General features: G+C 31.8%; 2 protein-coding genes and 1 long non-coding RNA gene across 3 annotated transcripts in view; 1 reads left to right on the top strand and 2 right to left on the bottom strand.

Annotated features, from left to right (window-relative positions):
• Nucleotides 1-510: 510 nt before the first annotated feature.
• On the bottom strand, nucleotides 511-12,418 carry LOC127724513 (protein CMSS1-like). Its single transcript, XM_052231497.1, has 7 exons — nucleotides 12,330-12,418; nucleotides 6,975-7,111; nucleotides 6,114-6,243; nucleotides 4,433-4,595; nucleotides 3,237-3,300; nucleotides 2,422-2,509; nucleotides 511-705 (listed from the first exon to the last, which is right to left on the bottom strand). The coding sequence occupies exons 1-7, from the start codon at nucleotides 12,382-12,384 to the stop codon at nucleotides 533-535; spliced, it is 810 nt and encodes a 269-aa protein (XP_052087457.1). The 5' UTR covers nucleotides 12,385-12,418; the 3' UTR covers nucleotides 511-532.
• Nucleotides 12,419-12,843: 425 nt separating this feature from the next.
• On the top strand, nucleotides 12,844-39,521 carry LOC127724505 (uncharacterized). The gene is made up of 13 exons (XM_052231486.1): nucleotides 12,844-12,906; nucleotides 17,833-17,983; nucleotides 18,555-18,665; nucleotides 20,052-20,120; nucleotides 21,115-21,214; nucleotides 22,323-22,439; nucleotides 22,869-22,963; nucleotides 24,087-24,208; nucleotides 26,168-26,391; nucleotides 30,082-30,192; nucleotides 34,087-34,143; nucleotides 36,669-36,781; nucleotides 39,023-39,521. The coding sequence occupies exons 2-13, from the start codon at nucleotides 17,912-17,914 to the stop codon at nucleotides 39,173-39,175; spliced, it is 1,344 nt and encodes a 447-aa protein (XP_052087446.1). The 5' UTR covers nucleotides 12,844-12,906; nucleotides 17,833-17,911; the 3' UTR covers nucleotides 39,176-39,521.
• A 10,257-nt stretch (nucleotides 39,522-49,778) lies between these two features.
• LOC127724523 (uncharacterized) overlaps nucleotides 49,779-60,948 on the bottom strand; it is a 12,588-nt gene continuing 1,418 nt past the window's right edge. Inside the window, exons 2-5 of the long non-coding RNA XR_007992543.1 lie at nucleotides 57,471-57,616; nucleotides 56,173-56,247; nucleotides 54,830-54,904; nucleotides 49,779-51,118 (exon numbers count right to left, since the gene is read on the bottom strand). This is a non-coding gene — a long non-coding RNA (uncharacterized LOC127724523). The remainder of the gene's footprint in view (nucleotides 51,119-54,829; nucleotides 54,905-56,172; nucleotides 56,248-57,470; nucleotides 57,617-60,948) is intronic.

Here is a 60,948-nt window from a genome sequence, read left to right as displayed (position 1 = left end):
TACTTTAGAAAAGGTAATTAACATGCTTAAGGCTTTAACACAAGTCTGTCTGCTATCCCAGTGCTGGGTTGCGTTCAATATCGTAGCGGCCTCATAGGGCTACGTAGATTTATGACTATTGAACGTGTAGCTACATAGATATTGATAGCAGCTAGGCTAGCTACTCATTCAGTAGGCAAAAATCTAGGTAGCACTATGTAGCTGCTACAATATTGAACGCAACCCAGTTAACTTTTGTCAAATCTCACAAAATCTGTAAGCAATATTCCTGAACTGGTAGTTTAATTTTCTTACCGTTCTGTGGTTATATTTTCATTGAAATGGTTAGAATCTTTAGCACTTATTCGTAATATGCAGTTTGTCAGATTGGCTTGCTGATTTTATTTTTCTACTTACTTTGGCACATATGTGCTAAGTTTTCAAATGTTTAAGCTTTTGCTTCTGTGCATATTTTGACAGCTAAATATGTATTCCACCGTAGCCTATTTTCTAAGGCAAATTCACAAAATATACTAAAACATATCTTTTAATATCATAATATTCCAATTTTACATTTAGAATTGTTTATGTGAGGAATAAGATAGTCTTTCATTAGATTCAACAGATCTCCTTTCACGTCGGGAATGTCTATAATTCTCTTAGACTTGACATCTCTCCAATTAAAGTCCAATACGACCGCCTTTATTACATCGGGATGTAGTGCTTCTGAAAAATACAATCAAATTTTTAAAGTTTTGCTCCACATTGGAAAAAGGTATTAGTTGATATGGATGGATAATCTTTGATACTTTGTTATGTGTACTAGAAAATAAAGCAGTTTTCTAGTAATTGTCTATTCAGGCCCTGTTCATAAAAATGGATATAATTTCAAATTGACATTTGAGACCCATTTGAAAAGTGTTGTGTTCTGTGTATACTTAAATAACAATAATTAAAAGCCCATTGATGAAAAGCTAGATTTCTATTTTCAGTCTTAATTATCATGATTATGTTTAATATTGTGCTATGACAGATGTTCATCTCTTTGATTTATAGGAAAGGACCAATAGTGTCCATCACATATTGACTACAATTTATAAGTGTGGACCTGTGTAATGTTCATTTATTACATTGGTTGCAATGAATTACTGTGATTTCCCAGCGAAATAAAAACCAATAATTGCACTCCCCAACAACTCATACAACAATAGGTGTTGACAAGACGTTGTCAATGACGTCGCATCAAACCAAATTGTTAATACGTAGAAAAAGATATAGTTCCTTATATTTCTTACTTTAATTCCATTAAAAAGCCCATTGTCAATGTAATAAAAAGAACAAGTAGTCAAAGAATTCAAATATCTTAAAATATTCAACTCGTGACAGAACAACACTGATAATTAACTCATGCACTACCCGCATTCCTGAATTAATGTGTTGTTTGGTCACTCATTGAATATTTTTTTTATATTTGAATTCTTCCATTCGTTATTCTTTAATTCTTTCATCTCAAAAACTCAAAACTTCAAGGCTTATCTCTCCTATGAGAGATACTAGCAGAGAGAAGGAAAAAAAATAATCTTAAGCTTGAAAGATTCTGTATTTAAAATGCAAAATAGGAATTTCTTTTAAACATGCACATTTGTTTCTTTATGTTCTTTTCATATATGTTATGATGGTATGATACTAAACCCCTAAAGGGAAGGATTGTGCCTGATATTCATATGATGAAGACATAATCTTTCAATCAGTTTAATTGAAGTCTGGAGCTGGCATGTCAGTTAACTGCTAGTAGTCTGTTGTTATTTATGTATTATTGTCATTTTGTTTATTTTCTTTGGTTACATCTTCTGACATCAGACTCGGACTTCTCTTGAATTGAATTTTAATGTGCGTATTGTTATGCGTTTACTTTTCTACATTGGCTAGAGGTATAGGGGGAGGGTTGAGATCTCATAAACATGTTTAACCCCGCAGCATTTTTGCGCCTGTCCCAAGTCAGGAGCCTCTAGCCTTTGTCAGTCTTGTATTATTTTTAATTTTAGTTTCTTGTGTACAATTTGGAGTTTAGTATGGCGTTCATTATCACTGAACTAGTATATATATTTGTTTAGGGGCCAGCTGAAGGACGCCTCCGGGTGCGGGAATTTCTTGCTGCATTGAAGACCTGTTGGTGACCTTCTGCTGTTGTCTGTTCTATGGTTGGGTTGTTGTCTCTTTGACATATTCCCCATTTCCATTCTCAATTTTACATTTGTTTCTTTGTCTTTTCATTTGAATAGGAACTGATTAGAAGAGAATAAGTTTGAACATTTCTGGGGAGATGAAAAAAGAAGACAGATTTTGGCTATACCTGTATAAGAATGGGACACAGACGCTTAACATTTAGCCATTAGTCCATTACAATAACTTTACTGTCAACATAAAAGGGAAATAACTCACTTAATTTCAACAAAGCTAAGATTCTGTTTGGTGTTCCAATGCCTAAATGACAAACTCTTTTCTCCAGGAACTTCTGCTGTTCTTCTAACTAAAAAAAAGTAAAAAATCTATTCTACATTATTTAACAGTGAAAACTACTATGTATTCATCTTTTTAATTCATTTATTTTTGTCTTGTGACACATCAAATGGTGAATATATTGCAGAGATATTACTGAGTTGCTTCCCCTCAAACTGCTCACTTTGCTGATTATATTGTATCCTGTATTAAAGTTTTGACAAATGTTCAAATACTGTTAGCCAATCCCAATCTCATAAAAATAAAAAGTCAATTATCGGCAAATAATTGGAGGTGTATAACTGATTGTAATTCTTATATTTCTTTTGTATTACATGTATGTTATGAAATACAACTTCATATTGAAAAAGAAAGATCAGGTTTTAATCCTTTCTCATTTATATATATATATATATATATATAAGTATACTACTTGTATGAGATTGTTCTTTAAGGATAACAAAAACAACAAAATATAACCAAAACAAAAAATCTTATTACCTAGTGCACTTTAACTCAATTTCAAGTTACTGAAGACATAAATTGATTAATAGAAGATTGGTCAGTTGATGAAGAAAGTTAAACAAATATCTGACTATTTCAAAAAGTACATGGAATATTCATAGGCCATGGCTGAAATCATCTTGAATATGCATGCAATATATGTATCTGCCATTAGACATTAAATGCCCATCAATTGATCATTCTACTCAGTGATAAAATTATCAAAAGAATTAATTCTGGTTTTGTTGTCATACCTTAAAATGTTTGGCAAATAATTTGGCACATTTACAACTTTCTGTTTTGAAATCTTTCAATTCTCTGAAATAAACAAAAGGTTTAACATTAACATTGAATTAAATAAGTAAACAAGAAGTCTGTGGTTTTTCAGGAAACTCAAAGTCTTTGGTCTTTGCTAAAGAGAAAATTTATGAAGAGCAATAGAACAAAACAATTATTGGAAATAAATGGAGGTGTATAATTGAGTTTTTAAATTAATTTTACTCATTTAAATATAATTATATTTGTTATATATTTAAAAAAAAAATCAAAAGTGAAATAGAAAAGTTTGTATTCTTTCTCCTTCTGACATTCATATTTGCATTCATAAATACTCATAACAGTCAACAGATTAAGATAAAAAAGGAGAAGGTTGAGTTAAAAAAAAGCTTATCCCACTTTATATTAACCATGACAGGAACACTCTTCTGTGATTGTCTTGTGTCATTACTTTTTTGGTGGTTATTTTAAAAATTTGTTAGTTTCTGTTAAAATTTATTTTAAACTTTTTAAGACATGGGATTATTAATGTACTGACATTGTCGATTGTTGAAGACTATATATTGACCTCTAGATGTCTTTTGATTATTTGTGTTGTTCAATGTTTGGTTGCTATCACATTGACCTATGCCCTAAATATTATTTTAAACATATATGTATGTACACATTCTATACCTATAAAATATACTTTTCAATTCAAATAACTTTAATATAATCAACTAGGTCAGTGCGATTACATATGTATACACTTGGTCTTTTTAATTCTATTTAGTGTACACCCTTTTTAAAACTGAAGAAGATCAAAAAAGGAGGGACAGACAAATTTATGAAATGTCAACAGTTTGAATAGAAGAGATCACTCTCAATGTTTTGATCTTTTAAACTCATTGAAATGATTTTTAAATGCAAAGATGAATAGAGCTGAACACAGTCTGGAATTTGAAGAAAATATCTGCAGACTTCCATCTTCTAAATATTTGACTTATAATTAGCCCGAATTTAATTCTTTTTTTAAATTTATATATCATATATATCTTTTAGGCATCTTTTCATGATAATTTTACTGCCAAACTTCATTTTTACTTGCCTTGGCTCATATTTAATCTCAAAACAGAGCTATCTCTGCATTTACCAGCACCAGAACAAAATATGCATATCCTTTATAATATTTTACCTGTTTAATTCTACTGCTCTGATTGCTGAGGAACATAGAACAAGAACCAGAGGAGATCCTGGCTTTAGTTCTGTCTTCAAAAGTTTATTCCACTTTGGTAATATTGACCTAAAATATGATGTTGGTGTGTGGTCTTCCTCACTACTACCATAGAAATCATGACCTAAAAAGAAAAGATATTGACTATCAACAGGATATGACACTTAAGCAAACAAAATATTATTATTAATATAAAAATAAGAAGATGTGGTATGATTGTCTATGAGGCAACTATCCACCAAAATTCAAATGAAGTGGATGTAAGCAATTATAGACAACCGGCCTTCAACAATGAGAAAAACCCATACTGTAAGTTTTGTTGCCATAAGAATTATAAGGTCAAAAGGTCTAATAATATTGAAGAAATTGTCAGTAAAATGTTAGGGTCGAAGCTTAAAGTTTGTGTATGAAAGAAAACCGTAAACACATACCAGTATTTTCACTAAATAACTTACTACAAAGATTTATCTATTAACCCATACAAAACTCAAAAGAGGGGAGAAATAGTTCTTTTCAAGGAAGTCAAAGTCACTACCAAGGGAGAAGAGATTGTATTATCCTAATCTGACTTTTATAATTTATGGTTTATATTTTAATGAAAGTTAATGGATATTTACAATGAAAATATGAAAAAATGTCCTAAAAGTTTTTTCATGCTTCAGAGATTTTTCGTAAAGTTCTATGCCAAGGAATTTACTCGTTTATAAAGCTGCCAAATTAGAACTCATATTATAATGCAATTCGTTTGTCATGATAATTTTCATTGGATGTTGACAAATATATTGACGGGTCACATTCTACCAGTCCGTAACTAAGAAAGCCTTAAGAACTTAACTAAGAATTTTGAATTCCAATTTTTTTTGGTTTACAATTTCTCAAAAAATAAACAAGAAAGTCAAATTTTGAGCCTCAAAAATCTTCTTTTTGTCAACATTGAAATCATTCAGAAGCATACAAAAAGTATAAGTACATCTAGTGTTTATGCTTGACATCCGTAGTATACATATGACGTCACATTGTTTAGATGTTAAAGACGATGCAACAGTTTCACAGACTTTTTCATTTATGGCACTTTTAAGCCAAAATATTTATTAAATGGAATTAATTTCGATATGTGGCATTAGAATGGAGATAACTATATTGTATTTTAAGCTTGGCCTTCATAAAACTTGATTTAACTTTCGCAAATATCCGTTTACCTAGCTCCGCTATGTGTCTCTAGGTAACCTCAATTTGCGACAGTAAAATCGACGTTTTACGAAGGCCAAGCTTAAAATGCAATACAGTTATCTCCTAAATAACGTAAGAAGTTGCCTTGATCATTCTAATTTACATGTACTTCAGCAGTTTTGGTTTTGACAGCTAACGAAACTGATTTAAAAAAAAAGCTTCTGTAGGAATCTAAGAAAATATGCTCACTTGCAAGAACACATTATTTACATTTGACTTTTTTGGGGGCATCGAGTCCATAAGATTGGGGAAGGTTGTACAATTTTGCATGAATTGAATAGAAAAATTTCAGGTGAATTCTGTATAAATTTTTTAATAATTTCTATGGGGACTGGGCCCATATTCAGCCCCTAATGGTGTTACAGATTAATTCCTGGCTTCATCTGAAACACTAATAAAAGTGAATGATTACCAGTATCAAGTTTCATCTCATCCTGTTCTACGGCTGATAGTTTCCCATCAAAATGTTTCTCGATGACCTGTACCAGCTGTTCAGCAGAGCCTCGTTTGGAACTTCCTTCTTTTAATTCTTCTGTAATTCTCTGTAATATAATATCAAATCAAACATTTTAACAAGGATGAATTTGTTAATTGAAATATTTGTTTTTGGCTATACTGGAATCAAATCTATTTGTACAATATAGAAAACATAATGGATAAATTTTATAGGACATTAGCAGGAATCAGCTTAAAACCAAATAGAACCATCTTTCATATAATGTTTGATATGCATATTAAGTTGAAACATGCATAATTGTAAATCTTTTTCAATATTTTCAATATCTAAAGTTTAGAATTTTTACAAATTCCAAGGTTTAACTAGGATTTTTGCAAGTTTCAACATGTTCAAGGACATTTCCAGACTTGGGATGGCTGAATTAAAATTCCAGGCTTTATCTAATTTTCAATGTAAGGTAGGAACCCTGCATACATACATTTTGCCACCATTTTTATGTCAAAATCATTTGTATGAAGCCTAAAGGGTATATTAATTCCAATGTGAGACAAAAATGAAAATACCCATCCTTAATCAACTTGATTTTCTTTTCTTTTCAACCATGAGGAATGCTACTGCAATAAGCTGCCTTTCAGTGAATCATTAAAGTACTTTTTCTTCTGCAAACTTTTTGCAGTGGTGATTTTCAGTGATCTTCACTACTTGGAGCACTCCTCTGAGGTCAATTCTTTTTTTATATTGCTCCTTAAAGATGTTCTCAATATCAAATTGTATTTATAAAATAAAACCCAATGTACATGTATTCTATACCCTAACCTTTCTTTTCTTTTTCTTCTTTTTCTTTGGAGGATCCTCATCTTTATCTGTTTCAGTAGTAGTGATCTTTCTTTTGTTTTGTTTGCTGTCTGCTTTCTCAATCTCTACATCTTCATCATTGGATTCTGAACCTGAATCTAATTATAATTTTGTTCTAATGATAAACATTTGAAAAAAAATCGTCATTATCTATGAAACATGACAGCTGTCTTACATGTACATGTATGTGGTATTATCATAACTTTATGATACATGTATTGTTCATTACATGACATGGTTTTGACATTACTTTATGATGTTTTGATATTTCTCAATATTCAGATATTGTATCATCATTTTGATATTACTTGATGTAATTAAACAATGACTTGACAGGGCCTAATCTAGGATTTTGGAGAGGGAGAAGTGACTTCTCCTTCCATGAGAGAGAAGGGAGAAGTGGTCAATTTCTTGGAGAAGTGAGATTCCATTACCGTTTCGGTTGCATAGTGTTCTCGTGCTTATCACCAATGAAATTGTTTTATATGCAATAAAAAATATACTTGCAGTTTTTTCATGTTATTGTACAAAAGGTATATATAGAAAGTTCTTAATAAAAAAGGTTTAGACAATATAGTTGTTATTTATTCATTGATACCATTTGTACTGTCAACTTCAATTTAAGTTTAAATAAAATGTGTTGCTTGGGACATGAGGGAGTAGCCTAGTAATATTATGATGCATTAAATTCATGTGCATCTGCCTAAATTTATTTTTAAATGTCCAGAAAAATATGACTCCCAGTTTACCTGATGAATTTCACATGACTGGGAATTTAATTTATATCACCACTTGTCATTATTTTGTAAAACATTATTGAATGTCCAGGACATCATGTTACATGTAGTTGTAAATTGAGATTCTCGTTAAAGATTGTAAGCCTATAAATGAAAATATCTGTCAATCATGTATAAATTAAATGATAAAGAGCTAATTTCTATCATTTTTTAAAGATATCTTCCCTATCTGCTGTCAACAAAATGGTCGTGAAAAAAAATCCACTGCTGATCACAGCTGGTCAAGTGTCGTACGTTTGCCACATTATCCATCAGCTGTCTTTCTACCTTTTATATTTCAATTTTTATTCAATGAATATAATAAATCTACCGTTAATTCCCACCCTTAATCTACCGAATAGTACAATTTGATCGACTCGTAATAAATAAAAATAAAACAAATCAGCTGAGTGATTACGCAACATCCTCAGATAAAAATCATTGTAAAATGATAACTTTAACAGACGGTCAGTTTTCCATTTGAATAATTTTGAATGTTATATCCGAGGATGTTCAAAGTCGCCGTTGTATTTATTTAATTTGATCGTCGACAGTATAAGTTCTGGGTCGTTTCGAAAATCTCGATTTTCCTTGTCAGTCGCCATTTTTTTTGGCCTGGGAGACTTGTAATTCACAAGTTGTCTCCCTTTTATCGATTTTCATAGCGATTTGACTTCGCCATGAAGTCAGTTGGCTGGCGAGATTTAGCAATTTTCAAAATTCTTTGGCGACTTAAATCGTCATTTTGCCGGCAAGATTATGGCCTGACTTGATATCTTTTATCATATCTTAATATGATTTCAACATTATTTATATTATTTATTGTGTTTGTGTCATTAAGCAATGTTGTTTTAACATTACGTGATTGTGTGATGCTTAATGTAGTAATTTCATTACATGCCATGGTTTTGATAATTCTGTAGTACTTGCTGATTCATCAATTTGTATTACATACTCAATATGGCTTAGTCACTTTTCAAAATTGTATAGTCATTACTTGATGTAATTTTAGCATTATTTCTGTGTGGATTTCTGTTTTTATATAAGAGTTTAACATGTTTGACATGACAGTTTTTGATGTGGTTTTGCTATTCTACGATGATTTCAATATTACATTAATTGAGGAGGTTGAACCACATGACCATTTGGTATTGATTTTGTCTCATTTTTTTTTAAATGTTCCTTAGCTAAACATGATAAAAAGAAAAAAAATAACATCATAAGTAGTTAAACAATTTATTCTAAAACTTTATTTTTTATCCTATATTTTCAAGATTTTGATGATTTTTGAAGAATAAAACAAATATTTGTGCAAATAAAACAAAAGTTACATGTATTACCACAAGCATTTTTTTTTTCATATAAGTTGGTCCCAGTCATCCAGTTGTCTCATTCTTACATCAAATAATCCGCTGACTGACCTGTCTTATAGTCATGATACATGTAGTAGTCTCAGCTATTTTCAAGTATCTTTTTTTACTTTAAATTGAAATGTTGTAATATGGGGATGAAGTCCACAATTACAGTAAGAAAATCAATAAAATGAAAAGAAAAAAAAATCATTCTACGAACATGACTAACATGACTAATGAACTCAAAATCGTTATTTTTTTTTTTTTACTTTTTCAATTTCCTGCATTTGCACAGAAATTGCTTTCTTTCTTCCAGTCTCATTTAATTTGTCACTGGACTTGGACATATTGGAGTGAGTAAAATATGCTTGAATTCCAAAAATATTTTATACTGACATCATCCCCTTCCACAGGTATTACCTGCCTCACCGCTCTTATTAGTCCAAATAATTATGACGGGAAGCAGGACAAATCGCCCCACTGGCAAATCGCCCCACACCAAATCGCCCCACTTTTTCACCAACTCGCCCCACTTTAAAAAAAACCGCCCCAAACTGGTTAACCAACTCGCCCCACTTGTGAAAAGTGTTAAATCCCGTGGGATACACTAAAGACCTGAAAGTGGACCTGAAAAGACCTGAATAGACCTGAAGATATACGACTCAAATTATTCAAATTGCAATAACTTTTTATTATTCAACGGAATTTCCTCAAGTTAGAATTTTATTGAATGTTAATATCCATATTTCATTAATAATTATTTTTTTTTAAATAAAAAACATTTTTTTGATGCCAAAAGTTGGACCTGAACGGAGAAATGAAAAGACCTGAACGGACCTGAAAATCTATGGTCGGACTTATTCTAACTTCAATAACTTTTTTAATATTCGGTGGATATCTTTCAACTTTAGATTTTGTGAAACTAAAAGTTCAATATAATGATAATATTAAAAAAAAATATGAAAAATATCGTTGGGGTGTCAAAACTCGGACCTGAACGGAGAATTAAAAAAATCTGAATGAGCCTAAAATTACGCTAATATTTTTTTAAAACGATAAAAAAAAATAACATAGACGAAAAATATGGTTGTCAACTTTTCATGTTCTATGTCATTTGGTCTCATTAGGATCACACCACATCTTCTTTCTAATTTTTATTGACGGGAGATACTAATAGGATACTCAAAACTGATACAAGTAAAAAAGACGGGAGATACCAAAGAATAATCAAAACTTGCATGTCAAAACTTATAAGTCAAAGAGACAGGATATACCATAGAAATGAATAATTCGGAAAAAGGTTTGGTGGCTTTAAACTAGGATAACCCCGTCACAATCTTTGTGTGCCTGTCCCAAGTACTTCAGTGGTTGTACTATGTAGCTCATTGTTGAAGGTCTTATGGTGACCTATAAGTTGTTAACTTCTATGTCATTTGGTCGCTTGTGAGAGTAGTCTCTGCAAAGCGTCTCGGTATGGTGTTAGTCTGGTGTGTTCAGCTAGTAAAGGTAATGGCAATGCAAGAGACATTCTGATATAACATGTATAATAACGTTGGAAACTATACTTGTAAGCACTTTGTTGAATATTTTTATTCTGACTAAAAACGATTCAAAATTGACTATTTATAAAAAGTTAGAGCGTTGATCTGAATTCACTAATTATTTGATATATATGCTTATATATTTTATTTGTAAAGTTTATAGTTAAATTTGTGACCGAGTTTAGTTCGTGTAACCTGGTAACAAGATATAGTGATAATCCAATTAAAAGATTAAAATGAAATGTTTATTTAGACTAATGATCCATTTATCACCTAATAGCAAGTTGAATTAGTTTGAATAATTTCAACGGGTAATCTTTTTTTTTTCTTAAGGTCCAGGTTTCATCATCAACAAGGTATTTGGTATTCAAATATGTTCCTGTATAAATATAAAGTCATTCGTTCTCTTCAATATAATTTTATTTAAAATAAAAACAAATAGAAAAATAATGTTGTGTCAGTTTAAATACATCTGCCCGTATGATCCATTCAGGTCTTGTCCTTTCAGGTCTTTTATTTCCCGGACAAGGTCCGATTTTGTAACTCAACGATTATTTTTTCGATAAAATTCTTTATCATTTCAATGATATATTGTACCTTTCCTATAACAAAATTCATATTTCAAGGAGATTGATTGAAAACAGTTAAAGAACTTGAATAAATCTGACCGCAGATTTTCAAGTCAATTCAGGTTATTTAATTTTCCGTTCAGGTCCGAGTTTTGACACCCCAACGATATTTTTCATATTTTTTTTTAATATTATCAATATTTTGAACTTTTAGTTTCACAAAATCTAAAGTTGAAAGATATCCATCGAATATTAAAAAAGTTATTGAAGTTAGAATAAGTCTGACCATAGATTTTCAGGTCCGTTCAGGTCTTTTCATTTCTCTGTCCATGTCCAACTTTTGGCATAAAAAAAATGTTTTTATTTTAAAAAAATAATTTTTAATGAAATATGGATATTAACCATGTTAACATTTAATAAAATTCTAACTTGAGGAAATTCATAGGTATTGATTTTATTGATGAGTGGGACAGGAACATAGATATACAACAGGATTGCATCTTTTGCATCAAGATGGTCGAGTTGGCATTACTAAATTCATCAGGATTTATCTATTTTTCACAAGTGGGGTGAGTTGACAGACCTTATTTCAGAGGGATTTTTACCCCTGGAGCAAGTTATTCAACCTATTTTCAATCGGATTTTACCCTTTTTCATAAGTGGGGCGAGTTGGTAAACAAAAGAGGGGCGATTTTTCAGAAAGTGGGGCGAGTTGGTGAAAAAGTGGGGCGATTAGGTGTGGGGCGATTTGCCAGTGGGGCGATTTGTCATGGATTCATTATGACGTCTTGAAAGGCTATTATACTTTTTTTCTTTGACCTCTAATAAGATAAGCATAAGGAGAATATCAAAGATCGGATATAAATAAACTTACTGTAATTTTTAAATATATATGCTATTTTTCACTTGTACACGTGCTAGATTTTGACCTTCGTGGAACCCTACATGTGCAGTGTTTAAAAAGCTTTTAAAAGCGAACGCTCACGTTTATTTTTTAAAATAGATTAATGTCTGAAAAAAGTGAATTGTGATTTGTATCCTTGGATATTAAAAACATTCACGTAGACTAGTAATTTACCAGGGACTTGATTATTTTGTTTTTCCCACCACTCGTCGTCCAAATTGTCTGCCATCTTTGTCCAATACTTTCGAATTTGAAATATGAAGAGGTATAACAATTTCAATCTTTATTTATCTAAGTCAAATGTTCATTAGAAGAAATATCAGCAATTGCATTTTGTTTTAGGATTGTTTTTTTTTGCCATTCAAATGTTGTTTTTTTTTACGAAAATAACCTGTCAATATGCAACATGTTCTAACAAGAATGTTTCTTCACAAAAATCATAAAAAGGAGGCCAAATACTGTAAATCTTCAAGAATAAAAAAACCATAATGTACTTAAATAAATATCAATCTAATAATGTAGCGCTGAAACAAAACAATAACATGAAATATGCTTAGAGACTAATATCTTGTTATTTACTATCTTATTTTTGAATTTAACAATCATTTCAATAAAACATACAGAAACACGTGAGTTGTGGTGCGCTTTTGTTAAAAACAAAACTAGTATTTGGTTTCTAGTGATAGTTTTTGTGATCCTGACAGTGAACAATTTAGATATCCACAATAACAATTCGGAGGGACAAGAACTTGTAATAACAACATATATAATGATGACATTTACATTTACATAAAAATAAAACAAAACATTAAACACACCAAATGACCTCAAGTGCCCCCTGTCCTCAGTTCCATAGACTGTTTAATAAAGGAGTCTAAAGATTTCACTTGCTGACTAGTGGTTGGATAATAGGATATATTTCATTTTATTATCAGAAAAATCTTTGAATTGAGTTTTTAAATCATTAAAAAAGACATGTCTTAAATCATCATATATTTTACATAATAAAAAGAATTGTGATTCATCATCCAGAACTTTGCACTTATTACAAAGTTTTTGAGGGCGTGGAATATTTTTATATCTTCCAGTTTCAATAGACGTATTTACACTTGTATGCAAATTTGTCCGCCATTACGTAAAATCACACAGGTTCCCGTAAACTTTGACATCATAATTCAAAACATTTGACGTCATAATTAAAAAATGATTGTTGTCTGACGTCAAAAGGTGATTCGGAGTAGATCTAAGGTCATTCGGAGGCAAAATATAGCTAAATACCAAAAGTGTAAATACGTTTATAGCGAGGGAATGATCACTAATTCTAAATTTGCATATAAGTTTTCTTGTATCAAGATTAGGGTATGACAAATAAAATTCTTGTTTATATTCAGTTTATATATATATATATGCTTTAACAAAAGAAGTTTGCTATTTTGGTCAACAGATGATATCTTATTGTCATATATTTCTTTATTTTTGCTGAAATTCATTTTTATTGTATTTTTTACTGAAATTCTTACAGTCTCTGTTTATGTTTTTAGTTTCATCTTTGGGTTTACTAATATTATTGTCGGACTTAATCATGTTAATCATGGCCCGCTGTTATTTTAAGAATGCTTGCTTTTTCCTCTGGTATTTTCACTTCGTATAAGCCTCCTTTCCTTAGGAATACCACCATGAGTTATGGTTTGAAGGAGGACATTTAGCACACTGTATCGACACAGATTTAATGTGAGCATTTGCCTACCCAGTTACCAAGAAAGTTTACCGTCCCCAAAACATGAATAGAATAAGAATAAGAATAAGAATATTTTATTTTCCAATTAAAGGGCCCTATAAATATATGATAAAGAGTTTTTATAACATTACATACAAATACATAAGATTCGACAGCAATTGAGAAACATAAAAGAAAACAACAGTTTTACAATACAATGCTATAAATCATTCAAAAGCACCTGCTCACCTGATCCGCTCATCCTCAAAATATATAAAGTGATAAATATATTAAAAAAATGTCAACCCAGTTGCCAAATGCCATGGCAAAGATTGGGAAACTGGTAGGGACATACTTGGATTTCAAACCGATACCGCTAATTGCCCAGCCATATTCCTGGTATTCAGTGATAGAGGAAGGCCGAATATCCTACGATAAATTATCTATCTGGTTGGTTCTGGGTACGATTCCAGTTGGCCCCAGATCTTTTCTGCCCATTCCCAATTGCGTTGTGTCATTTAGGAAAATGATAAAGTTATTTGATGAAGAAAAAAAAATTTTATGTTTCTTTGTGTATTTGGCTAGGATTACGGTATTTGAAGTCCATTTAATCAAGAAGTTCACTGCCCAGGGAATTTTCCAAACTTTATTTTAAAAGATCCCTCATTATGCTCATTGAGAGCTAGGGTGTCAAAGCAAAATTTAAAGATAGCATTGCAAGATGTCATGATTAAAATTTGCAGGTTGCAATTGGGGCAACATTATGATTTTTATACGACCGCAAAATCATTTTGTGGTAGTATAATGCTATCACTTCGTAGTCTGAGTCGTCGTCCGAAGACATTTGGTTTCCGGACATTAACTTTAGTTAATGTCAGTCATGGGTACTACTTGTACAAGTAATCTTTATTTACTTGAAGAAGTAAAAAAATATACTTATATGAGTTAATTATAATGTTTGAATAATCTCCCCTTAATTTTCTCAAAAATTCACTTGTATACAATGTAAGTCCCGGTAAATTTTTTTTACAATCCCACAAAAATTCTCAAGTTTTGAGATGTAAAAACATGCCTTTAATAATTTTTCCCAGGTTAGCTCATAATTTTTTATTAGAGTTCAATGTTTCATCTCATTAATTCAACAAAGAAACTAATTGTGCAAAGATCTTAAAAGAATTTGCGCAAGGCCTTCAAAAATTGCTCCTTGGGGGCTTGTAAATGAGCAGTGTTCTGAAGATAACAGACAAATGAGATTTTCACTGTCCATGAAATTACACGTAAATCATGTAAATGATTAGTTAAGACATCTGCAAAGGACAGACAATTTAAAATTCTATTAAAGCAAAGAAGTCCTAAGAATTCAAGAAAAGATGATAGGATGACTTTTTCACTTATATAAGTAAAAAAATCTGAATGTCTAAGGGACATAACTAAGCCAATTTACATGTACAAGTAAATAAAATACACTTGTATAAGTAGCCTACAAATTTACTTATATAAGTACATATTAATATTACTTCTTCAAGTAAATAAAAATTACTTGTACAAGTAGAACCCCTGACTGTATGTGTATGAATCTCTATGAAATTTAACCAAAAGGTTCAATACCACAAAAGGAAGGTTGGGATTGTTTTTGTGGGTAATAGGTCCCAACCTTTTAGGAATTAGGGATCCAAAAGGGGCCCAAAACAAGCATTTTTCTAGTTTCAGGACAATAACTTGTGTATAAGTATTGTGATTGCTCTGAAATTGTACCACAAGGTTCAATACCACAAGTAGAAGGTTGGGATTCATTTTGGGGGTAATTGCCCAAACCGTTCATGAATTAGGGGCCAAAAAGTGTCTAAAACAAGCATTTTTTTAATATTCAGGCAATAACTTGTGTTTAAGTGTATTTATTTTTCTTAAATTGTACCACATTTTACAAATAGAAAATTTCTTCAAATGTTATTTTTTCTTCCCTCAAGATTTAAGAAATTAAATAGATTTTTTCAAATATTAATTTGGAAAAGGGGGGGGGGGGGGGGGGTTAACATTTTTTTTAGGGGGGTCAATTTTTTTTCCTCAAGATTTAAGCATGTTAAGAAATTGTCAATTATTTTCCAAAGAAAAATTGGGGGTCACAATTTATTTTGCTAATTCTTTGTATATAGTCTGAAAACAGATTTACTAAGTATTGTGCAACAGCACAGTGTATTGCACAAAAGCAAGAAATCTTCAATTGAATATAAATTCAAATCATATAACCCATTTCAAGTTCTTTGACTACATTTATTCTGTGTCAGAAACCTATAATGTATCAAATATTTAATCCAATCCAAATTCAGACCTGTATCAAGCTTGAATATTGTGTCCATTTTTGCCCCAACTGTTCAGGGTTAGACCTCTGAGGTCGTATCCAGCTGCGTTAGGCAAAGCAGTTTATTCATTTTAGAAATTCTTTTGAGTCAAAGTTTTTAATTCTTGGAAACATTATCGATAATAAAGGTAGATTTAAGAGATCAACACAGGAACTATCAAAGAAAGCACTTAAAGCGTTTTTCTCACTAAAAAAAATAAGTTCCAAATAACTACTTCCAAAAGAAATATTAACAGTGATCCATGTGGTACAAATGTAGTGTTAAAATTTCAAAATTTCTTGCAAATTGTATATAATATATATCTGATAACAGAAAATTATGATAAATCAGAACATGCACTTTATAACCTTTACGGTTGCCTATAATTGCTTGCATCCACTTTATTTGAACTTTGGTGGATACAATCTAGTTGTCTCATTGGCAATAATACCTCATCTCCTTATTTTTATATTCAGGAACTCATCAGGATCGATGAACCTGTCTCATATTACATTATTCCTAGTCCAAATCAGTTTGAGGAGATTACCTAAACATGCAAATGGGTAATAATAGCCTTTCGGGATATAATAACCTAAATGGGAAATATATTTATTCTGCAAATTTTTTCTTTTTAATTGAGGGAATTATAATACACATGGCAAATGATTACATAATCAGCAACAACTTATTGTTGTTTCATGAATTTTTATAACATCATTTTAATAAAAATAATCCTTGAACAAGGGCACCTTACTTTAATTATCAATTAGGTTAGATTTTGGAAAAATCCAACATGGATGATCTTCTTCAAAAATTTACATTAAAAAAACTTTTCCTTTAAAAAAAAAAATTTTTTAGTGAAATTTTTCTTTTGGTTTGTGAATTTTATCTGTCTTATTTCTAAAGACCCCAATTAGCATGATTAGTCTAATTGCCTTGTAATGTTCTGAAATTTACTTAAATTTCAGGTTTCTTTTTTAGATTATTACCATCGATCAGGTGAACTACATAATTATTATATGAATTATAAAAAAAATTTTTGCAACTGAAATATCTTTTCTTTCACTTTATCAAATTACATCTTTTAAGAAAATTTGAAACAAAATTTATTGATTTGATACAAATGTTTTGAAGAAACATTGCAAACAAGTAAAGAGGATCTGGTTGACTGGTATAGCTAATTACCAACGAGAAGGTCCGAACTTTTAAATGGAAGGTCACAAACCTTGGACCACTACTAATTTGAACCTCTGAATACAGATATGATCATTCTTGCTACTCCACCACTCAGAGATGGTGCAAACATCTTCTCACTTCACAGACAGTTTTTGGTTCTCAAATTTGACAAAATATAGAATGACATGAAATTTTTGATTGAGTGAATACTGATTACCAGAGTAAAATATTGTGATCATACAATTTACCAAGTATCTCTATTCTACTCATCAAGCTCATTAGGACCTAAACTACATCTATTTTGTGATTACTCAAATCTTACTGTTCATTTGTCAACCTTATTTAATTATACCTGATCATGCTGATGAAGGTTACTATATAAACACATTATAATATGTAAATTAAATGTACATGATGTAGGAGTGTCTGTTTTTTTCTCTTTCAGATTGAGATGTATTATGCATACTTGTGCGTTGGTGTGTTATCTTTTTAAACAATATCCTCATTGATACAGAAAAGACATAATGACTGAAAACAAAAGAGATTTTGGGTCGTTCCATGCCTCGAATGTACAAGGCACAATTAGTTTATCAGAGGTATTTTAGACTTAGATCACTTAATTTTGTTATCTTTTACAAGTTTATTTTGTTATTTACAAATGAAGTACATGTAAATTGTTCAACAAATGTAACTAACAAAACCCACATTGCATGGTTTGTAGTATAAAGTACAAATATTTACGTCTGCATACATGGCATATGATAGATTAAAAAAAAAGTAAAGGCATGCCAAGCAGAACCAAGAATGTGATGCCGAAAAACAGAGAAACTCAAAGAATTAAAATGTGAAGGGTGCAGAAGACAAAACTCAGAGAAAACTCATCTAGGCCAAACCATAACAATCAAAATGTTCAAATTTATAAGTGCTTGGTAAAAAACAAACATGAAATATTTACTTTTATATTCTTTCCTAGGATAGGTTATATCCTTTTCTGTTAATAAACTGTCGTGTAGTCAGTTACTATGATTATGATATAAGTCCTTTAAAACAAACTTGTCAAACTGTTTTTTTTTTCTGTTACATCATGAAACACTTTCTCTATCATTTCTATGTTTAAGATGTCTGTACTCAACTTTCAGAGATAATTCACTTGCATATCATTTACAGGAAGAATACAGTCCTCCAAAAATACCTATAGATTTACCACCATTCAAAGACACAGAGAATGATAAATTTGAGTTTGGTAAAAAGTGCAAAAAGAGTCACTTCTACTTAGAGGTATTTTGATTCTAATAATAATTTATTCTGAGGTCAGCATTTTTTTATGTTCTGATGAAGAGGATTAGGCATACTTGATTGGCATATATATCTATCTTTGAAACCTGCAGAATGATTAATGAGAGTTGTTCACTTGAAATGATTGAAATTTTATTATTGAATATGATTTGGTTTTTTCTTTCACTTTTGCATAGTTGGCAGGTATGTGCAGTCGTTCATTTCAAATAATTTTCTTCCATGTAAGCAAACTCAACTCCCTTAAAACCACATAGTATATCATTTTCACAAAGAAACCTCAACTGTTACATATGGGAGACAACTCATGTTTGCTGATAATGGTAGTTAAGACATAAACTAACGAGTTGTCTCCCATATGTTACATGTAGATTTTTTTGCATGTTTGCGCCTGTCCCAAGTCAGGAGCCTCTGGCCTTTGTTAGTCTTGTATGTTTTTAATTTAAGTTCATTAATATGTTTTGGAGTTTAGTATGACGTCTATTTTCACTGAACTAGTACACATTTTTGTTTAGGGGCCAGCTGAAGCCCGCCTCTGGGTGCGGGATTTTCTTGCTGTGTTGAAGACCCATTGGTGGCCTTCGGCTGTTTTCTGCTCTTTTGTCGGGTTGTTGTCTCTTTGACACATTCCCCATTTCCATTCTCAATTTTATTAAGTAGGGAAAATATTTTTGGAGGGGTTTGGCATATTAAAGGAACAAAATGTTTAAAAACATATAAAATATGTGTTCTATAAGCCACACAATTTAACAATTGAAAACTAAAAAGTTTCCAGTAGAGAAATGTAGATTTTACAGTACAAACAAGATAATTCATTTTGACATTTCTCTTAAAGGAGAATTTTAACAGTTTAGTGACCCCTGCTGGTTTTTAATGATTTGCTATGAAATATATCTTTTTATATGCAATTGCTGTTGAATGGCAGCCATACACTATTGTGTTAACACCTATAATTACACAAACTATTTAACATCATGACAATGTTTTACTTGATCAATACACATGAAACCTGCAAAATGGATTTTTGACTGAATCTCCCTCTCTACATCTCTATTTTGTTCACATGAATTTCATGTGAATCTCATTACACGTTAATTTCAAGTAATTTCCTGTGTAGTATACATCTACTATGCTTGTAATTTTGGGGCTTACTTTAGAAATGGGCAGCAATCAGAAGACAATCAGATAAAGTGGTTTAGTAAACAAAATATTTATTGACTAGTTCTTGCATGGTTAAGTATGAAAATGAGGTAAATATACAGCATCATAAAGGCATATTAGCAAAGAACAAAATAAAAAATAGAACAAAAACCAAACAATATTAGAACCGATTTTTTTTTACTTAACTTTTATTGATTCTTATTTATTCAGGAGGACTGTACTTTCATTAACCATGGAGCTTTTGGAGGAGTCCTCAAAGAAGCCATGGAAACAGCACAGGTAAGTAGATTTGTTAAGGAGGAAAAGGTATATGGGAAAAATGACTTGAAGAAAAAGTCCCATGTAAAATTTCAGAATTTATTGCAATAAAAAAATGAGTGCTTGGATTAGAAATATAATGAATAAATTGGGTTGGAGTGATAAATTTCAATGTGACAGTTATTCTAAAACAGAAAGTAATATAAAAAAGACAACTTGAGGACACCATGAATTCTAGTTATGTCAAACACATAAACCAAATACAATGTTTCAATTCACCTCTATACTTGATCCTGTTAATTTCTTTTGATTATTTTAACAGGTTTTACTTTCTCACCTAGGGAACACAATAAATGCCCAAAATAAATTTAATAACAAGGTTGGATATATTTTTTAGTGCCCCCACCATAGGCAATGGGGGCATTAAGTGTTACCCATGACTGTCTGTCTTTCCCATTTTTGTTTCTGCACTCTTAACTTAAGTTTTCCTCATCCTAATTTTATGAAACTCATACACAATCTAAAGAACCAAAACTTGCAGACAGTTTGAATTTAGGCAGTGAGTCACTTACTGTTCTAGAGTTATGCCCCTTTATAACTTGGAAAATTGCAACTGTTTTCGCTTCTGCACTCTAAACTTTTCTTCATCCACATTTGATGAAACTCATGGACAATGCTAAGAAAAAAAACTCACAGAGTTCAACTTTGGGTAGTGAGTCATTTACCGTTTTTAGATTTATGCCCCTTCTCAACTTGGAAAATTGCAAAACTTAAGCGGGGACATTGGTGTCCTCAGACACATTCTCCTTTTATTTCTTTAATATTTGATACTCAGTCATCATTTTGATTATGATCAGGATATCTAACATTTTATATACATATGTGACAGTATTCTTTAATTACAAAATAGATTTTGAGTCATTTAAGGAAAACTATGCAGACTATTTCACATTTTAACAGATCATTTTAATCCTGACAGATACTTTTTTTAATGTTCTTGAAATGGTTATTGTAGAAGTGGCAGATTTACACAGAAAGACAACCATTGAGATTCTTTGACAGAGAATTGATTCCACATCTGGTACATATCAGTAGACGGTTAGCTAAATTTGTAGGTTTGTTGTTTTAACAGAGAATTGATTCCACATCTGGTACATATTATTAGCTAAATTTGTAAGTTTGTTGTTTTAACAGAGAATTAATTCCTCATCTGGTAATTAAATATCATTAGATGGTTAGCTAAATTTGTAGGTTTGTTGTTTAAACAGAGAATTGGAAACAAATGTACAGTATCTGATATAAAAATATGATTCAATTATTGTATCCAGCTATAACCAAAGAAAACAATACTAATATTTATCACAATATGTCTACTTGGTCCTGAGCAGCACAACCGATGCCACCAATGGAGCAGAAATTAATTATCCTTTGTTGATTTTCGTGGGTTCTAGTGTGTTAATTATGAAATAATTCATGCAAGCCGTCAAATCTACAGTTGATATGTTGTAACTATCGAGTGAACCCCCACGTTGACTTGCTGAAATCCATAAATGTGTGAATAATGCAATAGAATAGAAAATAAAACGACACCTGCCTCAAAATTTTAATGCAATACCATCCAAATTTGGAACGTACACGTAAAAGAATAACCTTCAGCTTGAGAGTTTTCATTAGTATGACGTAATGTTTTGAGATGACATTAATGTGCCAAGAGCATTCATGGAATTTCACAGAATTTTATTTTATTTTAATTTTGTACATTTATTTATGCTCTAAAGCATTAATTCTTATTGTTATGCATAAGAATAAGAATAACAGTTTTGTACATACCACAGCTTGTTTTTTTACTGTTTTTTTTTTTCAATTTCTATTTTAACACAGCGAAATCAACATTGTGTTTGCACATAGTTTGAGATACATGTGGATTTACGTGGGAGGTAAATTGTGACAGCCATTAGTATGTACATCTCTGAGTCTGCGCTAAGTTTAGTTATATTGGGAATTTTATCACGCTATTGTTTACAAAGCGAAAGAAGCATGTCATATTAGAATCTCTAATTTTCTTTTATCAGATTAATAGGCTATTTTTTTTCTACTGTTTTTTTTTTCCTTAGTTTTTTTTTGGTCTGTCTTTTTAAGACTTGTGATTTTGATTGCTCTCTTGAAATCTTCTTTCTTTCTTTTTCTCAGTTAACATATTTCTCATTTTGTTTTATCTTTCAGGCTGTGACCCTAGTGACCTTGTCCTGGTTACCAATGCCACAACTGCCATTAACACTGTAGTGAAAGGAACCAGTCTACAAAAAGGAGATACAGTCTATATGTTGAGCACAACATATGGTATATACATTTATTTATTTATTCAACAGAATTAAAATACTATGATACATTTTTATTATGAAATTATTTGATGATAGGCAAGGAAATTTTTAATACAAATTTAGGTCGTCTTGAATTATTTATTTACACATATATGTATTCATTTAATTGTCAGATATGAGCCGCAAGATATATGGTATGCTATTGTATTAGCATTCATGAGCTCCAGTTTAAAAAAGCATTTTTTTTTTCTCTTTTTCCTACGTAATATAAAAAATTAAGGAACTGTTATATGATTGGCAATAAGCAACTTTAGGTCACTCTATAGCCTCCAACAATGAGCAAAACCCATACTGATTAGACAGCTATAAAAAGCCTCATTTAAACATGTATTTATGGTCCACAGTCTACTTATTTTTCCTAAAAACTATATAAATGTTAATATTTTAGGTGCTGTTAAAAAACTTCTTAAATGGCAGTGTGAACTTACTGGAGCTGTTTTGCAACAGGAAACAGTCACATTTCCTGTAACAGGTAACCAGCAGGTATTTCTTTTTTGTTTTCTTCATTTTGATGTCTTAGATATGTTCTGTTTAAAAATAAGTTATAATTTCTATTCAAATTTTTTGTTGTTTCAATACACAAATCTTTAGAAAACACCAAAATTATGAGCTGGACAACCATTTATATATGCTTGCATTTAGTTCAAATATATAGAACTACATTATATTACTGTCAAAACTGTTCATCATTTGAAGTAAAAAGGGTAAAATACGAAAAGAAATTATGATTGTATTTTATCAGTTTCTAATCAAAATTGAGAATGGAAATGGGGAATATGTCAAAGAGACAACAACCCGACCAAAGAGCAAATAACAGCCGAAGGCCACCAATGGGTCTTCAACGCAGCGAGAAAATCCCGCACCCGGAGGTGGTCATGCTTGTTGAACCAATTGAATAAAACACAATATAAGCTGTGTAATGATATCAAAGTATATATTTGCAGGTTAACTTAAATGATGAAAATGCTTTATTTAGATAACAAAATTCTGTTAGAATAAGTTTACAAAAGTAAAAATTTTGGTTTAACAAGTGTTTCCGTTTCATTACATGAAAAAAGTGCTCCGAACAATTGCTTAATAATTTACATGTACGTAGTTGCAGCGTTTTGTGATTAAGAATATTGTCTGGGTCACAACATGACAGTGCTTTGTCATTACTGGTTTGTTTGACAGGCATTTGACACTCATAGCAGTATTTAGTGAAGGAAACATAAAATTGTTGGCATGATTTGTTCTTATCCCAAAATAAAAATTATAATGAATCAAGAGGTTTTTTAGTCTCAACATCTAATATGGCAATTATTATGAGTAATAAAGTGACTTTATCTGGTACATTGACATTGCTGGGTGTATATGTCCATCTGACAGAGTTCACTGCAGCTTTACCCTTTTTTATGGTTTATTGGTCAACTTTAAGTTTCATGATTTGGTCCATTTCTCAGATTCTATAAGTAATAGGTCAACAATATTCATTTCATTAAATCATTGTACAATGTGAGTAGGCTTCCCATAGTTGGAAGGTAGAAATGACAACATAGATTTAAACTGCAGTGTAAATAAAGGAAATATTCTTTGAGTAAATAAAAAAATTATCATTTATTTTCAGATTGTTGATCTTGTCAGGAAAAGTTTGAAGAAAGGAACAAAATTGGCAGTGTTTGATCATATTCCAAGTAATACACCATTTATATTGCCTATCAAAGAACTTGTGGACATCTGTCGAGAAAAGTGAGAAATTGATTGGAAAATTGTTAGCTTCACAAATTTATACAAACGACTTCTAATTTGTATAAATGCATATCAAATTCAGTTTTTGGCTGGAGAACCCAATTATATTTTAAAAATTTTACATTTGAAAATAAAAATGATGTCATTTTGGTAAGAGACAGCCATTGACAGCTAGCCACCTTAATGTAAAAATAAGAAGATTTGGTATGATTGCCAATGAAAAAACTATCCACCAGAGCATAAATGACATAGATGTAAAGAAATATAGGTCACCACATAACCTTCATCAATGAGCAAAACCTATACCGTAAGTAAGCTATAAAAGGTCATGACATAACAAAATGTGAAACATTTCCAAAGGTTTGATTTATTGTCTCGCCTTGACATAGTAAAAAAGCGAGACATTATGGTATGCTGTTTCAGGCGGCGGCAACAATGTATTAGTTTGAGATTAGGTCAGTTTATGGGAACCACTAATAGTAGGTCAATGATATTTGGTATGTAGTTGTATTAGCATTGGAACATCTCATTTCCATGGAGATTATTTGGCCCCACCCCCTCAGTCATGGTCTATTGACTTTGAAACTTTTGCTTACGTTAACATGTTTTAGTTTTTGATTAGGTCAGTTTATGGGAAACCACTAGTGGTAGGTCAATGATATTTGGTATGCATATGTATTAGCATTTGCACATCTCATTTCCATGAAGATTGTTTAGCCCTTTTCCTTCAGTCATGGTTCATTGACTTTTGAATATTTTGCATAAGTTACATGTTAAAGTATTGCTATTTTAATTTCAACATTTCCATTTTACTAACAAAATAACAAAAAGGTGAGACATATCTCAGTGTTAACAGTTTATGTATAAAATAATGAGTGAAAAACAAATATGTAGACAGCAACCAACTACTGAATTACAGGCTCCTGACTTGGGACAGGGTCACAAAGAATGCATAAAAATGGCTTAGTATATAATTGAACAAGGAGGATATACTTTTCACACATGGTAAAAGCCTGAAATTTTTTTACAGTATTGAATATTATTTTTTTTTTCTATTTTTGTGTATTAAAATGTTGCATTTCCGCATTAATTGACACAAATGTGTTCTATCTTTTAACTTGATATTGGCAGATAGAGCTTTTGGGCAAAAGAGATTACTTGGAACAAACTAACATCCATAAAAATATACATGCACAAAATATTTTCTTTCAAATGAGAATTTTTGTTAATGTCATGAATGTTGGTTATGATGATTTTATACATATTTTTTTTTATCTGAACATAGTTAGTTTGTGTTCTTGCATTTAATGCATTCATTTTCTTGGGAAACATTTCACACACCTGTAATGAGTTTGTTTTAAAAGAAACCACAACTAATATCTTGGTAACTTTAAAAGTTCATTATATTTGAATGTGTTTCATTTTAATGTAAGTTGCTTAGTAGAAACATTTTGAAGTGATGTTCCATATTCTTTATATAAAAATAAGTAGATATGGTATAATTAACAATGAGGCAACTATTCACTAGAGACGAAAGTTCATTGTTGTAAACAACTTTAGCTCACATAAAGCCTTCAACAATGACCAAAACCCATACCGTATACTAAGCTAATGACTAGAAAAACAAATATGGCAGACAATAACCAACTATAGCCTGGTTTATGTAAACATTCATGAAGGACTTGAACAACTATATGCTATTCATTCAACTGTCACATGGAATGGAAACCTTTTTAAACTTGTGAAAAAAATGTATGATACTGTTTTCTGCGAAGATGACATATGTTTCTTGAATAAACTACGTCCCCAAAAAATTTTGGAAGCAAAAAATATGAAACACTTGAGAGCATGAAAAACAAAATGGCCTGAACAGACCAGCCAAAACCGCCTAGCTGGCTGTTAAGGTATGTAATATGAAATTCACTCAACATCACATTGTAAGGCATCCTCTATTTTCAGAAATGTACCTGTGTTGATAGATGGAGCCCATGGTTTAGGGGCTTTAGACTTGGACCTGAAGATGTTGGATCCAGACTACTACATAAGTAATGCACATAAATGGTTCTGTGCTCCAAAAGGATGTGCATTTATGTATGTCAAGAAAGAACTGCAGTCCAAGACACGCCCACTTGTAATATCACATGGTTTTGGTTCTGGGTTCAATTCAGAATTTATTTGGGCAGGTACAGTTGAGTAATTTGTAAATTTGCTTTATCCAAAGTGGTTCGACTATCATTGAACTTTTGGTGCAATTTTAAATCTAAAATAATTGAAGTTCCCATTTTTGAGCTTTTGCCCCTAATTTTACTCATTTTTTGCGTGTTTTTTTGCACAAACTGTAAAAGATAGAGAGAAATTGTTGAAAGGAAAAGAGTTCAGCTAAAAATGATTTACAAAGATGGCATCGTAGCTAAAATTGTCAATTGACCTCTTTAAGGAGTTATTGCCCTTGAATGACGGTTTTAATCAAATTTTTTTCAATTTTTGCAAAAATGATAATAGATAGAGAAAAATTGTAAGAAGCAAAGATGTTAAGCACAACAACATTTACAAAACGTCAAACATGGCCGAAATTCTCAACTAACTCTTTTTAAAGTTATTGCCCTTGAAAGATGATTTTTTTTTCATTTTTGTCTCGCCTGCCACGAAAGTCGCAGAAAGTGAGACATAGGTATTACTATCCGGTGGCGGCGGCGAGGGCGGCATAAACTATTTGTATAAAGCTTTATATTTCAGAAGGTAGAAGACCTGGATGCTTCATACTTTGTATGCAGATACCTTATGTTACGAACTTTCCGTCTGTCATATGTCCAATGTCCTTGACCTTATTTTCATGGTTCAGCGACTGCTTGAAAAAAAAGTTTAGTTTTTTTGTTATGTTAATTTCTCACTTATTATGAGTAATAGGATAACTATATTTGGTATATGGGTTCCTTGCAACGTCTACATGTCCATCAGACAGGGTTCACCTGACCTCAGCCTCATTTCATGGATCAGTGATCAAGGTTAAAGTTACGTGATTAGGTCCGTTTCTCAGATACTACAAGCAGTAGGTCAGCTATATGTGGTGTATGGAATGATTATAAGGGATACATGTCAGTCTGGCAGGTTTCATCTGACCTTGACCTCATTTTCACGGTTCATTGGTCAATGTTAAGTTTTTGTGTTTTGGTCTGTTTTTCTAATACTATAAGCCATTGGTCAACTATATTTGGTGTATGGAATGATTGTAAGGTGTACATGTCTGTCTGGCAGGTGTCATTTGTCCTTGACCTTTTTTTCATGGTTCATTGGTCAATGTTAAGTTTTTGTGTTTTGTTCTGTTTTTCTAATACTATAAGCAATAGGTCAACTATATTTGGTATATGGAATGATTGTAAGGTGTACATGTCTGACTGGCAGGTGTCATTTGTCCTTGACCTCATTTTCATGGTTCATTGGTCAATGTTAAATTTTTGTGTTTTGGTCTGTTTTTCTAATACTATAAGCAATAGGTCAACTATATTTGGTGTATGGAATGATTGTAAGGTGTACATGTCTGTCTGGCAGGTGTCATTTGTCCTTGACCTCATTTTCATGGTTCATTGGTCAATGTTAAGTTGCTCTTGTTTGGTCCTCTTTTCAGATACTATAAGTTATAGGTCAACTATATGTGGTGTATGGAATGATTGTAAGGTGTGCACGTCTGTCTGACAGGTTTCATCTGACCTTGAGCTTATTTTCATGGTTCATTGGTCAATGTTAAGTTTCTGTTGTTTGGTCTTCTTCTCAGATGCTATAAGTAATAGGTCAACTATATTTGGTGTATGGAATGTATTTTATTATTTAACTGCTGATTACTTACATTGAAATAGATTATTTTATAAAAATCTTTAAATAACATTAATAATGATAATAAATAATAAAAACTTTTAAGGGATCATTACTAAACGTGATTAACAAAAACATTGGAAGGTGTGATAATGTTAAAATAAGGTCACTCATGCATGAATGTTTAACATAGAATACAGTTCACTCCAGTCCCTTCATAAAGATTAATTGGCTGAATATGTACAGATTGAAGAACTTTTGAAATTTTGTTTGCACAACAGAATCACATTTACTGATTTTTGATACATATGAAATAAGATAAGTATTGAGATAAGTAAAAAATATTTTAGCATAGCAACATAAATAGATAAATAGATAATATGAAAATATGACTTTTTACAATATTTTGATCAAAGATTGAAGATAATTTTAGTTTTTTTTGTTTTTTTTTGGGGGGTGGGGGGGTCTTTCTGGTTCATCTCAAGGAATTGACAAATATTGATCCAGTTTCTGCAATGCCTTAAAACTTTTCCTTGTGCACAGGTTTGTCTGTACTCAAGAGGAAATAAAAAAAAAATGGCCATATTTGTCAATCCCTTCTGATGAACCTTAAATCTAGATGAAAAATTATTTCATAAGAAATTTCAAAGTTTGCTTTTAGTAGTCATTTGACTTAATGTTTCAACAAAAAAAATTGTATAATGCGATTTTATTTACTCAAATGTTGTTGCTATATTTGCCTGTGATTTATTAGCCAAAAGTGTATCCCATGTGATTTTATGATGCTGTTTTTTCTAAAAACATGTTACTCAACATGAATGTAAAAGCATTACAGACCTATATTTAAGCCTAAGGTCAAGGTAACTAAAAAAGACTAAAATTTGAACATAGGTTTCAGGATGTATTCAATGGGATTGCAACTTAACTTGGATATGTGGCTACATAAATTAACAGAAAGAAGAGGAAGATCCCTGGCTATTGTTTTTCAAGTCGCTATGTCTTAGTTCGAGGTCTTATTTACTAACAATAGGTTTGCAGAAGACCATATTACTGTCTTAAATCATGATTTATATGGGGGCCATGGTAATGTGAGCTTGCTCACTAAAGGTCTATTATATTTCGTTAAGAATGTCAAGAACTGTATAGAATGATCGTAAGGTTCACATTTCCAACTGGCAGATAAGTGATAAGTTCATAAAATTTTCTGTATGGAATGAATGTTATGTGTATATGTCTGTCTGACAGGTGTCATCTTACCTTGACCTCATTTTATGGTTCATTGATCAAAGTTCAGTTTCCTCAATGAGGTTTGTTTCTAAGATACTTTAGGCAATATATGTTAAATAAATTTGGTGTATGGAATGATTGTACGGCCTACATGTTTGTCTGATAGGGTTTATCTCACCTTGACTTCATGTTCATTCATCATTAAAATGTTAATTTAATGTAAAGCTTATATAAACTTATTTTTTTTACTTTCAACATAAATTCAATTATGAACACTAAAACAGGCGAGACATTTCAGTGTGTCCACTCTTGTTTAAGTTTTTGATCAAACTGTAATAAACAGTGAGAAACAGTAAAAAAGCAAAACGGTTCAACACAATAAGATCTACAAATCAGTCATCATGGTGGAAAGTGTCAACCAATTCCTTATAGAAGTTATTCCCCTTGAATGATGATTTTTATTCCTTTTTTGCATTTTTGTTAAAACTATGATAGTTAGAGAGAAACTTTAAAAACCAAAAAAGATCTGCAAGTAAATCAACATGGGCTAATGTGTCACAGTAGTTATAGGATTTATTGCTACATGTATTAAATGATGTTTTTTTTTTTAATTCAAAAACTTTATAAAAAAATAGAAATAAACTAGTACTGTAATCATTAACATTATCATCATTACAAGACCTACAAATATGCCACTAAATAAGATCTACAAATAAGCAAACATAGCTGATGTTAATAAAGGAAAAAATATATATTTATTAATGGCATTTTTTTACCAGGTGAGCGATTCAGGCTCTTGTGAGCCTCTTGTTTATTGTCCTGTCTTTTTATTACAGGATTACATGATTACAGTCCTTTCCTTGCTCTTCATACTGTTATAGACTTTTGGGAATCGGTTGGACCATCAAAGATTCGACAGCACATGTATGGCTTATGTAAGAAAGCATGTAAGTTTTTAATGTAATTGGTTGGTTAAACAGCTTTTTCTGTATTTTCCTATAATTTCATGGTGGTCAGTATTTTTTTTAGAAATTCCGGTCATTACATTCTCTTACCAGTACATGTATTTTGAGCTTACCAGTGTTTTTATGCCCCCGCCGTAGCGGTGGGGGCATTAAGTTTTACCCTTGTCCGTCTGTATGTATGTCCGTCCGTAAGTCTGTACGTCCCAAAATTGTTTTTTATTGTTGTAACTCTTTAAGAAGTAAATTGTGTGAAAAATTGTCATATTTGCAGGTCATTACTTTTAGGTTTTGTTGAACATCATTGATTTAGATATAAACTCTGAGTTGTACAAAAATTACTGTAATGTGGAATTTTTTTAGTGAAGAGTTTAATTCTCTTATTTATATTTATATCCCCTTGTGTTAATTTAATCTTTAACAGAAACTAATTCTAGGGACAAGAAAAGCATGAAAACAAAAACTTTGGTCTGGCCATCGAAATTGTGAAATTTAAATTTCCTGGAAAATAAACGGTTTAATAGTTCTTTTTGACTGTGCTTAGTTACTTGGGATGTTATTACTGAAATAAAAAGGCTTATTAGGTACTGTGTTGAAAGAGTATATCATTGTATATTGTTAATTGTATTGCAGAAAGCTGTGGTTTGGTTACCTAAGCGTGTAAACTACAGATTAATGGATGTATCAATCTAAAGACTAGACATACAACAAAATTTTTCAAAGTTGATTCTCATACTTGATATTGATTGATTGATGTTTGTTTTACACTTCTTTAGAGCAAAAGGCTATATCACTGCAAATCAAGGAGCCTCGGTGGCTGAGTGGTTTATGTAGCCAAACCACTGTATCACTAGCCTGTTAACACTGAGCATGAGTTCGAATGCTGCATTTGGCAGGTGCACTCCACTCTGATCTAAGTTGACAAGGATTGTCTGTTTTCCATCTGAAGGTTGTGGTTGAAGATTGCACTCCGGCTCCCTCCACCTCTAAAAACTGACTGCCATGAAATAGCACAATAGTGATGAAAGTGGCGTTAAACACCAACCAATCAATCACTGCAAATCATACTTACTTAATATAAAAATGAGGAGATGTGGTATGATTGCCAATGAGACAACTATCCACCAGAGTTAAAAATGAAGTGGTAGTAAGCAATTATAGGCCAACATATATAGGGCCTTCAACAATGAGAAAAACCCATACTGTATAGTTGGCTACTAATGGCCCCTGACATGAAAAATGTTAAATGATTCAAACAAGGAAACTAATAGGCCTAATTAATAACAAGTGGTTTCCAACTAAAGTATTTAGGAAAAATTCATGAAAGATACCTTCTAGCACAAACTCATATAAAATACCTGATAATATTGAATGCTAAACACCTGAATCATATACCTAGGTCGACATAACTAGTTGCAAGACCAAATAAAATGCAAAGTTGAAGAGCATGGAAAACATAAATATGATTAGATTGGTTATTACTCTATTGAAAATAATATAAAGGACAAGGGGCGATAAGGGTCATTTTTGGCCCCACCCCCAAATTTCATTTAATTTGTCATGTTGTAACTCAATAAGACAGATCTTCTGAAAATGATGGCATTTTGGGCCTATCTTGTATATTCTGTTGCCTAGCAACCAGTATAATGAGGGAGATAAACTCATTAAATATGCTAAATTTACAGCTTAAATCTATCTATATTTAAAATCAAACCTGTTTAACATGCAGTGAATTTTACACGTATACACTGTTTAAATGTAACACAATGTAATGCACATTTCTTGGCAAAATCATTGTTATTTCTCCCTAGCAACAAATTTTTGCTCATAGCAACAGTAATTTGTTTTCTGTTTTACAAGATTTAACTTTAATTTAATATGTTGCAACAACAAAAAAATAAATCAAGATGCACATTGTAAAAAGTAACAAACTCCAAAGAAAATGGATAAGAATCAATGTTGAAATATCAACAAACAAAACTACAGACAAACAGAAGTATTTCTTCAAGAGAACGTGGTAATGAAATGCACTTCTAAAGTCCATCTGTGGTGTAAAATAGTGTACCATTGCCCTTACATTGAAATTGCTGGTTATTACATTTTTTCATGTATTAATATGCATAAACCTTACATATTCTTTTAATCATACCAGGTATAATTGATGACATTAACATATTTTGTCTCTAGTGCTGGTTGGAGTCTTTTTAAGTTTTTAATGCCCCCGCCGTGGGGTTTCACTAATTAGGGACGAGAAGAATAATTTAGCGACAAGAAGAAAATCTTAATATTAATTATCTAAAAAGAAGAAATATAGAAACATGCATTAAAGGGTGTTTTTCTTTATATTAGTGTATCTTTATTATAGTACTTATGTAGAGTCGGCAGGGTTGACACGTAAAAGGGAGAGAACGTGAATGGGAGCGAACATGATTTTGGACGAACATGATTTTGGGCGAACATACCCGCATTCATTACGGTTTACCCTAGTCCATCTGTACATCTCAAAATTGGTTTCCGTTCTCTAACTTTGGTTTGCCACAAACAAATGTCCTGAAACTTCCTTTTTATCACCAAACACAGATCAATTTAGAGTTTAGGTGGCGTCACTTTCACTGTTCTGGAGTAATGCCCCTTTATAAGTGGAAAAATCAGCAATTTTGCGGTTTCCATTCACTTACTTTACTTTGCCACAACCAAATTTTATGAAACTTGCACTCATTATGCTTATTACCACCAAAGACATATCTAATTAGAATTATGGTGGCATCATTTTTAAAATAAATCTCGTGTTTCTCACCAATTATGTAAATTTAAGCATCAAATCTTTTAAATCTCTTATCGGTATATTTTGTTTTATGGAATTACCCCCCTCCCCCCTCTGTCATAAATCATGAATCCAACGCCTATACAAGAGAAGATTGTCCTATTTCTAACACCAAATTTTGATTTGTGATTAAAAGAAACATAAGAAATGATCAGATTTTGTTATATATTGTATGTCTATCTAAAATTTCATATTTAAAAAAAATGTCCTCAAAGTTATTGTTGAATCCCTTTATAATACAATATGTTGTTCATTACCTTAGGGTTTTTTAAAAGTTTAACTAGGTATACTTGCGAAAATGATAACAGAAATACATGTTACTGATTCTTAAGCAAAAATTAAAATTCATATAAGCATAATAATGTATAAATTAAACTTTATCAGACGAATATGTCTCATTTTAAAGGCAAATTTCAGCTTTTTATTGCTCTGCTTGGCTATGAAAAAATATAAAATAAACTATCGCACCAACCTTGCACCAAAAAGATTTTCTGTCTTAAGTTTGATATGTATTAACTTGTCAAAATGTGAAAATTTCGAATTGGTGCAAGCATGGTGCGGTGGTCAAAATATAGGAAAACCATCCCAATTTCTGTATTTTTGCCTCTTTTCCGCATTATGATGTCATTTGCACCTACCATTGTGACATCATTAAACCTTTTTTTGTAAAATAAAAACAGTTTTTTTAAATCATTGACTCATATTTGAATAATTTATGTAGAAAAATCTACTGAGTTTAGATTTTTATTATTTTGTAAATCTGGGGCCATTTTAGGACATTATAGCCCCTACTCCTTTGTAAGTTTCAAAAGCTTGGAGACTTGAATGGTGCATTTCTACTCATTTGCTAGAAAATGACAAATAATGACTTTTCAGCATAAAAATGTTATTGATAATAAGATCAGGCAAACATGATGCAGGAAAATAAATCTGTATCTCCTTCTTCAAATACCAACAGAAGAAAGTAAAAGCTCTTATGAAGTAAAAAAATATGGTTTGTTCATGCATATTTCTCATTATGATAATATTTACACATTAAATTATTATATTTGTAGGCCATTTATTAATGGAGAAATGGGGAACAAGTTTAGCAGCTCCAGAAGAAATGTTTGGTAGGAAAAAAATAAAGGGCAAAATGAGTACCAATAGATAATGTTTTATACCCACTTATTCATGCAGGGGAGCCATACATTGTATTACTATATTTTATTAACATGAAAATTTATGAAGTCAGAAAAGTTTTTGTAAAATGAATTACCTTGATGTCTCTATCATTTTACTGTTCTTTGGATAATTTTTATCCCAAAATATTGAGAGGGGGGAAATTGCCTCCTTGACCCCCCCCCTTTCCCCCCAGCCCCTCCTACATCAGTGTGTAATATGGCCTTTACCACAGTTAGATTATATACCTTATACCATTAGTTTAGACTTTATTTGGTTTTTGGGGGTTTAGGTTGTGTTTCTTATATGTTTAATGTAAAACTTATAAACTAAAAATTCAGAAATTAAAGCAATGTTTGTATTTTAAATGCTAAAAATGTGATAGTATCAGGTTTGTAATAATTAAACTCTCATTCATAATTTAAGTAGTTATTTCCCTTCAAAAATATTTTGCAATGAGATTAATCAGATCTCACATTTTTACCAGTAATCAGTGATTCACAATAATAAATGCACACATTAATATTTGAACTTATATTACTAGTATAAAATTTAGAATGGAAATAGTGAACGTGTCAAAGAGACAACAAACGGACCAAAGAGCAGAAAACAACCCAAGGCCACCATTAGGTCTACAACACAGCGAGAGAATCCCGCACCCAGAAGCGGGCTTCAGCTGGCCCCTAACAAAAATGTGCACTAGTTCAGTGAAAATGGACGTCACACTAAACTCCGAAACATATACTGTAAATTCAGAAATTATGGCGAGGTTTTAATTAATGCGAATAATGCGAGTGGATGAAGATCGCAATAATAAGAACTCGCATTCTGATATCTGATACTTATATCTGTATGCAGATTTTCCTGAAATCGCAATAATTAATCTCGCATTTTAGTCTATTCTTCAAAAATCGCAATAATTTCTGAATTTACAGTAAATGAACTAAAATTAAAAAAACATACAAGACTATATAGCTTACAAAGGCCAGAGGCTCCTGACTTGGGACAGGAGCAAATTAGGATATGTAGTATGATTGTCAATGACACAGCTTTCCACCAAATATCTACTTGTCACTGTACAACCTTCAACAATAAGCAGATTCCATAACTTATAGTAAGTTATAAAAGACCCAGGGATAACAAATGAATCAATTCAAAAGGACAAACTAACAGCCAGATTTAAACTAATAACATAAAATAAAAAAAACAGATATTGCAGACAGCAACCAAAGACAACCCCCACACTAAATCTCCTGGGTGGGGACATTTCCATAAAAAATGTCTAGGGTTTTAACATGTTTGTTAGTGCTGAACCCTCTCTAAACCTGGGATATTGGTGTAATAGCACAACATAAAACAAAATGTAATATTGAGTTGAAAAGAGTTTTACTCATTATATTGGCACAAACAACTATGGTAACAAAATGACAAAAAACACAAAGTTCCAATTTAAATGGTTACAGAACACCTAAGGGAGTTAACTCTTTCAAAATCAGCTGAACATTATTATCACATACTATTAGTAAAGAGAAATCAAGCTTCTCAATGATCAAAGTTAGTGTTTGTCAAAATGCTATAAATCCAATGAAATTATTTCTATAAATGTTGTGGCTCTAATTTCTTGAAATTTTTATATTTTTGTCAACAGGTCAAAGTTATTAAAGATTTTGTCAAAATTTTATGAAAATTAAACAAGCCAAATCTATAGTCATAGAGTTGGGTACCCCCTTGAGAGTTCTCAGAGTACAGTCAGGGGTACTACTTGTACAAGTAATCTTTATTTACTTGAAGTAAATAATAATATACTTATATAAGTAAATTTTGTTATGTTAATTTTTTCTTATAATGTTTGAATAATCTCCCCTTAATTTTCTCAAAAATTTACTTGTACAGGTAATTTTATTTTACAATCCCTAAATTTTTCAAGTTTTGAAATGTAAAAACATGCCTTTAGCAATTTTTCTCAGGTTAGCTCATAATTTTTTATTAAAGTTCAATGTTTATCTCATTAATTCAACAAAGAAACTAATTGTGCAAAGATCTTAAGTAATTTCGCATGGCTTTCAAAAATTGCTCCCTGGGGGCTTGTGAATGAGCAGTGTTCTGAAGATAACAGACAAATGAGATTTTCATTTTCCATGAAATTACACTTAAATGATTAGTAAAGACATCTGCAAAGGACAGTCAATTAAAACTTCTATTAGAGCAAAGAAGTCCTGAGAAATTCAAGAAAAGAAGATATTATGACTTTTTTACTTGTATAAATAAAAAAAACTGAATGTCTAAGGGACATAACTAAGCCAATAAAATAATTTACCTATGCAAGTAAATAAAATACACTTGTATAAGTATCTTACAAATTTACTGATATAAGTATATTAATATTTACTTCTTCAAGTAAATAAAAATTACTTGTACAAGTAGTACCCCTGACTGGAGTAAGTGATAATAAATTTTTTTTTTTTTTATCGTTTAGGTTGTATGGCCTTAGTGGAAATACCACCAGACGTCTATGAAAATACCACCAAGATTGAATACAGTAATGCAGAGTCTCTACAAAATCAACTTTATCACCAGTTTAACATAGAGGTTTGTGAGTTAAATATATGTTCCAATACACACTTCTTAAAACTATGCGATTTAGAACAAATTTGATTAGAATTGAGAATGGAAACAGGGAATGTGTCAAAGAGACAACATCCCTACCAAAGAGCAGAAAACAATGGGTCTTCAACACAGCAAGAAAATACCACACCCAGAGGATGGCTTCAGCTGCGATTGTTTGAACTGTAGCATTGCTTATTGTTACTGGAAACCAGACTGTTTAAATGGCCTTTACATCGTTAGGATAATAATGTGAAACAAATGAACTTTTTCTAGAAATGAAAATGTGCATGTGCCTATCCCAAGTCAAGAACTTCATCAGTGTCTGTCTTTTGTTTTGTCTTAATATTTTCTTGTCAATTAGGGAATTTTTTATCTATGGCAAATCTTTAAAAGTCTCTGTTAAATTTATTAACAACTTTTTCTCAAATATGGGGACTTAAGAGTTTGACATGTCATATATATACAATAGACCTGTCTCTTTTTAAAGATATGCTGACCTCTAGATGTCTTTTTTTTTTTTTTTAAGTTGTTGGATTGCTGACTCGTTGACATAAATCACACACCTCTTTTGAAATATTCATGACATTTTAGTTGCCCGGTATCTCTTTTTCACTTAAGTATGAGTTATATGGTCATTTATGTAGATCAATGGAATATGTTTTTTTATTATCAAACTCAGTCTTCAATATTTTTCCTTGGTAACAATCCTTTTCCCTGCTGATAAAACTAACTGAAATCCACTTTTTTATTTGTACAAAGTGTCATTTAACTTGACAAATACTTAACTTTCTTTCTTTGCTAAAGAACATTACCAAAACATATTCTGTAAACAAACATAATTTTTCGTGAATGATTAATTTTTCAACTTTTGCGAGTAGAAAACATCAGGATTAAAATTGCAGAGAAGTCGGCTAGAAAGGTCTAAAAGCAAAACAAAAAGTAACTGTGAAAGAAGTTACTCTGGATTCATCATTGTTCGTGGGATACAATTTTTATCTCGCCTGCAACGAAAGTCACAGAAAGCAAGACATATGGATTGCTTTTCTTGCGATGGCTGCAGCGATGGCGTCAACTATTGTTAAGTTTTCTGCTTAAGTTAGTTTGATAGGAACTACTTGTGAAAGATCAATGATATTTTGTATGAAGTTGCATTACTATCAGTACATTTCAGTTTGATGGCTATTTTGAGGCCCTGCCCCCTAAGTCATGGTATAGTGACTGAATTAATAAGCAATTTTCAATGTTAAATTTTCTGCTTGAGTTAGTTTGATAGGATCTAATTGTGATAGATCAATGATATTTTGTATGAAGTTGCATTACTATCAGTACATAACTGTTTGTCAACCATTTCTAGGCCCTGCCTACAAAAAATTGTCCAGCGATTTTGAATTAATAAGCAATGCTGCTGTCCACCAGATTGTCTTTTTCTGAATTTTATGCAAACAAGCGAGACATATCTCTGTGTCAATAGTTTATTGTGGAATTCGAGGGTCTAAGTAAACCACATATTTTTATGTCCAACGAGTTACATTTTTACTATAGGTGTATATGCAGACATTGGTAAAAACCATAAAATCAAATCCCCACGAAAATGCATGTTTTCCTCAATCCACTAAATAAAGGCAACAGTAGTATACCTGTGTTCAAAAGTCATAAATGGATTGAGAGAAAACAAATCCGGGTTACAAACTAAAACCGAGGGAAACACATCAACTATAAGATGAAAACAAATGAACAACAGGAACACTGAAGTGCAACAAAAACAAATGCCAACATACATAGAAACGAACTATTTGATAACAACTGCCATATTCCTGACTTGGTACAGGACATTTTAAGAAAAAATGGTGGGTTGAACCTGGTTTAATGGCTAGCTAAACCTCCCGCTTTATGACAATGTTAAAAAATGTCACTGAAATGACAATACTACGTGACAGAAATACAGTACAAACATTCATCACAGAAAAAAGCACAAACAAATAATATAGTAGTCAACATACAAACCGCAGAACAACAACGAAAATATTCCATCAACGACAGACACCACAGGATATCAAAAACAGTGACGCGCTTACTTAACTAACATGCCATCTCGAACTTTTTACACTTATTTTCACAATACTCGTCCGAACAATTTTCATGACAATGATGGTATTGAAATTGGTATCCACGAAAATTAATGAATCCACAGTAGTTGTTAAAACTTTTCTTTTTATTTTATAGGTACCAATAAAGTGTGTTGATGGCGTTCTCTATGTAAGAATTTCTTGTCACATCTATAATGATCTCAGTGATTATGACAAACTTGGTGAAGCAGTGATATGTATCAAAAATGGACAAAGTGGTTCCAAAAAACAGAAGCTTAATTGTGAATAGTCTTTCCAATAAAAATATTTTTGATTCAGTAAAGGTGTTTTAATGACACGTCCACGAACAGGTCTTCTTATAAAGTTTTTAAACAAAGATTTTGTGTGTCAGATACCAAGCTGGCAACTTTGGACAACTTGAAATGTCCATAAAAACCTTGTTATTCACGTTTGTGTTCTTTCAAGTTTAAAAACATAGCTTATGTCACCTTGTGCTTGATGCTTGATATACTACTGTTGCCTAAACAAAAGTTATTACAATAAGAGATGGTGGATTTTCAATTTTTTAAATATTATATGTTGGAGACATCAGTTGTCAAAATCTCTGCAAAATACAGTTAAACCTGAGGAAACGACCACTTGCTGTATTTGATTATTTTTTAGTGTTTTAGTATATTTTATTTTATCTGACCTGTATGATCTATTTATGAAGATGTTGACCTCATGAATACCATTGATTTAAATTGCCATCTTTCTGTCTAAGCCTATGTATTTGCATGTTTTTAAACCGTATTATATGTCATGTGATATTGTTGGGCATTTATCTACATCGGTAGATTGAACGAAGAGATGAATATGTTAATTGGGTCAATTTTGATATTGAGGCTGAGATAAATAATCAAATTGATATATTTATGTAGGTAAACGAGAAATTAAATGAGCCAAATCTATTTTTAGTAAAAGTGTTGGGTACCCTTTAAACATAATGTAAGTGATAAAATGGTTCTATTGGAATAACCTTTTCAGAATTTGTTAAATTTTAAAAATGATGATGATGGATTGCTTTTTAACCTACAGTGGTAAATACTGAATGCACATCAGGATGATGGCATGTTAATGTGGTATGGACCCTGTTAATAGTTCTACCATATAGCTGATCCTGATTGTTTTACCCTAGATATGTATTTATAGTTCCACATTATATCTGATTCTGAAGGTTCTTCACTAAAACTTATCCTGAAAGAGCTGACCGTGATAGTTTTCCCCACAAATGAATGCTTATAGCTCTACCCTAGAGCTGATCCTGGAAGTTCTATACTAGAGCTGATTCTAATAGCTCTACCCTCGAATTCGTGTTGATAGTTCAGCCCTAGAGCTAATCTTGATTGTTCTACCTAAGAGCTGACCCTGCTAGTTCTACCCTCGAATTTATCCTTATAGTTCTATCCTAGAGCTTACCGTGATAGTTCTACCCTAGAGCTAATTCTGATAGTTGTACTATAGAGTACATCCTGATTGTTCTACTCAAGAGCTGATCCAGTTTTTCTACCCTAGATACGATCTTTATAGTTCTCCCTCGGAATTAATCCTGATAGTTCTACGGTAGAGCTGCTCCTAAAAATTATACATAAGAGCTGGTCCTGATAGTTTTAACATAGAGTTCAAGGTGATAGTTCTACACTAGAGCTGTTAGCTAGTTCTACACTATAGCTGATCATAATAGTTCTTCACTTAAGCTAATCATGAGAGTTCTTCCTTAGAGCCGATTTCGATAGTTCTACCCTCGAAGTATTTTTAACCTAGAGTTCATCCTGATAGTTCTAACCAAGAGCTTATCCTGATATTTCTTCCTTAGAGTCGATCCTGATAGTTCTACCACCGTATTAATTCGGATAGTTCTGCCCTTGGTTTGAATAATAATATAAATATATATATATAATTACTCTAAATATCAGCACAACAATGTTAAATCTGCAAATTTGCGGTAGCAAATTTTTGTTCTTCCCTCTCCGCGATTCGAACTCATGCTATTGGAATATCGAGACAACACCGCCTGCACTGTGTCCAGCACTCTAGACCACTCGGCCACCTAGACTGAACTAATAATTCAGCTTTCGGTGACCTAGTGTTACCTCTCCTCGTCAGTAGAATCTAAAGTTGTAACAAAGTACATCATATATTAGGCATGCAGATGGAATTGATTGCAGATTAGCTAAATATCTATCGTAAAGGATCGTAAGATACAGTCACACAGAAATAATTATTATGATAAGTAATTCTAAACAAGTGACAACTCTACGACAGATCCATCGATTGGATCACCAGTTAAGGTGATATACGGCTGAAAACACATACTATATTCATAATTACTCTACAGAAATAATTATTTTGATAAGTATATATATTATTATATATAAAAGAAGATGTGATATGATTGCCAATGAGACAACTCTCCACAAGAAACCAAATGACACAGAACTATAGGTCACCTTACGGCCTTCAACATTGAGCAAAGCCCATACCGCTTAGTCAGCCCCGAAATGACAAATGTATATCAATTCAAACGAGAAAACTAACGGCCAAATTTATGTACAAAATGATGAACAAAATTCAAACATGTAACGCAGCAACAAACGACAATCACTGAATTACAGGATCCTGACTACCCTAGAACTGATAGTGTTACCATTGGGCTGATCCTGCATTTTCTACCCTAGATTTATCAAGGCAGTTCTGCCCTAGGCTGATCATTATAGTTCTACTCTTGAACTAATGCCGACAGTTCAAATGAAAGATCTACCATTGGTCTGATCCTGAAAGTTCTACCATAGAGCTGATCGTGATTGTTCTACCCTGGATCTTATTGTGATAGTTTTACCATAGAGCTTTCAATCAAAGATAAAAAAAAAACTGCACCTTCCTTCACTGCACTTGATACTTAAATCAAATGCATGAAATATTTGCCACTAGACGTTGAACAACGAACAATCCACAATCACTCCTCACAAACAACGTTATATAGCAGGTTCTTCCAAGTGCTTTACGAAACCTATTAAATTGTAATCAACATCTATTTTATCAGCAATCAAAGCCGGGCTTCCAAGTAATTAAGAAACTAACTATTCTAGAGGCGGCGTGAATCAGATGTGGATACTAAAAAAATCTAAAGATCTGTTGGAGTACATACAATCTAAGACTCTTTTATCTTGCAGTAGTATTGAAAAAAATGACTGTTCTACCTTTTACACAAGTATTAAGATTCTTATTCCGAGCTAAAATAATCAGTCCTGCTTTGTTTCATAAATCAAGGAATGGTCAACGTAGATGCAAATATCTTGTTCTAGGAAGGGATAAATCTTACTTTGTGAAAAATCACTCTGATTCAAACAAAAAATTCTCAAAAACTGACAGGATCAAGATGCTCGATTTCTTGAATGACAACTTATTTGTCACGTTTTTCAAGCAATAATCGGCATTCCCATGGGAACCAACTGTACTCCTCTTCTAGTGAACTTGTTAGTTCATTTACACAAGGCTGACTTCATACAAGAGGTTCTTATGAAGAATAAAAAGAAGTTTGCATTATTCTTTACTTAACTTTCCACTATATACATGATGTCCTCTACTTAATAATTCAAAGTTTGGTGACTATGTTGAACGCATCTGTCCCATCGCAATAAAGATAAAGGATACAACAGATACCGTTAAGTCTGCCTTACATCTGGACTTACATATATTAATTGACAAGAGGGTCGGTTGAGAAAAAAGTAAAAAAAAAAAAATAACCGAACTCCAAGGAAAATTCAAAACTTAAAATCCTTTATCAAACGACAAAATCAAAAGATCAAACGAATGGAAAACAACTGCCACATTCCTGACTTGGTACAGGCATTTCTTTATGTAGAAAATGGTGGATTAATTAAATCTGTTTTTTATAGCTAGCTAAACCTCTCACTTGTATGACAGTCGCATAGAATCCATTATATTGACAACAATGTGTGAGCAAAACAAAGAGACATAATAGGTAAAAATGTACCAAATTGGAGTACAGCAGTCAACATTGTGTTATAATCTTAATCACTATAAAACCAAATAACTATTTAAACAAAGTAGCATACAGACACTCTATATAAAAAGTAAATAAGCAAAAATGAAAAACAAGAATAATGAATAAATGAAAGATAAAAATTACCATAGGCTGGTCCTCTCCCTTGCAACATCTGTCAGAGCCAAACAGATAAAGGACAGAGAACCAGTCTAAAAATTACCATAGCACAATATCACAATGGCGGGATATATAACAACTGAGTCACGCCAAAAGTATATTACCAAAATTAGACTAAACAGTAAAGGATAAAAAATTACGAAGACAAATGAAAGAACATATAACACGTAATAATGATGATAACCACGTCAGTACCTAGAATCTATACTTCAAGACCATCATGTATTTATTTTATTATTGATGAAGTTGATACGGAATATTTATCAACAAGGTCTTGGTATCTTCCGATGAACTTTTTTTTAGATAAAGGACGAGACGTTGTTTGACATAACCATGGTTCATCAACTTTCTGCTCAGACGCCGAGAACAAAACTTTACAACACAAGAGATGGGTTCAGCCTCCCATTTGTATTTGTGAAGTTTCAATTTCTATGTAGTTACATTCCAACAGAACCTGCAAATAGAGTATAATCTCCCAGTTGATACGATGTTCCAGAGCTTGCATTTCCAATCAAGACTTCCTTGTTAGAAGATTGCCTCTCACAAGGAAGCTATTAAACTTGGGATGTCAACGCTCGGTAGTACTGAGTATCGAATATCAAAACGATACTCGACTAATCGGTTTCCTGTTAAAATATTGTTGTCTTCTTTATATAAAATTGTTCTTCTTGAGAACCTCTTTAGAAAAATTTAATAGGCATCACTGATTAATCATACTAGTAAATGAAATACATTTCGTTTCGAATGATTGTGCTAAATTGTCATTTAAAATGACTCAGAAAATACGTGGTCTATACCTGGGCTAACACTTTAAACTAAACATGTCTTAGCCATTCCGTCACATTGGTACCGTCAGAGCAAATATTTTCGTCTGCAAACTGTAATTTACAACGTTGCAAAATCGACTATCCCCAATAATTGTTGACAAGAAAATATTTCAAAATAAAAGAAATTCGTTGCATCCTCTGGTGACCCTCAGTGAATAGTTAAACTTCTAATCCTTACGCCTTTGTGAACATTATATGTGTTTTCTTAACGATTATCAAATAATATTGTTTGATATGGTTTTTCCTTGTAATAATTTTTAAACAGGTGTTCATAAAATTATATTGAATAGGTTATTATTTTTGCTTAATTAGTACTTGAAAGTAATGCGCTATTATTTATGGTGTGTAATTCTTTGTCCCAGATACTTATGTAGATGGTTTTTCGTCCGTTGAACAACAATCCACAGAATATAAGATACGTATTATTGTGTTTTCGTGTTTTAGATATATCCCCGAGCGAGAACTCGAGTATCGCTCGATAAAACCAACGAGTACTCGATTAGTAATTGTTCACCGAGTTGACATCCCTATATTAAATCAAAAGTACCAAGGTGTGACGTTGAAATCTCATCCTTTCGATAATTGAACGGACGCCATCTCGAGCTGGTTATAAAAATAAGATGTGGTATGATTGCCAATAAGACAACTCTCCACCAGAGACCAAACGACAAAGAATTTAACAACTATAGGTCACCGTACGGCCTTCACCAATGAGCAAAACTCATACCGAATAGTCAGCTGAGATCACCCCCAGTTTTTGGTGGGGTTCGTGTTGCTTTGTCGTTAGGTTTCTATGTTGTGTCATCTGTACTATTATTTGTCTGTTTGTCTGTTTATTTTTGGCCATGGCGTTGTCAGTTTGTTTTCGATCTATGAAAAAAATTGAAAACAACACGTTTAATAATTTCATGCGTCCGAAGCGCTTTTCTGGATTTACCTTCATCAGGAACGCTCATGAATTTGACTGTCCCTCTGGTATCTTTCGTCCCTCTTCTATAAAAGGCCCCGAAATGATAAATGTAAAACAAATCAAACCAGAAAAGACTATTATGGAATATGGATACAGATGACGACAGATGTTACAATTGTCTTAACCTCATTTCCGTCCTCTTTTCCTCGAATGTGACCTACCGAATTAGATTTATCATCCGGTGTGTACTTACATGAGCAACACGACGGGTGCCACATGTCGAGTAGAATTTGATTACCCGTCCGAAGCACATGAGATCACCCCCGGTGTTTGGTGTGGTTCGTGTTGCTCAGTTTAAGTTTTCTATGTTGGGTTTTGTATGCTGTTGTTTGTCTTTTGGTCTTTTTTTATTTTTCGCCATTACGTTGTCAGGTTATTTTCGACTTATGAGTTTGATGTCCCTTTGGTATCGGTCGCATCTAGTTTTCTACACAAGAGCCCTTTTCTTGCACGTATATACTTTTTTATAAATAAAATATTTGATTCGAATACAAATGTTGATATTTTATAAGTAGCTAGTAGTTTTCTTGTATATCTAAATTATGATTTCATATGCATTGAATTTGATAAATATATTATTTGTAAATATCTTTCAGTTGTTTCATGATAGCAATTCTACTATTCAAGACATCATACATGTGTGTCTTTTCCAAAATGATTTGGATTTAAAAGTAAAGTCTAATTAAAAATCAATGTCCGGAAACACTCAAAATGTATCTACTTGTAAACTAGAAGATGCGACAGTTTCTCCTATATGACGATTTCCTGACAGATCTCTAGAACAGTTTTCGACAGCTCTATATAGCTATCTATTGATATAGTTGATATTCAATATATTTTTGATTTTTGTATTGATATTTGTTTTTAATTTCCTTTCATTATTTAAGGTAGTTAATATTTTAATTCAATTTGTCATAAATCTTAGTAAATTCATTTTCAAAATTTTCTAATATTATCTATTGATCAATTTTCCTTTGAATTGGTCCATATTTTTTTTCTCAAACAATACAGGGATATCGTTATTACCTGCATATAGAATGTACCAAAATGTCCATAATGACACTTCGACACATAGTTAATAGTACAAAATATTGTCGCGTAAACCCGCTTATGAGAAAATCTTAAGTGAAAAGAAAAAGTCACTATTATCCAAATTGAAATATGGTTGGTGCATGCATAGCAAAAGCGATTACCATATTGGCGCTTCCGGTATCGTTCCTTCTTTATTTCATATGAGTCCTTCAGTTTTTGTTTCTTATCTTGATTTGGCGACTTAATCTATCTATGAGTTTTGAACATCGGCTTACCGAAATTACCCTTAGATCAGATTGTAACTGATCTACTATCGAACTAATCGTGATAGTTCTACCTTTGAACTGATCGAGAGAGTTCTATCTTAGAACCGTTTCTGACATTTCTATCTATATATTTAGCTATCTACTTTATTGAATAATTTATTTATCTAGCTGATATAATTTCTTCTATAAACGTATTAATTTAGTTTATTATTTCTTTTTTATATCTATCTTACTATTTCTTATTAGTTCGAACAAAATATTCATTGATTACGTACTTACATGTGTTTAGCATGTGCCACAATTTCCATAACAATATACCACACATATGTATTATTACAGAAAACTGGATGAAGTCATGTACACTCTGGTATATCCTTATAGGTTGCACTTCTGTAAATATAGACAATTCAATTTCCCATAGGAACTCCCTTTACGGCTAAAACTTTGCCACTTTTACTATGAAGTTTCGTGAAAAGTTATACCCTAGAATGGAAAGTTGATATGCACTACTATTTTATTCAAAAGTCAAAACATAGGGCTGTGCGGCATATTTTCAACATTTATATGCCCCGAACTTTTAAGAGTTTAAACTTATACAAAAATTCTGTACTACCCCTCCCTTCACTTTGGGTCTTCCTCAAAATTCAATTTCGCCGCTATCCATGTGTTTTTACACTGGTAACATTTTCCCAAGTTTTGCTTCTATGATATGAAACATAGAGATCATATCTGGGAACCAGTACGTAAACAAAACAAAATATCTATGAATATCATATATCTCCCCAAAATAGGCGTGTTTTGTAAAACAGCTGTATTTACAAAGTGCAACCTATATAGTGTAAGATTTTATGCTTTTACTTAATTTTGACTATATTATTTTTGGCACGTGTATTCTTTCTTAACATAAAATACAAACCTGAAGGAAGAAGAGAACTACATACGTGCATATAAAACATAGAAAACTTTGCTTATAATCCTCTGTATCTACTTAATGACTTAGAGTGGTTATTAGGCTAACTAACACTGTTCTTATAAACGATAGGATACCTGCTCTAAATAACGTCATTTTAAACTGTTCTAACCTATGCGGCTGATGAATGCGTAACAAGAGACGCTTACCCTGAAATATAAGGGATTCCCTTAGGTTTTTTTTGTTCCCTTGGTTTGTCTTCTTAATCCATTTATGTGATATAAGTATCGGTATACTAAATTCGCCTATACAATAGAACTTACCTGATAGATCAACTCTATAACTGATCGGAAGAGTTCTACTTTAGAGCTGATCGTGCGAAATCTACCCTAGAACTGATCGTGAGAGCTCTACTCGATATCTGATCGGTGAAATCTACCCTATAACTGATTGTAAGAGTTCTACTCTATAACTCATCGGTGAAATCTACCATAGAACTGATTGTAAGAGTTCTATTATAAAACTAATCGACAAAATCTACCCTAGAACTGATTGTAAAAGTTCTAATCTATAACTGACCAGTGGACCCTACCCTAGAACTGATTGTAAGAGTTCTACTCTATAACTTATCGGTGAAATTTACCCTTGAACTGATCGTAAGAGTTGCACTCTATAACTGATCGGTGAAATCTATTCTGGAGCTGATTGTAAGAGTTCCTCTCTATAACTGATCGTTGAAATCTACCCTAGAACTGATTGGAAGAGTTCTACTCTGTAGTTTTTCTGTGAAATCTACCCTAGAACTGATCGTGAGAGTTCTACTCTATAACTGATCGGTGAAATCTACTCTAGAACAGATCATGAGAGTTCTACTCTATAACAGATCGGGGGAATCTATCATAGAACTGATTGTAAGAGTTCTACTTTAGAATTGTGAAATTCAATCTGGACCTGATTGTAAGAGTTCTGCTCTAGAACTGATCGTTGAAATCTACTCTAGAACTGATTGGAAGAGTTCTACTCTAGAACTGATCGTGTGAAATCTACTTATCGATGAAATCTACCCTAGAACTTATTGTAAAAGTTCTACTCTATCACTGATCGATGAAATCTACCCTAGAACTGATTGTGAGAATTCTGCTCTAGAACATATCGTGTGAGAGTTCTACCCTAGAGGAGGTCATGAGAGCTCTACTCTATAACTGATCGTGAGAGTTCTACCCTAGAGCTGATCGTTAGAGTCCAACCCTCCATCTGGACTTAAGGGTACCATATTCTAACGAAACCTGATAATTGTAACTTGACAGTTTTACCGTCGAACTGATCATGACAGTTCTTGTGTGATCGTGATAGGTCCAATAAAATAAACAGAGTCCCATAAACATTATAACAAATTTCTTCTGATTCCACTGATTGCGTTGCTCTTAATGATTTTAGGATGAAAAGCTCACCTTTATGAATTAGGATATTTTGGGCTACATATAAAGATCAAGCAGGAACAGGTATTCTTAAATTCCTCGGAGGTTGCTTACCCTTCCAGAGCACCTAAATTCCCCCGGGTTTTCGGTGGAGTTCATGTTGTTCAGTCTTAAACTTTTGTATGTAGTGTTTCATGGACTTGATCGTACTTATGTCTTTTTTTTGCTTTTGTCATGGGGTGGTCAGCTTTTCGTCGACTTATTAGCTTTTAAAGTTGCCTTGATATTTTTCGGCCTCTGATTATTTAAAGTATATTGTTTCAAACTGACCATGTAAACAATTTCACGTGAGATTCACTTCAAACGAGCTTATACATGAAACTAATGTGAACATTTTCATGTGAATTTCACGTGAACTTTATTAAACAAATTGGTAATTTTCATGATTTTAATTAAATTTGAAAATTTACATGTTTGATTTACTTTATCTTGAAAATTCACGTGAATTCAACGTCAAAAATTGATGTGATTTTCACGTGAAATTCACGTGAGTTTCACATGAGATTCACATAAAAATCACATGAACTGATTTCACGTGAGCTTCACGTACATGTATAAGCTCGTTTGAGGTGAAATTCACGTGAATTTCACGTGAGATTCACATGAATTTAAATTTTTGTGAAATTGATATGAGTGAAATTTCCCTGTGTACGGTAACTGAGTTTACACTTCACATTATCATTATATAGAACAGGTGAATGACGTTCATTTCTTTGTAAAACAGACACTTTCAAGTAAAAAGTGTGAGTTGACTCATATTTTAAAATGCGCTAGACCTATAACCGACGGCTGTTTCTACTCCAGCTATCTATCTTGAGGCCAATTTTCCATTAGTATGAATGGGGCATAACTTTTTATTCCACCGGAAACAAACATTGTTTTGAATTTCATACCACCATATCATTTTTGTGCGAACACACCAATTGCAATTCATTTAAACTAAATGTTTCAATCCAGCACAGTCAGCAAGTCCGCAATTTGTAAGAGCAGCAGTAAATATGCATTATTCAAAAAGAAAATATCAAGTAATAATTATTATAAATTAAAAAATAGTTGATTAAATTATCATTACAGATAAAAAAAAAAAACAATGTACAGAGTAGACATATACAACTACACAACAAAGTGAACTGTATTTTCTTTTTTTATTTGCATACACAAATATTGAAAATATTATCTAGATATGTAAAGGTGTAAGTACACAATATATCAATTTGAAAAAAAACCACACTGATAATCAGTTAAGCATTACACATGAACACACAGGTCCATTTGTAACACTTACTAGATTTTAGACCAAATGGAAGAAACCAGTAACAGTATAAATCGGACTATGTGGACGATAAACAACAAAAGGATAGAAACCTTGCATTGCCATTTAAGGTTGATATTAATTATATACATGTTTTTGCAAATAATATGTCTATCATTTCAGGATTTTGGTTTTTATTGACTCTTTGCTATCTTCCGATTAAAAGAAACATTATAAATATAATGGCTGGAATATGTTTATAAGCACAATACATAATATTTGTCTTATGGTTTACACAACTATGAAAAAGTACAACAAAAAGTGATTTGTGCTAAGCTGCTGGGGAAATAAATAGTTGATTATAATAAGATAAATAAACACTTAACCAATTATTGACAGCTACTTAACTAGAAACTTACACACATTAGCATTGAGCATCTGAAGTCATAATTTACATACAAAGTGTGTAAAAAAATATCAAAAAACATTAAGGCAACATGTTTATGCGTATTTGTTTTAGGTCTTGTGTTGTTTTTGCATTATGAGATAACCGTTTTCCATTTCTATTTAGAAATTTGTGAATTATTTGAATTCAACGTTTGTGTATGCATATATTTAACGGCTATTAAACTGTCATTTTTCAATTTGTTTCTTACCAAGTTTTCCTATGCCGTTTACTATATTCCTTTATATTAAGATCGTTTTCGTTTCGAATTGGTTCGTCTAGGACTTCAAAATACTGTACACTGGCACAGCTTGCATATTGTCTTAAATCGTGTGGTCGATTGTATCGTAAGGATTGGTAAAGATTGGTGTACGCTCTGTTCTCTTCATCTGGATGACTATATTCATCAGAATCATCCTGATCGTTTCCGGACTGCTGCAAAGAAGGCAACAGTGACTGATAGGGGTTTAAATAGCCATCGCTTGGTGGTCGGATCCCATCATACGAATCACTTGAACTGTCGTCATGTACTAGATGTAGTTGTTCGAGAGGTATCAAAATGAATTCAGACAGCTCAAGCTCATCTATTTCGGCATATCCGTAACCACTTCCCCTTTCTGTTAAAATATTTAGGCTTATTTCTGCGTCACTGTCTTCGTCAACTTCGCGGTTATTTAAATCTATAATTTGATTAATTCCTACATTTTGGTTAATGTGTGCCTTTTGATATGTTTTGCCTCCATAGAAGCAAGCCATACTGCAGCTGAGAATGAGAAAAAAGCTAACTCCACACGATAAATAAATGATAACTTCTGTATTTATTATACCTACAAAGCAGTAACAAAATGATTCTATACAATCTGATTAAAATCAATATTTTACTTTGCTACGTACGATTAATATTAACGTCGTCATAGGTCTTAAATCATTCCTTAAAAGGTCATAATCCGTATCCAATCAAATCTTTAACTTAAAAGTTTCAGTTTCAGACTTACTATGGACTATTACAAAACATTGATTGGTAATCTGTGAAATATTAATATGAATATACTCCAGCATGTCTATGCTCTTACCATTCAATTTCCCGACATTACCGTAAGCGTTCCTCAAAATGGCATAGCAGTAAAATTCAAATGTATTATTCATTATAAATCTTCCGTCCGTTTAATCAACATAAAGGTAAAATGATGAATCTATTTTGCCAATCTAAGCTAGCGGGTATCATTTTGTATTGAAAGTGCCAAACAATCACTTGGAATGATAGCTTACAAATTTGAAATACAAAATCTAAATTTAACCCCTTATTGAATGTTGAAAACTTGCAAATGCACATCTTTTTTTCAAAATTATTCGTTCACGTTGTAATGATAGACTATTTTCATATAATTAACTTTTGACTCTCGAGTATATCATTTTTCGACAGGTTCCCCCTACTCTTTGGTTGGCCAAGCTGATACTCGGCAAATTAAGAGCAACTAAAATTAACAAAAAAACAATCTCTGAAAATTAGTGCAGTTTGGGAAAACAATCAACTGTTTGCGTTGATTTTGCGTGTATAGAAAACATAAAACAGTTAATAATTTCCCAAACTGCACCGGTTGTACGCTTGATTTTTCTTCTTTTACTTGACTGAGTACCAGAATGTCCTCCCAAGTCAAACTGAACTGCTATCATTAGCAGTTTATTAGCTGTTATTTACCAGTTCTTCATATTTTTAGCAGTCTTTCAGCTGTTCATAGCATTCCATCTAATAGCAGTTTGAGAAACTGCCTTATTTCACCATTTCTTAGCATTCCTCTTAGCATTCATCTTAGCAGTCTGGATCTACCTTCTACATTTGTTCTAAACTGTTGTCAATTTGTCAATTGGACAACAGTTATGACAGCAGTTCAATAGCAGTTTGATAGCAGTTTTGGTTTTAATCTTTGTTATAAAAATGCTTGGATCTGGCTGTGTTTTTAGCTTGATAGTAAACCTTTATTTGAAGGTTATTTGATCATTTTCAAATGTGCATTTTGGCTCCAAGATGTGTGTAAATACTTGCTAATGAAAAACTGTACTTTTGTCAATTATGAAGTTTAATTTGGGCTAAATGGAATAATTTCTCACACCTGCAGTACAGTAAGTTGAAGTTACAGATAATGCATGTGTATTTTCTGACATAACTTTGTAGGGAAAAACAGAAATAATACAGAAAGCCCAAAAAAAGGGGGGATAGTTGTTTATTCAAATAGAATATCTGATGATGATAGGATTGTAATAAAATACTAGCATATACTAACAGTGCAAGATGTTATTTGAAAATAAAAATATGAATATTTTAATATAATTTTGTAAAAAAACCAAAAAATAAATCATATTCAAGAGTTGAAAAAGGGGGAGGGAATATTAGGGAAACCTAGGTCACATATAGCTGATTGTTTAATATTGACCAAACAATCCATTTAATGAAGTTAATATATGTTACTTAAATTTTTTTCAGAAAGTGGAAACATAATATATTACATGTATTAAGAATTATTTTGTTTAATTCCAAAAGAGAAAGAGGAGATAACTGCATGTTTTCTTTTGGTCCACACAGAATATATATATTAGAAGAGAAATTAGTAGTACATTTGGTAATTAAATAATAATAAAAATAAAAAACTTTTAATCTGAAAATCACTTTTTTAAGGTAATAAATAGTCCCTTAAGTAACCACTCTTATTGAATAAGTTGCTTTTTATAAGCAATGATATTTAAAGTGCATTATAATTCTTAACTGTTCCTATTATTTTGCCGCTGACATAATTAATAAGGGGTATAAGGCCAGGTACAGTACTTACAAAGCATGTTTACACCCCTTAACAAGTCTGTTATTGGATTAAAATAGAGTCATTTGATTGCAGTTACTGCTCAAATCACAAATATAAGTTGGTACAACTTTTTGAAATTTCAACAAGACTTGCAGTAAAATATTAGAATTTTATTTTTGCATTCATATCTTGTACACTGTATATTCATGTATACCTTTGTATTCCAACTTTTGACAGATCTGATAGCATTCCATAGCAGTTATTAGCAGTTTAGAAAGCCATATTAGGATGTACAACTTAGCAGTTTCTATAAATATTCATTATTGATAGCTGTTGTTATAGCAGTTCTCATGAATATTCAGAGAAGATAGCAGTTTTTGAGTATCTCATTTAAATTTTTCGTAAAAAATAACTGCTAAATAACTGTAAAGGCTAAATAAACTGCTAAGAAACTGCTATTGAATGCTATTGGAATGCCTATATGCAAATTAACTATTGCCTTGAATTTGGCAACTGTGAATGCTAATGAAGTGCTAAAGAACAGATGTCGAGTAACAACTGTGAATGCTAATAAACTGCTAAAGAACTGCTGTCCACTTTGACTTGGGCTACCACATTGTAGTTAACATGTCGAGAAATTATATTGTTCGGAGTCAAAATTCGGTAATATTAAAATAGACTATTCCCTCTTCTGCCAGTTTTCATTATTTGATATCTTGCTTTAATTTTCAGCCATTCATTTTACTCTATAGAAGCACATACATACATGTATATTAACGTATATTTAAGTAGAAATATGATGAGACAACTCTTCGAAAAAGATTAAAGACCTTATACTATAAGTTATATGGTTTGCTACTGAACCATACGGATCCATAGAGGGTTAGTAAAAGCCATTGGGGTGAGGTCGAAGGTCGAATCTCTTATGGATTTTACTAACCCTCTGTGGATCCGTAAGGGGTCAGTAGTGAACCGTATAACAAATTTATCGCACAATGGACTTATGTTTAAAAATAAGTAATGAAATACAAAAACATTAATCGATGACGTCACCATCAATAGTAAACGTGACGTCATGAACCCCATATGTAATCTACTGACCCACTACGGATCCATGGGGGATCACCACGTGACAGCGTTAAACCAATCATAACGTCATAATTTACCTAGGTGCGATAATACAGGTTATCATTTTGACCATATTATCTATCTTTTCATGTTTATTTAGTTTGACAACTAGACTTGGAAAATATAAAAAAAAGTATAACAAGACTACGGAACTACAAGGTAAATTCGAAAAAGGGGAAGTCCATACAAACTGACTAAATCAAACGCTATCAGTTAACTGAACAAGTGAAAAACAATCCCCATATTCTTGACTTGTTACAGGAATTTTTAGAAGAAAACGGTAGGTTGAACCTGGTTTTATAGTTAGCTACACCCCCCATTTGTATGACCGCGAATTACATGTTGAAACAAGTCATTTCATATGTTATTCCTTAAATGTTTCGTTTTATTGACAGGTTTGAGTTTTGTGTACATGCGCTTGACACTAGTCAGCAGTTAATAATTGTTCCCAGTTGTTCCAATAAACATAATTACATATGTTGTTTTTTCTCCAGAATAAGTCTGAATATATTGACTATATTTTTGATAAAGTTTAATTTTAGTATTTTTTATCATGTGTTTTTTTTATGAATATATACTTTTTCCTTTCGTTAATTAAACGATGTCTGGCCTTACCTGTAGTACTCTGCGTTGTTCTTGCTGGATTATCTATTGTAGCAGAAGATGGAAATGTTTCTGTCGTATCTGATTCTGGCAACAAAATGTGAAAAAGTCAGAATTAAACAAGCAACAATACGTCAATCATTCAATAATATGTGTAAAAACATACATTTAGGAGAAAATAACTATTCAACAAACAGACAACAGCATATTAAGAAGAAATGTAATAGTCTTTCATTTTTTCACAGGAAATCAAAGTGTTAACTATACCAGGACAAAACCATGTTTCATTGTTTGCATGGGTAGTGCTTCCTTGGCATGTGTTTGATTGTTATTGGTAAAAATAGATAGACGAGAAACAATAAGATGCATTTGTAATTTGAAAAATGACAAGCAAAAACAAATACCAATTTCTGAACAAATGTAAGTTTACTAAATTTTCACAGAAAGCTTTAGTTTTTACAATCCAATCTGGTTTTAACCGTACTACTTCAAATTAAACATTTTTGATGCTAAGTAGTAGTTCAGACTGGTGCTGTTGTCTTCTCTGACAAGTAAAATGGGGTCAGAACAGTACACAATTTATCATTCAGAGAAAAACAAAACTATCTTTATCAAACAGACCACCGCGCTCAAAGAAAAAGAAACGTTTATAAAATTCCCAAAGGAAAAACTAAAGTTTAAAACAATACAAACGCTAACACGAGTAAAACTGGAACATATTCAAGTAAAGTGTGAAGAATAAGAAGTCTGTTTTTTTTACTTTTCAATGTTTCAGTTAGTTGTAATACTATACATTCAATTGGCGTTAGTGTTAATACATCTTAGGGATGAAAAGTACGACTCTGACATTTGTGCATGAATACAAAACCAACTTAGGTTTTATTAAAAAAAATTGCAAGAAATTACTAGTATAAAACAAATAATTGAATACGTATTGACGTATATAAATATATGTAAAGAGACATGTAAACAAATCGTAAATAAAGTAAAAGGTCTCAAACTACAGGTTACTGTAGCTACGATATGTTTGTAAGAGTGACCTCTCTTTCTGTAATGTTTAACAACTTATTAAAGCATAATTCATGTCCGGAGCAGATATCTTAACTTGTAAAATTCAACCCAAGTAAAAGTTTTGTGTATAAATGCGTAAAATAAGTAAGTAACATAACAATTTATCACCTGGTTCAATGAAATTACATCGAACTATGTGTTTTCCCCAAAAACTAAGTCAATATATATGGTCATTTATGTTAATTGACTTTTAATGTTATTTCATTTGTTATTGTGAATTTCCATTTTTTCTTCCTGAGTATACAATATTTTAACTTCATCATTAAAACGAAATTTGGACTTACTTGCACTACTTATAATAAGGCTTGTTTGTTGCTGGGAAACAGTTGAGATTTCTTCTGTATGTTCTGCTGTCATCTCTGATAAACACAATGTTTCAAAAAAAGAAAACAATACCTTACATTTTACCATGTAGTTTCGTATTTGATTCAAGAGGGACGAAAGATACCAGAGGGACAGTCAAACGCATATAGTTTCGTTTTGATGTGAGGTGCAATACACAAATTTAAATAAAAGCCCATAAAATAGCAGAACGAAGCAGATGTAAAATTTATTATATCGAACGATCTAACAGACGGTGCAGTAATGTACTTTCATCCTAGTTTAAAATGAATTTATTTTATAGTTACATGTATTAGTTGTCGAGCGTACAAAGATGTTATCATGTAAATAATGACTGTCAGAGTTTTCAGATCTTTGAAATGGAGTAAACATATTTTCACTGATGAAACGTTTTCTAGACTGAAAAATATCTACATATAACTAATTATCACTGTTCATTGGTTATACCAAACTATAATAAGACACAGCTACAACTGTAATTATAACTGTATAGTTTTGGTCGAATGTTGCCCTTAATAGGAGAGAGATGATACCTAGGGGGCAATCAAACATCACATTTAAAAAAATAGAAGACGTCGTGGAAAAAATTAAAACAACGACATCATAATAACAAAACATTACTAATAAAATTCCTTGGAAATGCTAGCGGTTATTGTTCATCATGGGACACCCGTCATGTTTCTCTTGAACGAGGAATTGTATCCACCAGGTTGAAAATTGTCTATTGTTTAACCCTTGGGCATTCCCATACTCATATTGATAGCCAAAAATAGAAATATGTAAATTATTTTTCATATATTATAACTATTGTCAGGCACAGTAAAATATTTAATTTTCTTTTATATCTAGTTATGCACTATTATTACTTTTAAAATTGCAGCACATGATGCATTGTAAGCTTAAGATTTTGAGATGATTTTGAAATAACTTTTATTTTCCTGATTATAATATCAAGAATCCATCAAACGTTTTTCATAATAACACACCGTTTTCTTGAAGTGCATACGCATGTTTATACAATATAAAGTTCCAAAAATGTAATTCCAAATACTTGAAATGAAGTTTTATCTTACATATTTCGATACAAAGTGTGCGAATTAATCATTTTCCAATCCCGGCTTCTTCGTCCTTTTATATTGTATGCAAAAATAAGTTGCACGATGCATATCTTTGTGTCATTCTACAGTGACATGTTTTTCTTTGTTTTTAATTTAAATATTAGCTGCATTATATATACTACCTTTGCAGTTGGTGAAGATATGATTAATTAACTTTTTGTTTTCACACAATGCACCGGAAACTACCAAATTTGTCTTATGTTGCAGAAATTCCTTTAACTTTTTTAATTCGCATTTGGAGCAGTCCAGTGGATTGTTGTCCAAGTACCTGTTGATACAAACAATAAATAATGAAATTTCAAGGAAAAAAACAAAACTTAAATCATTTTATTCCATATAAACAGAATAAAAAATGTAGCTCTTAATAATAGACTGTTGTATCAATATTTTGTTTAGTTTGTCTTTTTGATATCGCTTTGTCCCTGTGCAAAATTCATTCTGTTGTGTTAAGTTGTAATTAATTGTAATTGTCTTTGTATAAGCAGTAGGTAACTACCAGTACTCTTAGATCGGTATTTTTAATCTTTTATCTTGTGTTAGTTGCTTTGTGCCTCGTGTCAATCTGACGAGTCGATCCATTTTAAAATGATGTACATTTTGTTCTCATTCGTATGTTGTTCCACAACTGTTCAAGTTAAGGTCGTTGGTTTTCAATTTTTAAATGTTTAACATTTTGTTGGATGATGCTGGTAATTATACACTCACAACATCTCCCTGTCTTTATTGTCCGTCAGTCCGTCCGTCCGTGCGTCTATCTGTCCAGTCTTGTTAGCGCTCTAACGTGTACAATTCTTGCCAGATTTTTATAAAACTTATATCATAGGTTTATATCAGCAATGTCTCGGACCAGTTCGAAAATAAGGGCCGATCAACTTTTTCTAAAAGAATTATGCCCCTTGGAAATATTAATTCTATGGAAAATTGCTTTGTTATCGCTTTCATGTGTACAATTCTTGTTAGGTTTTTATCAAATATATATATTTTTAAAAGAGTTATAATATTAATTATATGGAAAATTGCATTGTAAGCATTGTAAGCGTTCTCATTTGTACAAATTTTGCCAGACTTTTATCAAATTTATATCAAAGGTTTATATAAGTCTCGGACAAGTTCGAAAGTCAGTGCCTATCAAATATTTTTTTAAATGAGTTATGGCCCTTGGAAATATTAATTATATTGGAAACTGTAAAGTATTTGCCCTCAATCCTTCATTTCTAAAAGTTTTAAAGAACAAAAATTAAAAAAAAACTTTTGTTTAGATATTGCCCTTATTTAGATAAAATATGTGCAACTCGGGAGACATTGGAACGATGTTCTTTTATTTAGAATGTACTTGAGTTTTTTCAAGCAGCTTGACAATTCTAAGCTATTTACTTCAAAGAATTACGGAAATCGAACTCAAAGTTTAATAAGCAGCTGAATTAGAAATTCTGTTAGACCATCCTGTCTCATTGATGGTGACGACCAACACAGTTCTAATGTAAACTCAAAATGGTTTCATATTGGTAAATGTAGCGGCTGTTAATTTGTTTTCTCTTTATATTATTCATAAAACTAACTACAATCGATTTTTTTTTGTATAACGAGCTATGAAAGTCAGTCTTAAAAATACTAAGGGCAATCCCGTTCGATTGGAATCTACATCAACATGATCAAGGGTAATATATTTCTTTCTTAAGCTTTTAATGTATCTGAACAAACTCATAATCCATTAAGTACATCAATATGAAACACATCTTCACTGAAAAGATAAGGATGTTCGGAAGTAAATATGTGCTGTTTACATTGACTTGATCATGTTGATATCATTTAAACTGATAATAAAATATTAATCATTAACGAAATTGCAGGCTATTATAATTATAATTAATTAAAAATCCCGCATTGGCTTTTGTTGTTCATACAATATTAAAATAATATTGAAAAAACGATAAAAACTCTATACCGATTAAGTAAAATATCTTGAATTCTCAAATTCTAAAGAAAGTATATGATCGACGACTGGAGATAATACATAGAAAGATGTAAAGAACTATGCATTTTAAATATACTGAAATGAATGAATTTTTTTTCGAAGGTCAATACTACATGTGTGCCCCTGTTTGCAATGACAAAAAATGGGAATTCTGGCTCAAATCAGAAAATATTATGTCAATATTTTGGAAATCATTATTTGCAAAAAAGCAGTTAGAGTATTACACTCTTCACCTTAAAATGACTATTCAGGAAATTCTAATAACAAATACAATATTTGTAATTGTTTGATATTATACTAAAAGATGTTATATTTTGGAAGGCACTTATTGTTCAAATACAAGTTCGCTTGCACCTATTTATTTCAAAAAGTTGTTAAGTCATTTATGTAATGCACAGGGTAATGAACGCCTTCATTATGTGGAACGTATAATCACCAACAGCTATGATGTTGTTACTTTTTATCCATTTCCTATAAAACATATACAACAGTTCGTCAATTGACCGGATGGAATTGTTTTTATTTTGTTGCGTAAATCAATCCAGTTAACGAGGGAAGACAAAATTGTTTTTAAGTAAGATTCCATTCGAATAAATAGATTTACTCTTGTTAGTCGTAGTTATTTTCAACTAAATGCAAATTATGAGCACAATCAGGCATGCTGTCCTCCTATTTCACTTGAAAATATATATTTTACATTGTCAAATTTGTTTTCGTACCTACAGTTAAAACGTCTGGTGTAAAACAAAAACACTGCTCTGTGTTTTTCATGGAAGAAAATGGACAAGAACAAATGCATCTGTGCCTTTATAACTTAATTTATTATATTTTGTATCATTAAGTGGATAATCATACCATGTAGTCATTAAATACCTAAGTAATATAGGTTCGTTTACCGTTATGTTCTGTCTTCTCTACCTATAGGGTGGTTGACGACCTATATATATATATACACACAGGAATTTAGTCCTTTATTCGAATGTCAGCACATTATCAAAGGATTGTCGTGTATTGCTATTTGCATGTATTCTACTTGTATTCTGTTTATTGTTTTTTTTTTTTTACATAACTCAGTGGTTTTCTCGTTTTAATTGCTCTACATTTGTCACATCAGGGACTTTTTTTTAGCTTATAATGCGGTGTGGGTATTGTTCATTGTTAAAGGTCGTACGTATTCCTATAGGTGCCAACGTTTATATTGGTCTCAATTTTATCATATGTTTTGTTCCTCCCTGCTCCAGTTAGATATCTTGTGATAAAAAAAAATAGGAAAACCTCTCCATTCACCACATTCACTACCACTTAATTAATCTGAGCAATTCATCAACATCTATCTAAACATCTTTTTTATTTCTTTTTCAGAAATGATACCAAATCAAATTAAAACAAAAGTTATACATATCTCTTAAAATTTAACTTATATCTTGTTACTAACCCTTAAATACAACAAAATAGAAATGACTATTGACATTAAGTAGCTTCATACATTTTTTCATCTTCTTTCCGGGTAACTACTTAAAAGTCAAAGGAAAAACATCATAAAGTACAATGTTATGGTTGTTCTGAATAGGTGAAATACTAATGGAAGAAGTATAGTACCGGATAAGGGTATTCCTCTTTAGGAA

Source organism: Mytilus californianus, unplaced genomic scaffold (assembly GCF_021869535.1).
Source record: "Mytilus californianus isolate M0D057914Y unplaced genomic scaffold, xbMytCali1.0.p SCAF_14, whole genome shotgun sequence".
Taxonomy (NCBI): domain Eukaryota; kingdom Metazoa; phylum Mollusca; class Bivalvia; order Mytilida; family Mytilidae; genus Mytilus; species Mytilus californianus.
The sequence above is the reverse complement of the archived record's forward strand: the minus strand, read 5'-3'. Positions and strand labels throughout refer to the sequence as shown.

What these genes read in the sequence shown, in the direction of transcription:
- LOC127724513 (XM_052231497.1), bottom strand. Translation starts at nt 12,384, where the DNA reads ATGGCAGACAATTTGGACGACGAGTGGTGGGAAAAACAAAATAATCAA. An exon ending in AGAAGAAAAAGAAAAGAAAG is followed by an intron (nt 6,244 to 6,974) that starts GTTAGGGTATAG and finishes ATTATATTACAG; the next exon opens with AGAATTACAGAAGAATTAAA. An exon ending in TGAGATGAAACTTGATACTG is followed by an intron (nt 4,596 to 6,113) that starts GTAATCATTCAC and finishes TTTTCTTTTTAG; the next exon opens with GTCATGATTTCTATGGTAGT.
- LOC127724505 (XM_052231486.1), top strand. Translation starts at nt 17,912, where the DNA reads ATGACTGAAAACAAAAGAGATTTTGGGTCGTTCCATGCCTCGAATGTA. An exon ending in TATGTTGAGCACAACATATG is followed by an intron (nt 22,440 to 22,868) that starts GTATATACATTT and finishes TTAATATTTTAG; the next exon opens with GTGCTGTTAAAAAACTTCTT. An exon ending in TGGCTTATGTAAGAAAGCAT is followed by an intron (nt 30,193 to 34,086) that starts GTAAGTTTTTAA and finishes TTATATTTGTAG; the next exon opens with GCCATTTATTAATGGAGAAA.